Source organism: Malus sylvestris, chromosome 11 (assembly GCF_916048215.2).
Source record: "Malus sylvestris chromosome 11, drMalSylv7.2, whole genome shotgun sequence".
NCBI lineage: Eukaryota > Viridiplantae > Streptophyta > Magnoliopsida > Rosales > Rosaceae > Malus > Malus sylvestris.
Window position 1 is genome coordinate 20,027,626 of NC_062270.1, and position 70,633 is coordinate 20,098,258.

General features: G+C 40.2%; 6 protein-coding genes across 14 annotated transcripts in view; 3 read left to right on the plus strand and 3 right to left on the minus strand.

Annotated features, from left to right (window-relative positions):
• Positions 1-517: 517 nt before the first annotated feature.
• LOC126590130 (uncharacterized) lies at positions 518-10,280 on the minus strand. The gene is made up of 14 exons (XM_050255652.1): positions 9,969-10,280; positions 9,134-9,790; positions 8,788-8,994; positions 8,370-8,681; positions 7,490-7,620; positions 6,069-7,223; positions 5,682-5,823; positions 5,428-5,587; positions 5,027-5,190; positions 4,326-4,411; positions 3,230-3,329; positions 2,160-2,221; positions 1,486-1,645; positions 518-1,032 (listed from the first exon to the last, which is right to left on the minus strand). The coding sequence occupies exons 1-14, from the start codon at positions 10,212-10,214 to the stop codon at positions 859-861; spliced, it is 3,756 nt and encodes a 1,251-aa protein (XP_050111609.1). The 5' UTR covers positions 10,215-10,280; the 3' UTR covers positions 518-858.
• Positions 10,281-10,782: 502 nt separating this feature from the next.
• Positions 10,783-12,550, plus strand: LOC126588224 (inactive protein RESTRICTED TEV MOVEMENT 2-like). Its single transcript, XM_050253299.1, has 2 exons — positions 10,783-11,087; positions 11,505-12,550. The coding sequence occupies exons 1-2, from the start codon at positions 10,976-10,978 to the stop codon at positions 12,419-12,421; spliced, it is 1,029 nt and encodes a 342-aa protein (XP_050109256.1). The 5' UTR covers positions 10,783-10,975; the 3' UTR covers positions 12,422-12,550.
• A 228-nt stretch (positions 12,551-12,778) lies between these two features.
• Positions 12,779-22,120, minus strand: LOC126588223 (double-stranded RNA-binding protein 1-like). Of its 7 annotated transcripts, none has more exons than XM_050253297.1 (6): positions 21,856-22,120; positions 16,293-16,571; positions 14,406-14,500; positions 14,092-14,311; positions 13,432-13,608; positions 12,779-13,289 (listed from the first exon to the last, which is right to left on the minus strand). In XM_050253297.1, exons 2-6 carry the CDS (start codon positions 16,531-16,533, stop codon positions 12,982-12,984), a joined length of 1,041 nt encoding a protein of 346 aa, XP_050109254.1. In that variant the 5' UTR covers positions 16,534-16,571; positions 21,856-22,120; the 3' UTR covers positions 12,779-12,981. The 7 variants fall into 7 exon arrangements, with proteins under 7 accessions (XP_050109254.1, XP_050109255.1, XP_050109249.1 ...); XM_050253298.1 differs by having other exon boundaries at positions 13,432-13,563; positions 16,293-16,591; XM_050253292.1 differs by having other exon boundaries at positions 16,293-16,591.
• A 655-nt stretch (positions 22,121-22,775) lies between these two features.
• Positions 22,776-25,706, plus strand: LOC126588277 (protein AE7-like). Of its 3 annotated transcripts, XM_050253358.1 has the most exons (8): positions 22,776-23,010; positions 23,287-23,419; positions 23,629-23,734; positions 23,831-23,930; positions 24,984-25,029; positions 25,147-25,183; positions 25,214-25,268; positions 25,342-25,706. In XM_050253358.1, exons 2-7 carry the CDS (start codon positions 23,293-23,295, stop codon positions 25,230-25,232), a joined length of 435 nt encoding a protein of 144 aa, XP_050109315.1. In that variant the 5' UTR covers positions 22,776-23,010; positions 23,287-23,292; the 3' UTR covers positions 25,233-25,268; positions 25,342-25,706. The 3 variants fall into 3 exon arrangements, 2 of the variants coding, with proteins under 2 accessions (XP_050109315.1, XP_050109314.1); XR_007611391.1 differs by having other exon boundaries at positions 25,147-25,268; XM_050253357.1 differs by lacking the exons at positions 25,147-25,183; positions 25,214-25,268 and having other exon boundaries at positions 22,781-23,010.
• An 8,802-nt stretch (positions 25,707-34,508) lies between these two features.
• Positions 34,509-39,385, minus strand: LOC126591567 (5-methyltetrahydropteroyltriglutamate--homocysteine methyltransferase-like). The gene is made up of 12 exons (XM_050257300.1): positions 39,130-39,385; positions 38,436-38,789; positions 38,249-38,336; positions 38,022-38,149; positions 37,541-37,932; positions 37,296-37,459; positions 36,410-36,490; positions 36,151-36,317; positions 35,941-36,046; positions 35,583-35,833; positions 35,301-35,502; positions 34,509-35,068 (listed from the first exon to the last, which is right to left on the minus strand). Exons 1-12 carry the CDS (start codon positions 39,291-39,293, stop codon positions 34,691-34,693), a joined length of 2,475 nt encoding a protein of 824 aa, XP_050113257.1. The 5' UTR covers positions 39,294-39,385; the 3' UTR covers positions 34,509-34,690.
• A 31,052-nt stretch (positions 39,386-70,437) lies between these two features.
• LOC126590777 (uncharacterized) overlaps positions 70,438-70,633 on the plus strand; it is a 5,000-nt gene continuing 4,804 nt past the window's right edge. Inside the window, exon 1 of the mRNA XM_050256286.1 lies at positions 70,438-70,633. This exon is cut by the window's right edge and continues 11 nt beyond it. Coding sequence (XP_050112243.1) covers positions 70,546-70,633 — 88 coding nt within the window. The 5' untranslated portion in view covers positions 70,438-70,545.

Below are 70,633 nucleotides of genomic sequence, written 5' to 3' on the forward strand. Positions count from 1 at the left end.
AAAAAAAATTAAAAATTATTATTTTTGCCACGTGGCAAACATTTGGCAGCCACGTCAGCATTATTTAACAGAAGGGCATAAATCCTAACAGACTTAGACCATAGGGGTTTAAATCCGAATTTTTTTACCACAGGGGCTATCATCTGAATACCTTATGACCACGGGGACCATTTATCCGATTAGGCCTTAAAATTAACAATTGACCACTGCCTCGCTAATTGAAATTTAATGGATCGTACATCGAGTAATGATGATGTAAAGAAATATAAATGAGATTGATAAGCAACTAAATAGTTTAAAGAATTAATTAATTAATTAATTAATCATAAGAAAGGTTCGTATTTGCCTTTTAAGTTAGTTTCGGGTTTCGGGACCTAAACGAGTTCTAGTCCTCAACGCATATTTAGTGTAGTTGTATGACAACTAAATTAAAACGAGCAATTAACCAAACTAGAAAGGGGAGGCCGGCCATGCTTGGGGGAGTGACTTATTTACAAGTTTACCACTCAAATGAAGAGAAGTATAAAAGTAACTTCATAGCATTTCCTTGGGTATGTAGAATGTAATATACAACGGCTATCATCATCTCTCTATATGCAGCTCTTAACGTCCCACAAGAAGTAGTAACTATCCTTCACTCTCCAAAAACCAATAAGTAAATTTTGTCAACGTTCGCCAAATAACACTCACAAATAGGAATCTGCTACCTCAAGGCCTCAGGATTTCTGAAAAATTTGACACAAATCAGTTGGAGACATCATCTACCGTGAATCTTTGAGAAATTACACTCTTCAATCATTGTAACCAATGGGGCTGCTTCACGTATTGTCGGAATGTCCAAATTCATGTCACGGAGCTTTAGATTGCGAAAGCATAAAAGGCCATTTCATTACCAACGTCTGAGTAATACTTGTTGTAGTTGAGGTATTCCCAAAAATGAGAAAGTCCAAACTCCCCATGTTTCGGTGACTTTAGGTAACAGCGGTGCAGTTCTTTCATGTTCTTGTCAAAGGTTTGTTTTATAGCAACCACCTGCAAAACAGGTACACATGCATGTCATCAACAGGTTCGTTCGTGTTTTGAACATGATATTTCAGCTCACCGATTTTCATTTTAATATTCAACTGCACAAATCCTCTATAATGTCTCATCACAAATGTGCATGACCATCTACTTAAGCACCCGAAGCAACAGAGAGTTGTTTAGGATGCCATGACACATGAATGCATGTACGAAAACAAACCCCATTTCCTTGATGACTTGGGTGTTCCTGAAAACATAGTATGCTTTGCATTTTAAGCACCCGAAGATCGCAATACCAAGCTAGCAACATTTTTCTTGCACTTTCGCCTAATGATCATAGTTGCTGTCCCCTACTATATAAATGGCATTGCTAGTTCAACTAAAATGAAATTGTTTATAATTTTATGTCACCTTAAATTTCATGTCCACGGTTATTTTCAACTTTACAAATGTGATCATCACCTGGGATATATTCATTCCAGAAAGCCTTGCAGTTCTATTCCCTTCACCTGTTCCAACATCCCACATTCCCCCAGTCAGACAAGACCTGAAGTCAAGAGCACACTGCAGAATGCTTTCAATGATGCGAGCTATAGGTCGTGTTTCATCAGATAGGAAACATCTGCAAAGGTAAGATTCATGGTTAATTGACAATCAAAGGAAACATTATCGAGAAACATAGAAATGTCAAACCATTCCACAAGGAGGGCAGAATTCCCTTTGTTCAAAATTCAAATTGCTTATCCCTAACCACCCTTTTACTGGGGACAAGAAACAGTTTTCCACCTTATGAAATGATCTCTTAATGTGGGCCTACCTCTTTTCCACAATCAGATCCCAGTCCCACAAATTCAAACCTCGATTTCCACCAGGTGGAAGAACCCAAAATTTCATAAGCCAACTTCACAGTTGACAACCCAATTTAGCAGCTAAACCCTTCAGTTTAGTTTCTTGTGCATTGATTCAGAAATCTTTCAGCAGACACCAAGACACACTTGGTGCAATCTTTTTTTCTCACTTACTAAAAGTGAATAAAATGCTTTTATTGATACAATCACAAAGCATGGAAATTTAGAAATACAGGGCATACATGTAACAATGGTAAGAATAATTTACGCAATGACCAATGAACTTACATGTCAAGCGAATCTGTTAAATATGCCATATGTGCAGACTGAAGATCCATCATATCTTTGACCTACAGTAACCAGATGTCAATTTTTAAGATCGTCATCATAAAATATTCTAGAAGAAAAGGCATACCAGAAGCAATTGAATTATATGGCATAAAGAGACATGATATGAATCGTAGATGTCTACGTGTGGCAATTTAGTTTTCAAGAGATACTGCTCAAATTAAATAACTTTACAATTTACTCGACAATAAATAGTTCAATCTAACATAGAGCAATCTACCCAAATTTGAATTTTGATTTTTCTTTCCCTTTTTTTTTTCCTAGTAGAGTTCAATTTTTGTTTTAGGTGCTAATCATGCCATTATTAATATTCCAAAAATCTCATTCTGCACTCCTCATAAGTGTATTTTTCTTTCTAAATATAGAAAGTTTGGGGTGCACAATGAATTGTTTTTTAGTTCCAATAACACCCTTTATAAAACAAATTTCCATTACAAACAAATACCAACCTCATGTCAGAGGATCTCCAGAGTTTCACATCAACAATTGAGACGCTCAAAACAATCTATGCGTTTGAAGATTTATCGTATTTTTTTTATCTTCCCTAGCGTGGGACCTAGCAGCAAAGAAGGAACATATTCCAAAGGCATTGGAAATCATAAAATGCGCAGTTTTTAATTGCCTTCAAGGCGGGGGAAACAAAAGTAGGAAACTTTGTTATCCATCACACAGGGCAGGCTTTAGATGATTTCATCAAACCACTTCGGGAACTGGAATCAATAATTTTATTTTTATATCAAAATTAGTTTAGCAAAGATTTTTATGGTCCTTTCATGCGTCATGAATTCAAATAACATAGATATCTCTCATCACCATCAAATGTAACGTGCACTAGCCATTACATGGACATCTTATAGAACATAAACATGGAGAGAGAAAATGAAACTTCAACCGCAAAGTTGATGTACAAAGATTTATGTCCTATATATTAACCTTCCCCAAATATCAAAGTCAATTTTCAAAGGTAAATTGTATGAAAACTTTTAAGAACAAAATAGGAAGCTTCAAACCTCATGCTTAAGTGAGTATAGAAACCTGCACCATGATACATGTGATAGCTGTGACTCCACATACTGCTGTAGTGTAGATACAAAATGATTGACCTGGTGCCTAGGCATATAGATCAGAGAGACAATTAATATACTTTCAATTTGAATTCTTAAAGCTAGTTCTTGATCAAATTTAAAATTCCTCTGAGGAAGTTAGATTGTTTGAGAAAATGGTCACCCATTTCGCCCTTCTTTAGTTTTTACCCTAGGTTAAAGTTAACCCTGGTAGAAGTAAGACTACCTAACATATAGACAATAAGATTATTCTTAAAAAGTTTAGAGTCATTATTACCACTCTACCCAACATCTCACAGAAATCCTACAATCAAATTTCTTCAATCTTGCTACAGGTAAAAGAAATCGATTGAAACACATCTCCAAACATTTGAGGAATAGGGCAGTTTAAAAGGATTTCTGTCCTACACATCTCATTAAACACATCTTTCAATTAGTCAGACTTGAACCCTTCACCTGTCACACCTCTTGCCTATTCCTTTCTCTTGTTTCCTCCTGTTATTCCCCCTCTTATGGAGGCCAGTAGTCCTACGAATATAGAATGAGAGCAGCACTTTCCATCCTATAAGGCCTCCAAACTTGGTGAACTCAAGATTCAATCCCAGGACTCCCCTACGATGACAACACAGCTTATTAACTGAACCATTCCGCAGGGATGAAAATGTTGGTCGATAGCTCTGACATTTTTGGCCGAAGTATCCTTTTTTACGAGTGTCAACACCAATACTTGGGCAGGGGGTATTCTTCCTCAATGTGGCCAACAATTCATGCTTATGAAGATATTCATCCCAAATAGAAGGGAGGAACAAGATGCAAATTCAAATGAAATAAACTCTCTAAGCATGTTTAACACTATATAAGTCAATTCTAAATCAACGTAAGCCTTACTAGAGTACCCACATACTAACCCAACCAATTAATGTAAATCGATTCCTTCTCTGAGATCATTTACTCCTTTGAACAGAAAAGAAAACCCAAAAAATATCAATAAAACAAGAAATAAACTTTCTCATAATATGACAATCACAACTGCTCCATGTACCTCATCTTCACTAATGCATTAAAATGGCCCGCTCCTGTTTCGTATTGTTCAGAGTGATTATTCTGACTAATTGAATGTACCAAATCCTGCAGATACCAAGAAATAGGATCACTTGAACTACCATGCATTTCCATGACCAAATGTAAGTCCACGTAACTTATGCACCAAAAAAGATTACCATGAATTACCACGCAGTTTAAGAAGAAACAGAAAAGTTAATAAAATCAAGAACATCAAAACAAGCATTATGCAGTCAGAAACTGTGAAAAAAGGTGTAGTGAAAACAAAACTCATGTATCGATTCAAAACTTAATTATTTACAACTGTCAGAGAACACTTATGTCTCAGAAATTCATGGTTAAAAAATGAGAAGGCAAATCAGCCCCAAAAAATTCCCTATCACAAACCGATAGTAGTTAGTTCTGCTTCCAGTTTACTATGTTTTACTTTTTTAATGCTTAAGATTCAGAAGAATGATCAGCTGGTAAAGTACAACAACCAAAACTCAATAGGAGGCATCAAATCACACGGAAACGAAGGAAAAAAAATGCTATGTTACCAACATCTATAAGTATAGACAAATATTATCCATCCCCCTTCTGAAATTTAGAGCTTCATAGCTCTGGCTAAAAAAGGGAGATTTAAGAGTAGGGGAGGATGAACATCTACAATAAGCTTTTAGCCAGCCAAAGAATCCCTACCTTTAATGGGCGCCATACATCAGTCAATGAGAATATAGCAAGCTTCACTTGCATCAGAAAACTGAATATCTCAGCATATATATTCAATGCACCGGGACTCAAAACAATACTTATGGGCCAATCCACTTGATAACCCAAACCAAGAAAGTTGAAGGAATGGACTCCTGCATCATTGACGAGATACAGTATTAGAGGGTTGTGGGGGTAAAGAGAGAGAGATAACAGAAGAATTGACAAGTGAAAAGTTAGAAATATATGTTTCAAGTTCCAAGCTTAATCTAATCTGAAACGAAGGACAAGAGGGGAGGCACCATATGCCTTTTTCTGGTGGACAATAAATTAATTTGAACAATAATCAAGTAATGTTCCAATAGCTGATGAAACATGTGGGAGTAATGTACCACTAGCAGATGCAGAAAGAGTCATTGCATCATGTCCCTTCATGTACACAAATAACCTGTCCTTATGAAGGTCACGTTCACATGATGACCTCTGAACTGATGACTCAAGGAAACCTTGAATTTCTGAAAGTCTGTGATCTGCCTCTGTAACGCACCATTTCTATAATTTCCAGGAAAAAAATTTGAAAAAGAGTCAGGATGGTACCATGATAACTCAGATACTAGTATTGTGTAATGACAGTAGTGATTATTACATGATGCCAAAGGGACATAATAAACAAATCAGCCCAGTCCGCTAGTTCCATAAAGTGGTAGCGCCGCAGAGCCAGTAAATGTTCTTGCAAATCAAACCCTTCTTCAAGCAACTTAATAGTTAGCTTGCTGACATACTTATATCTAGTATGTTTAAGGATACCATCTCTCTTCCAACAGAAGTACTTTGAGTAGGACAAAAAACAAATAAGGGATATACAAGACTCGCAAACTTTGGATAGCTAGAAACAATCGAACGCACAAACTGATGGTTGTAAAACTTTCTATGCAGTCCAGAATGTGCTCAACCAAAGCATTTACAAGAAAGAAGAAAATAAGAGGTCTACTGATAAACTTTCCTTCTATGTAATGCACAGAAAAAAGGATACTGAAGCATGATTTCCTGAAGAAGGCATTTGTGAATAATAAAATCAAGTGGTATCTCAAAATTCTCTGGCTTGCATTGTCTGTGATCTTCAACTCTATTAACGACAGTGTCACTAAATCTACCAAGCAAACTCTCCCAACAACTACCACCAGAAACATTTGTTAAATTTGCGTCTGCTTGGTTGTGGTCCTTTGTGTCTGAAATTGGAAGAAAAACAGACACTTTGGCTTTATCAATCAAGACATTCTGTCCACCATAACCTTGTTTGCCAAGGTGATCCCTCCTGACACTGCTTGCTGAGGCACTGGAGTCTGAGAGCCCTGCAGGCGGCTTTTCCAGATACACCTTAAAAGGGTCCTTTATGAAAGAAAAGTCAAAGTAAGGCAAATAGTCCCCCAAGTCTGTTATGTGCCTCTGTCCTGGCTTGGTTATCAGATGAATTAAGTTAGTTTTTATCAACATTGGGTTCATGCTGAGAAAATTGTTATGGGAGTTAACCTTCCAACGTTGTAACGTCAATAAATCTGAAGAAGTATATGTAGCGTTTCGAGATTGATTCTTGCCAGAGGCTTCTTCAATTAAAGCATGAGTCTCAATTCCTTTTTTAAATGTACCTTCCTTTAAGGCCCCTATGATTCTCTCATTCACCTTTGAGGCAGAACCCATTGGATGTGTTCTTGGACCATCACTGTACTCTTTATCAATGACAGAATAACTCTCAAATGAACTACTTTCTGGCCAATCCTTAGCAGATATACAATCAACCAACTGAGCGCTAGACATACAAGACCAGTTTGACTCCTTTGGTTTGACGGGCACAGATATCTGGCTTGTAAACATTCCTTCATGATGAGAATGTACAGGGGAATCTCTTTCTTCACAAAATCTATTCGGGTCAGTTATGATATGGCATGAATCTTCACATACACGAGGATTTTGCAAATTATCGACAGGACTACTCATTGAAAAGCTTAAAGTAGATACATATTTTTGTTCCAGCTCATTGATATTATTGGGAAGCTCAATATTCTGCTCCAACACATCTTGCTCTTCAGAATAACTGGAGGTTGAACACTCAGATGACTCGTATGTATCCACCAGATCAGATAGACCATCCCTTGCACTTAATTCATCAAAATCCAAATCAAGAACTGCCCTGAGAATTAGAGAAGTCCAACCATTTATGAAGTTACAATAACATTTGGAAAGAAAGAAAGAAAGAACTAGAAACACGAAAAAGGAGCAAATGTATTCACCAGCCTCTCCCAATCCTAACATGGTAAGAAAACCACACATGCAGAAGCGCAACAGTCATCCAAAAAGCATAGACATGCATGCATTCCCATGCACAAAATAAAAATACATAGACATTCCACAAACAGAAAAGGCGATAGGGGAGTGAGAGAGAGAGAGAGAGATTACACATGTGACTCCCTTTCATCATCTGTTGGATAAGCAATAAAACTATCAACTTTGTCATCCAATGTGAACAGAACTGGGATGGTGGAACTCCTTCCATTATTATCCAAGAGAACTCTGCCTTGTGGAACTACCTGCGTAAAGAAAATGAATCAAGTTATAAGAAAACCAGATAACAACACTGCGGAGAAATTTTATGAAAGAAGGCAGACATGAAACCCATGTTTCCTCTCATACAAGACCCTTAATCCTTCAAGAGAGTAGAGAAGTAGATACGAGAGAGGCACCTATATATTATAATCCATGGCATAATTTACTTTCCAAATATGGGCTGCCTGGAGGTAATCATGGCATGTCAAAAGACCTATCAATATAAGAACAGTTTTATGGCAAAGGACCTAGTGATATCAACTTAAACTTGCACTACGTGCTAAAACCCAATGTGCTCATCATAAGCAGAGTTTCAACGTCACACCATCAGAGATTGCTTCCAACCAGCAATATATACCATTTTAGAACATACCAGAGGAACGTCTTGTAGTTACATCTGGAAAGTGTTAATTCAACCTACGACTATAAGAAAATGACATGACGTGTTTTGGAGTGAAAAATTCAAGGGTAAGAAACTATCAGAGTACTCGCAAATCATACAGACAGTTTATAATTTTTATAAGCCTAGGAATGCAAAGACATCCTACATAAACAATTAAACATTGACCGGAAACTGAGTAAAATGCTAATTGCATTGCATGCTGCAAACTAAAAAAACAAAGACAAAAATATTAAAAAAAAACTAATTAGAGTTATAATGCTATTCTATTTCTAATTTCATAGGAGAAACATGGTTTCTATCTAAAGAAACTAAATTATCACAGTCAATAACCTGTTGATATCTGAATTCAAATTTCGCTGAAAGATTCTTTAGTTTTTCTTGCATCTTTTTGTAGTAAGTGTCCCTTGAAAGTATCATGGCCTCAATATTTTCTTTGCTGAAAGTCAATGGAGATGAATAACATGGACTATTGCCCGAAAACCCACTCCAGCAGGGAAGAAACCCCTCATAAGTGTGGTCTTTGGTGGCAACAAAAGTACACAATTCAAGCAATTTCACTAGAACTTGCAGTTGCTGACCAGCTCGAACTAGTGGAATCAAGAAGTCCTTCAAAAAATAAGGAACAGCAACACCATCTCGTTCCTGAGGTGCAAACACCAACTGTGAGAACTCATGTGAAGAAGAGAATGATGAATTCATCAAAAACATAACCTAACTCCAGCTCCAATAGCAAAAGTAATAGCCTTACCCTAATAGTTGCCAATGGGAAGTCAATCGGGTTTCCGGCTTTACCGCATTGATTTGGAGACATACTGTCAACATATTCTACCACAAACTCCTTGTAAGGGTCACTGATCTCAGCTTTGAAAATCCATGATCTAATAAACCCACAATATGGTTCAAATGTACGAAGGAAAATAAATTTGAGTAGAGGACGATGAGCAGGATCAGAAACCTAATAAAATAAATATATATGTCAATGAAGTGTCCACTAGCAAAACCAGAAGTTAAAATTTTAAACTGAATAAATATGTCAATGAAGAGCATAGCATACTAAACAAGGATTCACAGTCGGGAAAGAAAAGTAAGCTAACCTGTAATTGGGTATACAGATATGTGAGCAAATGCCCTCCTCTGTAGAACTTAGAAAATTCAGATTTTGCTTTTGTAACCAATTCTTCCAAAGAAGATACTGAGAAGCAACTAGAGAACTGATACACGTTACATAAGTTTGTAAGGGATTCGATCTGAGTCCTCAATTCTTTCGTGTGCAAATACAACTCCAACATAGTTAGATCAGAATACACTACATTGTTCATACATCCCACTACAGAAGACGAACGCGAAGAGCGCCTCAAACCCACTGATGCATGCAAGGTATCCAGTGCACGCATGTACCCTTCCACAACCTTTCCCACGGCAACGGCAAAAGCATGATTAACAAGACTAAAAGGAGGGCATTGCTTCACTTGAGCCTCACCAGCAAGATGATCTTGACTTTCCACATTCAAATTCGTAAAGAAGTCCACAAATTTTCGGAGGAGAAAGACTAGCAAACCTGAGCAGCCAATGGGTTGGAGAATGCTTCCCAGAGCATGGGTGCTTGAAGACCTATTCCACAGGCTTGGAATCTGATGGAAGCTCCGATCAGCCGGGTCGGAGCGAAATGCAGCAGAAAGCTTCTGGATACTAACAAGGGCTGATTCGACTCCTCCAAGTGCATTCATCGCCAACCTCACCAAACTTGCCTCCTGTACCCAAATGGTTCAAATTCTTAATTATTTTTTTTTTCTTTTAACTTTTAAAGGACATCTACAAAATACAGAAGTTCAATTTTCCCTCAAACCAAACAAGATTCTGACTGAAAATCCAGAAACTTTGGAAAACTGAGATTGAAGAAACCCTAAGTTGAGAGAAGATGGGACTTACGGAGACGGCGGAGGCATGGTCGAGGGACTGAGAGGAAGAGGAGTTGGGGTTTAGAAGGTGGGAATTGCCGCTTTCGGAAGGGATCGATTCCCAATTAGTTGGAGGAAGCCATGGATGTTCCAGCTTTAGATTCTCAAACAACGAGGATGCGAAATTGGTGTCCACTGTCATACTATCGCTGCGGGCACAGGTCCTCGACTTGCCTTCTTCCTGAATTGAGTGTGAGTGAAGGCAGGAGAGCCGCATAAATCTCTCACAGGCTCTGTTACCCCGCCAAAGCGATTCCCAATATCACACGCTCTGTTGCTACCAAATTTTTTAAACTAAATTTGCAAAACAAATCTAGATATAAATTATTATATTATTAATTAAGCGTGAATTAACTTGTTTATTTCTTATTAATAACATATCATTTGGTTTGCAATTTTGTGCCTTTAGCATTATCCTTACTATTATTAAAGAGCATCTCTTTGAGATGTCAAAATCCTAAGTGGAATGTCATTGTGTATATTTAACATCAAAAGTCATTCCACCCAAAATGTTACTTGCTGACTAGATTTGAAGAGCTTCTGATTTTGAGTCAAATTTGAAGGAGACGAGATATTTTGTAACAAGCAGCAAGCTACAAGAAAAGCCTGGGCTGTGTCCAAGGAAGGAAGGATGCTCATCTTAAGAGACAAGGAAGGAACCTTCACTTTTGCCATGCATCAAGTCAAGTTTGTCACCAATTCTATCTTGCCCCAACCAATTAAACCAAGCATATACTTGAACTTGTTAAACAAAGAACCCCAACAACAACAACAACAAAAAAGGAATAACTTAAATCCAACCGATTAAACCATTCATACATGCCAATATCATCATCATGTGTATAACTATAAAACCCAACCAACCATTCCTCACATTTTGCACACCACTACATTCAAATACAATTCTATCTTCTATCTGCTATCTCATACAAGTTAATTAACAAGAGAGGCAGCGTCCAGTCTGATTTACATCCATCGATGGAGGGAAAGCCGCTTTCTGCAAACATTAATCGTGTTTATGAAGACATTGAACCGTCAGCTGAATGGGAAAGAGAGGAAGCTTGTGACACTCTCCTCGTTTATCTGCACGGTTTGTTGCTTGCTTGCTTGCCAATCCCCCTTCCTCATAATGCGTCTATATATGTATATATATGTTAACTTATGTGGTGACCAGGACGTTGGATAATGCTGTTGCATTTTAATCTCTAATATCTTTTATCATTTCTTAATTTGTCAATGTATCCATAAATCTCTCTACTTAATAAGTAAACTTCATTCTGTTTATTCAATTAATTGGTTTTTAGTAAAAGACTTGTGTGTTTTACCCCGTCTCGAGTACAAGTTACAACACCTTGATGGGGCGTGTTGGAGAATGTTAATTAACAATTATCGAAATTAAGCATGTGATGTGAACTTTTCTTTATTTATCTTTGTTTTTCACATGGTCTTTAAAAATGATGAATGGAGGAGTGTTGTTTGAGGAGGCTTTGATTGATTCATTGTGCAGGATTTAGAAAGGAGAATCTGAGGATTCAAGTAACGTCGTCTCGCAACATAAGGGTGTTTGGTGAACGCGCACTTGGTCATGACAACAAATGGCAGCGTTTCCGAAGGGAATTCCCCATTCCCTTCAACTGCGACACCAACGACATCACTGCTAGATTTGAGAACGGCATTCTCTACGTTAAGCTTCCAAAGACTATTGCTCCCGCAGTAGTTGAATCGAGGGACAAACCACAAAAGCCACCCACCACCACAGAAGCTCCTAGGCCACCCGCCACGGGAGCTCCAAAGCCACCCAAAGAAGCTCCCAAGCCACCAGCTGTGGAAGCTCCAAAGCCACCCAAAGAAGCTCCCAAGTCACCCACCACAGCAACACCTAAGCCTCAAAAGCCCGCACCCACCACAGAAGCGCCTAAGCCTCAAAAGCCCATAAGCACAAGTGATCTGCCACAGCCTCAACAGAGGACTGATGCTAATCAAGAACAGAACAAGAAAAGCGATGGTGGATCACATTACGTGCCTGAGGTGCCTCCGCGGGCACCGGAGAAAGAGAAGGAACCAATTCATCATCCAAGTACGGTGAAGAAGAGTACTGATAGCCATGCGTTAGCAGAGGCTAGCAATGCTGCTGCTAAAAAACTTGAAGATAATCGGGCGAAAGAGGTTGAGGAGGATTCGACAAAGGAGGAGTATAAAAGGGCAATATTCGGGCACGAGAACACCGCCGGGGGTGTTGATAGGTGTTATAGAGCACAAGGTTATAACTATAAGCAGGTGCTTCAAGGCTTGATCATGGAGCTGAAGCAGCAGCCAAGGAAATTGGTAAACTTGGGTCTGGCATTTTTATTTATTCTGGTACTTGGGTTTTATGTCAAACACGCAATCACTTTCGTTCGGGAATTCAAACGCGAAGAACTCTAATCTGTAACAGCGTCTTGTTTATAGAAGCCGTTCTAACGGTTGAATAAAATGCATATACTAAATGCATGAATTGAATAAAATGGCTTAACAATTTGGAGGGCTATATATGCCCAATTGGTTTACTTACAATCCATTGTAATTGAAATTTACAGTTTTCTATATTTCATTTCACGATTGAACAATTATGATCGATGTGTTTATGTACTCCTATCATAAAAGCATTCATTCCTTGCAGAAACGAGTACCGGAAATTGACTGGTATAAATATGAACTTCATCCGAACAAAACTCTCTCTTTTCAGGAAGAATTGATCATTTCCTTGTTACCAGATACAGTATTACCGAAGCTTCTAATCAGTGAGCAAAAGGAATGCAATTTATTATAACTCATATGGTTATCAGACTAATGCAAACGGGGATGAGCACAAGAAAAGGCTACTTGCCATCAGTTTTGAGAATTAAACATAAAATTTATTCTAGTATCCGTGTAGAATTAAACATAAAACTAAGTCTGTCGTGTAGAAGACCATTTCTGGTAAAAGTTAGAACCGTCTCCACAACTCAATTGCTTTCTTCATTTGGGAACTCCAGGATGAAGGGAACCCACTTGTCATCACTAATGGGCAGCACCGTTATGTGATTAGGGAGTGAAATATCTGGAAATTGGTTGTAAACTCTAACCCTGTGGCACAGCAAGTAACTCTTCAGTCCACCACCTTTCCATCCATTTGTATCTGAAATTGAAACATCAGCAGGAGGTTTCAGTTTTTTAAATGTTTGAGAGGGACCGCTTTCTTCAGTTGAAGGGAATATCGATTCAGAACATGAGGAAGACTGTCCGGTTTTGTTCATGTTATCCATTAGCACTTCTGCATGAGATGATGAATTTTCTGATGAGACTGACTCTTGAACCTTGATAGCAATGCGTTCATAGAAAAATGGTAAAACAATTTGAAAGCCAACTGAACAAAAACTGGTAGAAAGATGCAAGGTATTAGATGAAGATGTCACCTTTAGTTTCGTTAGCACGGTCCTCATACTTGATAGCTGGAGATAAAACCGATTGATGTTCGTGTATGAGATTCTCAAGTGACTCAACAGAAATGGTCAAGTCTGAGCTTTGAGTGGTTTTGATGGCACTTTCTAATACATGGGGGGAACTCAGCTTAGTACTCCGACTCAATCCACCTAACAGAAATTAACCTAGCTTCTCAATGTACAACATCATTGACTTTCTGTCATATGAAAATAAGCACAAGCACTGAAGCAAACACGACTCCGAAGTTGGATACAAAAATTTAAATTCTACGTAACATTGTGAAGCGAAATGTTGTAAACGTAACACATTGTTTCCCTAAATCCAGATGATTAAAATCAAACACTGGCAAGTCAACTAAGTCCAAGTAACGAGTCAAAAACCATCTGGCGTGCCAGATAGATCATTTACGCACCTGATGTCTATCACACAGTGAATAATTTGAGATCATTATACCCTGCCTTGCCAGGTAAGTATGAAAGAAAAAAAATTCATATGCAGCAGAAGAATATACACGACTTTTCTGTTTGTAGTGCATGCTCATGCTAAATGAAAACCATAAGAACCTTGCTTCTGCCACAAAAATGAAACAACCGAATGCTATCATCAGAAAAGAAAGAAGTAATTTAACTTACGCTTTTTTAACGAAATATAGGCAACCTTTGCAGCACTCAGCTCCGCCTGTTTCTTGGATTTCCCTGCTTTCCCGCAGAACTGCTCACCTTCTAACTCCACAGTGGAAGAGAATGTTGGCATATGAGATGCACCAGATTTCACAGTTTTATATGTCGGCATGCAAAAGCCTTCTTCCCGAGCTAACTCCTGCAAAAGATTCTTGTAATGTCCCATCTCATCCTGTACAAGGAAAGTAAGAAAACTTATATTATTCATGTCTGCAACCACTGGAAATTGAGAGAAGAAATGACAGCAACTAGTTTCGAGAACTTGCATTAATTCGGGAGCTGTCTTCTGACAGTGACATCAAAACAGTGTTTGCAGCTGCGCGCTCTGCCTCCTGCAAAGTGTTGTACACCTCTGGATCAGCTGTGAATTGGAAATGTATATGAAATGTTAGTTCCATTTAAGTTAGATTAAGTTTGCCAAGTTGAAATGTGCTTGATTGTCTACTGTTATGTATTCAAAGTAATAATAAAGAGATCACTTTTCATCGTTTAGTAGATGATTTACAGGTTTACAGTGCATGTATTCTGCAGAGCAGTATTGCGAAAAGGGAGTTTTAACGAAAAGCCCACGATACTGTTCACTTTAACGAAAAACTACATTTTTACACTAAAAAGTCAAACTTGGTACTATTCACTTTTACCTTTATTTTGTCCTTATCGTTAAAACTCAAAGTTTTCAAGCCCTTTTCATTAGTTTTCCTTTGCGAAAATAGTCTCTTGGTCACCCCGGCTACCAAGAAACTGGGACTCGTTATTAGTACTTGATGATTCAATTTCATATTATATATTTCACCCTATTGTTAGTATGTTTTCGGGAATTATTTTGGTAGAATTTTGATACTTTTTTTTATATTTTCAATATAGGACATTCGACTTCCTCTGGAGGAAAACATGATCAAACGGACGAATTTTGAAGTGATTCAAATTGGAGGGCGTTCATGTGTCTCTTGGTGTGTTCGTGTCAAAATTTGGAATTTTTCTATGAAGCGGTTATTTTCTGGCGATGGAATAAAAGAGCAATGTGCAGTGCTGGAAAATGACATTTTTGGGCTTAAATTGCGTTTTTGGAGCCCAAGATGACCTCTAAATCTGATGAATTCGTAGCCTTCTGGAGAAGTGTTCAAAATATTTCAAAGCTTATATCCAGCTATATTGGGCCGATTTTGGAGCAGTTTAGGGGTCCAAAACGTGGCTATGCATATTTTAGGCGAATTTTACCATTTAATTTAGGATTATATTTCCTATTTTATTTTAGTATTTAGTTTCCTAGTTGGATTGGAAGACTTTTTATTAGGAGGATTTAATTTTTACTAGGTTAAAAAGAGCTTGGCTGGCCCTAGTTAGAGAATACTTCTTCTCCGTGCATTGTTTGAGAGAGGAAATTGGCCAAGTGTAGAGATTTTCAAACTTTTTCATTCAAGGTGTTTTCGATCTTTTATTATTTCAATAAAGAACTATATGATTTTTATTATGAATATGCGTAATTAATTCTCTTTTTGCTAAGGTGAGGCCACGAGTCTTAGCAAGAATATGTAGTATCTTTTCAATTTGCTTATGATTATATGCATGTAGGTTTTCGAATTATTAATCACCGGTTTATACAATCTAATTATCTTGATGATTCGCTACCATTAGGATGTTTAGAAAAGTAATTTGATACAATTTTGGTTGAAGGTATGTCTTTGAAATTTACGAAGGCTTCTTGTGATTAATATGTGCAAGTTCACTTAGGATGAATGTCATATCTTAAGGGTGGTATGGTTTTTCAAAAGGTTTTACAAAGCTTAATGAGTCATGCATGTTTAGATTTGATCTGAATACCACAGACGGCGTATATTAGGAAAACATAACCTTCGAAATATGCATGTAGGTCATAAGTAATTGGGAGAATTTTATAGGATTGTCAAGATGACGGCGGATCCCTAGTGTTTTCTTAACTTGATTTCTACAAAATTGTTTCCTTTTTCCTCATCTTTAATATTGTAGATTGGTTTCCCTTAGGTAGGATTACATACTATGCATGCTATTCTTTACATAATTTTACTGGAAATATGTTTGTATGTGGTGGCAACGCAAAATTATACATTTTGGAGACTAATTAATTTATACATTAAATACAACGCAAGTTAAATCACGGTTTGACATGTACATACCAGTGCCATAAGAAAGGTTATAAGAAGGTGGAGAGGTGAAGTGAAAGAAAGCGAGCATGGCAGCTTGGTTTTGGGCTTGTTTGGACGATTTGCAAGCAACCGGGGAATCGAAGGAGAAGCCATTGACCGAAACAGAGGCCCTGAAGCAAGGGTTGTGATCCGGTCCGTCTTTCATGGCCGTGTATGTTGGCAACCCCCATTGCTTCCCATGGCAGACCTCCTGCAGCTTACTCTTGTACATTGTGATCTCAACTCAACTCTCAAGTCCAAGTGGAAGAGCTGAAAGTATATAAGTACCGCTGTTGAGTTGAGTTGAGTAGTTAGGAGCTAACTTATCATTATCTCTTCATGTGAAAAGCATGAGTGCATTTGTAACCAAGAAATCATGAAGAAATTGCAACTCCATATGCATTTCTTCAGAACAAGATGGAAATGTGGATTCTAATTCCGTGCCTAACCAATAAAGAGAGCATACAGTTAATATGCATTCGGATACGAACTGATGTAGCACATAATATGACAGTAATTGTTGGGTTAAACGAAAATATTACAGGCCAAGGTGAAACAAAGCCCAAGGTTGTGGTGTAAAATATTGTGGAGCCATAAAAGGCCAAGCATGAAGACAAGGCCCAAAATACCGTTTCAGTTAAGGTCGGAACTAAGTTAGGTCGACTAATATTTGAGTCGAAGCTAAGTTGCTCAATGTGTGATTTTTCGTAGTTCGAGATAGGGCTGGGTTCGGTTCTTATCGGTTCGGTTTTTTGCCAAAACCGAAACCAAACCGAAATTTCGGTTCGGTTCGGCCCAAATTTTTTTCGGTTTTTTTCGGTTCGGTTTTTTTTTCGGTTCGGTTTTTTCGGTTCGGTTTCGGTTTTTTTTCGGTTTTTTTTTTTTTTCCCCCTCCAAAGAATGCAAAACAAAAGGGGCGATGATAAATTTCTTAGCACAAACCTTGAAAATCAGGACAATGGTCACCAATACAACCCAAGAGAATCCGTAAATCTGGATCAAAACCAAAAGAGAGAACTGTCAAAATAAAACTAACAATCAAAAGAATATGTCCAATACAAAATCACAAAAAGGCGAACTAAACATCAGAAGCTAAAGCTGTATGCACACGTTCAACTATGCACTGTAGTATCAGTTGGAACTAGTAGAGTCGTAATCATCTTTCTCAAGGACAAATCAAAATGAAGCCGCAACAAAATTCTATACTAATCTCGTTATTACAAAATCACAAAAAAAATTCTATATGAAATTACAACATACTCAAATTCACATCAAGTAGCTTCTGTGCCAGATAACAACACCCATCTCCAGAGCACGCCCAACCTACCAAACAGAATTCTCCTAACTTCTCCCAACCTACCAAACAGAACCAAATGCACTGTGACAACTTTTGAGAGTGCAGAACAAGCAAGCATCACAGTGCAGAACCAAAATTTATCACAAATTAATCCAAAATTTATCACAAACTAACCTTGCAAAGGAGGGAATTTGTTGGTCGAGACTCGAAACGGCGAGAGGAAGCCGTGGGTCGTGCGCGGGTCACAAGTCACGGGTCAGAGGGGGTGAGATACCGAGAGTGAGACGGTGTCGCGTCGGCGAGAGATGTGTGAGACAGGTCGCAGGTCACTGGGAAGGAAGAAGACGAAGCGGAAGAGCGGCGGAGCTGGGAGGAGATGGTCCAGAGTGAGAGTACAGAGGAGAGGGAGGCGTCGATAAGGGAAAGGGAAGGGAATGGATATGTTTAGGGTTTCAGTCTTTCAGACTGAAGTGAAGAGAGAGTGAACTGAAGTACTCTGAACGACGTCGTTTTGCTTATTAATCGGTTCGGTCCGGTTCGGTCCGGTTTCCGAACCCCAGAAACTGAACCGAACTGAACCACATTCGGTTCGGTCCGGTTTTACACTTTCGGTTCGGTTTTTTTTTCGGTTCGGTTTTTTTCGGTCTCGGTTCGGGTTTCGGTTCGGTTTTTTTCGGTTTTCGATTTTTTGAACCCACCCCTAGTTCGAGAATGATTCTTTGCTTAAGATGGGGGCTCTTTAAAGTAAGAATCAAGAATGTTTTTCTAATAGGAACGGTTATTGAAGAACCATAACTATTGCCTAGGATATTCCTTCAGCAATATTCATTGCCAAGCTAATAAACTTTCTCACCCTTTGATTAGAGGTAGACCTAGTATTTTGGACCCGACCCGTTAGCATGACCCGACCCGACCAGTTAATATTAGTATTTGGATTGATGCTTAACGGGTCGGGTAGCTAATGGGTGAACCCATTAACAACCCGTTAAATAACGGGTCACTTTGGATCAACCCGTTAACACCCGTTAATTGAGGATGTTTTAGTAATTTCAGTAAAGTCTTAATAACAAAATATAAACTCTATGCAAAATAATAATAATAATAATAGTTGTTAATGGGTGAAACGGGTGACCCGTTATCTTAACGGGTCGGGTTCGGGTGACCCATTAGCTTAACGAGTTGAGTTCGGATGACCCGTTAACTTAACAGGTCGGGTTGAACCCGACCCAAACCCAATAAACCCAACCCGTTTACAGCTCTAATTAGAGGCTCCTTCTAATTGCTCTGAGCAGGAGAAAAGGTGGGTTGCAATAGTCACAGTCTGAATCTTGACTTGTAGTTTAACTTGCTGCTTGCCTAATTCTTTATGGCATGAGTTTCTCACTCTAGATCTAAATGCAAAGACTCATAATCCTATGTTTTTTACAAAACAAAACACAAAAGAAATCTAAGATCCGTTTGGTATTTGATTTGGATCCAATGTTTTCAACTCAAAAACAAGTTTTGAGTCACAAATTTAAGTCTTTATTTGGTATTTGATTTGAAAACAATTCTCAAAACCACAACTCAAAAATATTTGAACACAAAGCCTATTTGTTGAAAACGCAAAAAGTGTGTTTTAAACATTTTATTTTTTGGGATTCACCACTCACTTTTGTTTGTCTCTCTCTATCACTTACTCCCCCCCCCTCTCTCTTCCTCTCTCTCTCTATGCCACTCACTGCCATCTCTCTCTCTATCACTCACTCCAGTCTCTCACCTCCTCTCTCTTCTGTGTTGCCTCTTCAATCTCTTCCCACTTGCATTCACCATAGCCACCACCTCTATCCTTCTTCCTCTGACCGAGATAAATCGACGGCAACAAATAGTCATTGGTTTTGGAGGTCGTTGGAACTCAGATTTGAGATCACCAACTTGACCAACCTTGGTCTGTCAGCGTGAGTTTGGAGGAAGGAGTTGGTAAATAGTAAAATGGGTCACCAGGGAGGGGAGGGATGCGGTGGTCGAGAAATTGGTCTGGCCTAGGCATTTATTTTTTCTGTTTTGGATTAGTTTTGAGAAGTTGCATGCCAAACAAGGTTTTGAATTTAAAATTTTTAAATCAAAACATGTGTTTTTAGAAAGAAATCAAAAGTTTGAATTATGTTCTTAAGTTAGATACCAAACAGGCCCTAAAGTCTTGTTAGATGTTTTTTTTTTCCAACAATCTTGTTAGGCTTAAAAAAGGAAAATGTTAGGAATACCATTTTCTAAATCACAATTATTAACTATATGATGTGTCACTGATAGAAATATAAGCACATTAATCAAATAATTAAGTAATAGGGTGAAGTGTCGATTTAGCCCCTAAACTATCACCTCAGTGAAAATTAGGTTCCTGAATTATTTTTCAGTAAAATAAGTCCCTAAATTAGTTAAAATTGCTAATTTCATCCCTAATATTATATTCAAAGCTATTTTATCCTTTTTATTTTGTCAACTTAAGTCACTTGTGACACACCCGACCCTGATATTCTCCCAAACATCAGGGTAGGCACGTGCTGGCCGACACCCGAAGGTGACGAAGCCATATTAGGATGCATGAGAACTATGAAGAAATCAGACTTATAAATTTAAATATAATGAATATGCAACTTAGGAACTTGTTCAGAGCATACAACTAACTAGAACACTAAAAAGAAATAATATAAAATTGAATGAGCGAAGGAGTGGGTCCTCCATCGAGAGGACTCGAAGATGCCGATGCCGAAGGGAGCGCAAAACAAACATGAGTGGACCAAGTTCATATATATATATATATATATATATATATATATATATATAAAATATTGAAACAATTATCAACATACTAACCCCCAAAGTTTAATGAAAACAATAGCATAATATGTAATAGGTTTTCTGAAAACCCTAGCATGCCATAAAATCTTTCATGAAACATATCTCATATATAGTGTGCTAGTTAGTGGTATCAGTATCAATATCTCTCGGCCCGAAGCCATTAACATATACCTCCTGCCAACCATATATCTCCCTCAGCCTTATTTCTCCCTCGCCCGTAGGCAGAACAATAACCACTAGATACGCACAAAACCATTGAACATAGTCTTTCCAAACATAGGTATACATATCTCAAAAACATCTTCATAGTATAAAGTCATCCATCATCTATACTATAAAGAAGTGTGTAAAAGCATGTTCATAAGCATTATAAAATCATCCATCATCTATACCACAAAGAACATGAGTTTGATAAAATATGGTATTCCAAAATATTCTCAGTAAGCATAGTATCTTGTAAAACATTTCATAAAACGTAGTCATTAATCATGCTTTTCTTGTATGCATTTCTAATATTAAAACATGCATTTTTGAATGGGTCCACTCATTGATACTCTGCCGCAGAAGAGCCATGCAAAACTAGCGAAGACGGAATCGCCACAATATATGCACCAATGCACATAAAGGGTACAATTAATAAAACTCTATCAAAACTATTGAATTTGGGAAAACGGACGTCAAAAACGGATTCAGGACGTCGAATTACCCTAAGAAGGGTCCCGTGTAAATTTCGAAAAAGTCAACACAAAGTATATTCCAGAGAATATTCCCTAACGGAATATTCCATCTGGGTCAACTGGGTTGGGCCTAAAGGGTTTGGGTCTAATGGGTTAAAGGGTATTGGGCTTAGGGTTAAACAGGCCGAGGGCCCTGGGTTCTATATAAGGGGCTTGGCTTGAAAGCTTCGCCCAATGCCTTTGGGTTTTAGAAAATAAAATAAAAAGGTTAACGGGCATAAGGCCCGAGTCCTATAGGACCCAAAGGCCTAAACTAAAAGGGTTTTGGGTTAAAGGCTAATTGGGTTGGGTATAGAGGGTTTTAGGGTTGGGCCTTAAAAGGCCACCGGTTTGTTAGGTGGGTCGCCGGACCTCAAGAAGAAGAAGGCCAGAACACGGCCGAGAACTTCTCTAGATCTGACGGAGCTCGGAACACCACTAACATACGACAAAATATATATGGAATTGAAGCTCAAAGAGATGGGAGTAATTTTATACCGAAAAACAGGTCAAGTCGTGGTCCGATTTAGTCGGAAAAGTGCTTGCAACAGTCGGCGTCCTCACCATAAATTGGGGAGTGCTTCCCCGTCTTGTTTCTGTGTACAACAACACTCATCACACCTCATTTGATGCCATGTGACATAAAAATGGAGAGGTAGAGATTTCTCGATGCTTACCTCACGTTGGAAAGAAGGAAACTCACTGGAGAAGGAAGCTGCACAGTAAGGGTAACCATGGGGAGGTTAAGGTGATCCTCCCTCAATCTTAACTCCTTGGAATTTGCAGGGAAAGAAGGATGGTGGTGAGTGTTGCTATTATCGTCTTTGTTAAGGTAGATGGGTGTGTGGGTGTCGTCGGGAAATGGGAGGGGAGAGTCTGTGCGAGAGAGGGAGAGATAAGGGAGAGTGAGGGAGAAGAAAGAATTGTGAGAGAGAGAGCCTTGGGCCTCGGGGGACACAAACCAAAGGTTGGCCCCTCATGGGCACACCTATTAAGACCCAAAACAATGTTTTAAACCAAAGAATTCCTTAACCAACATGAAATTACAACAGTGCCCTTTTGTTCCGTAAATTTCGGGACGGGTTGTTACAACTTGACACACTTTATAGTGTATTACCGTTCTTGTCTCGCCTATAATAGCCCTTAACATTTCATATAGGTTGTGAATCTAACGTCTAATTTACATTTTAAAGTTAACTCCATACACTATTTCTTTACGTAAAATTACCAATCTACCTTCTAATATGTATCACATGCAAGTAATGTGACATAAATGGATGGAAAACTGAATATATTAGCTTCGAATATATAATTGACAGATTTTTATAATTCAATGACTAATTTTTTTGAAAAAAAATAGTTTAGAGACCTAATTTTTACTCAGATGATAATTCAGAAACTAAATTGGCAATTTATCCTAAGTAATAATTTAATCATTATCAACCAAATCATATGCTTTATAAAAGAAAAATGTTAAGGAGACTCCTCGTGAACTCTCCACCATCGCATATGTTTTGCATAATGCTTTAGAATATTTTGGTATAGAATTGTGTCATTCCACTTTTAAGAGAGTATCCAGGATTTTTCTTTATAAATTATAATTTAAATAGATGATGTTGGGAAGGGAATACGATTCACCATCCAACACCCGATCCCTCGATCAGGTTTTCTATCTCCCTCCTCGCTCCTCCCTCCTCCGACACCACCGCCAGCCCAAAATAAAGGTTCCCCCTCCCCCCTCCACCAACCTCCTCCTCTCTCAGCCCTTATCCGCCCACAGCCTCTCCCTCCGTCGCTCTTCAAGCCATCAAAATCCGCAATTTTGACAGCCTGACGAAAGCGACGTAAAGCGAAAGAGGTTGGAGTTCTCTCTCGGTCTTCCTTCTCATATTAATTTCTGGTTAAATTATCAGCAACCTTAATCTCTGCTAAACCTCGTATGGATATCTGTATCAACACACACACACAGAGACACCTATGTATATATTTAACAAACAATTTCGACTGTTTAATGTTTCAACAGTGTCTGTAACGGAAAACAAAAGTTTTAGCTGTTTCATATCCATGTCTTTTCACACGTTGACGTTGGTGTGCTTTTTGTTTCTAATTTTGTTTACTGTTGTTTTTGCTTAAGGAAAAAATGGTGTCTGAGTTAATAAATGCGAATCCGGTCATCTACGAAAAGAAAGAGCGTCGGGTTCGTAGCGTTCCAAGTGCTGCTGCCGATGAATATGCCGTTGAAGCCATTGACCAGCAAGAGATTTTTGATATCCTTTCTGTATATACTTGTATTTATGCATTTTACTGTAAGTGTATATGAAGCATCTATGTGTATGCCGAGAAGAATTTTTTGTTTCTATGAACGAATATTAATCCATTGATTAACTTAATTGCTGTACTTTAATCAGTTTCGAAAGTAGTTTTATGTTTTGTCTTGTATGCCGCGATGAATTTAGTCGTCCTTAACAATTCTTAAATCATATTAGAGATATAAAGGACCCGGAACACCCTTATTCTTTGGAGGAGCTCAAAGTAATAACCGAAGATGCAATTGAAGTCGATGATGGCTGTGGCTACGTCAGGTAGACAGACCTTTTTATGCTCATTTTAAATAGGCTTTTGCCTAATTCTGGCTATGTTTTGAACCCTGTTGGCTAAATGATGATTGTTTTCTTCAGGGTCACGTTTACTCCTACCGTGGAACATTGTAGTATGGCAACAGTTATTGGTCTTTGCTTACGTGTTAAACTCTTAAGGAGCTTGCCTTCTCGTTACAAGGTACGATCTTTATCTTCTTGTTGAATTGGATTCACATTATTCTCTATTACCATGTAATATAGGTTAAATTGGGAGTGAATACCAGGACTCCATCAAATTGAATTTCTGCCCGTATAATAGTACTGTTTTTTAAGCTGTTGAGATGAATGTAAAATGTAACTGTCTGTTTAATTTATGAGATTTGGGTAAAAAAATGGAGAGGGGTTTGTTTGGAGAGTCATATTATTGTGCATTATAATACTATAATATACATACAAAAGAGTCATTCACCATGTCTTATGTTGGGTGAATAAGAGTGGAAGCGGGGAAGACATTGCTTAAGATGTGTTTCTCTACAACAGGGTGATAATATGATGAACCTTTCCTATGTTGTTATTTGGTTGATTTAATATCTTGATGTTTAGCTTACCTCATAGGTCGCAACACGTAGTGGAGATAGACTCTGTATTTGGTCACGATAGTATGCTTTTGATTGATGCCTGGAAGTTGGAATAACTATATAGGTAGGCTCTCAAATTTGGTTGAAAATCAGTAACAATTAGAGTCTGCCTTTTGCGGGTCTTTTTGTGTCCACTTATCTATTTACTTTTTCTGATAAAATGCTAAAAGGCATTCTGAAGTTTCAATTTTGTGAAAGCATCATTTTGTGCTGTTTGTTAAAGAGAATGAGTGTTTAAGGGCATCTTCTGATATGTCCACGCTCGATGTACAATCCAAGAATAAATGCATAAACATGTAGGCACACAAACACATACTCAAGAAATATTTTACGGCAACCACCTGACATAAGTGTAGAAAATAAATTTTGATCGGCAACAAGTAGTTAACTATGCCTCCAAATTTCATGTATTGTTGTGAACTATTTGACCATTTGAACACTCTTGTGACGCTGTTTAGAAAAAATTATTGGACGCCCCATATTACTCCAAATTGGAATAGCTCAGTATTGTCAGCCTATGATTCATGATGGTCCTTTTGTTTCTTCTCTATTGTACTGATTAAGTCTCAGCCTTTGTAAGCCTGCTAATTTTTTAATCTTTTCATTGTGGTTAGGTGGATATTAGGGTGGCACCGGGATCTCATGCAACCGAAGCTGCCGGTACTCTCTCTCGCTCTCTCTTTCTCTCTCTGGGTTTTTGTGACACATGGTTGGGCTGTGGAATTTCTCATGATACGTTGATATGATTCTCAAACCAATTCACAATTTAGCTTATAGCAACACATTCCATCTACACCAAGCTTACATTGCAAAGGTTACTGACATCTCGTTACTAAAACAAAAGGTTACTGACATCCGTTTAAAAGAAACCTAGATGAAGTAGTCTTCCGAATAACATGGTAAAGGCATCTTAATAAATTTTTTGATAATTCTTGTCTAGCATTCGTGATTTTACTTTTCTTACGTGTGCAGTTAATAAGCAACTGAATGATAAGGAACGGGTGGCTGCAGCTTTGGAGAACCCGGGCCTCGTTGATATGGTTGATGAATGCCTTTCTCCTTCATACGAGTGAATGAATCGCTTATCTTGACTGATCGACTGGTCCAGTCATCAGTATACTACTTTTCTACCAGATTCATACATCTTGTAGCCACTTATGTTGGTATAATTTGAATGGCCAGTTAAGATGGGGAATATATGGATTAAAAGAAATAGTCCCTTGTTTAAAATTAGTTTCATTGTTTTTCCTCTCGACTGATTTGTATTGTAATAATGTACCACAGAATAGCATTAGTTTATGTTATGTGATTTAGTTTAAGATCAGATTGTTGAATAATTGGGGTTGCTTTGCTTTGATAACTTTATTGTTTGTTTTAAAGATAAATTAAACAGAGAGCGAGGAGATGGAGAAATGCATAGTTCTGATTTACCCTTACACTGTTTAGATGACGAAATTTAAGGGCCTGTTTGGTATCCTATTTGAAATTTTTTATCATTTCTCAAAACATTTTTTAAGAACATTTCTTGAAAACAGTTTTTTTGAAGACTCAAAAACTTGATTGGTTTTAATTTAAATTTTTTAAATCTTATGACTTAAACTATAACAAAGAGATATAAAAAGAGGAGGTCGCAAGAGAAGTAGAAAGAGGAGAGAGAGGAAAGAAAGTAAGATATGATTTAAGGAAAAAGAAAAAAGAGATAGAATCAGACGAGATAAAGAAGAAGATGAGTGAGAAAAAGAACCTAAAGAATAAAAAGAGCGAATTGGAGGAGAGATGTCACATCCCGGCCCGGGGCGGATCACTTCCCGGGCCCGCTCCACCATCGTAGCACGATATTGTCCGCTTTGGGCCCCGACCACGCCCTCACGGTTTTGTTTCTGGGAACTCACGAGCAACTTCCCAGTGGGTCACCCATCATGGGAGTGCTCTAGCCCCCTTCTCACTTAACTTCGGAGTTCCGATGGAACCCGAAGCCAGTGGGCTCCCAAAAGGCCTCGTGCTAGGTAGGGATGAGAATATACATTTAAGGATTGCTCCCCTGGGCGATGTGGGATGTTACAAGAGACGAAAAAAATAAAAAAAAAATAAAAAAAATAGGATAGAGAAAGAAGAAAAGAGAGAGATTTGGAGTGGGAGTGGAGGAGGAAGAGAAAAGAAAGAAATGAGTTTAAGTTTAAAAACTCTAAAAACTCACTTTTTATATTTTTAAATAATAGACTATATTTTTTAGTTAGTCTTGAGTTCAGTTTTTGAAAATAGTCATACCAAACAAGTTTTTAAGGCCTAAATCTTGAAAATTGTTTTTGAGTTTAAAAAGTTGGATTCAAGTACACTACCAAACAGGCCCTAAGATTACAAAGAAATTTTAAAAGGGTTTACATCACAAAGGGTTCTTGAAATTGACCCATACCATCAAGATGGTCATTGAAATTGAAAATTGATTAATGTAGTTTCTGAAAGTAGGTGTCGCAAATTAATGTGCTCTTTCCGTCTCAATTTTGTCAAAATTTTTGTTATGGTGTAAATAAATATGCTCAAGTGCTATGGTCACGTGAAGGCTGTGCGAAGTATCACAAGTCACATACGAGTCAGAACCACCTAAAGTGGTACAGGCTGGCACCTGCCTTGGATCCAAGGTGAGTGTGTAGTGCGAGAGTTGAACGATGACGTGAAGGCTAGGCCTTGTCCTCGGGCAGAGCACTAACACCGGGGTGCAGAATAATAAGCTTGAAATATATCTCAGCACTATTATACTCACTACCATCACTACCATCAATATACTCACTTGAAGCTTACCTGAGCGTCCGCAATATCGAGCAACGATATATATAACCATACTAATACACAATTAAACGTAGAGAGCATTTGACATGGCATTTCAAAATATCAAACCATTTAATTAAGTTTTCTGGGAAAAATACCAAGTGTGTGTATATATATATATATATATATATATATATATATATATATTGAAAACCAAAAGCCCACTCATTGATATATGGAAAGGTCGTAGCCCCAGAGTCTCGCTTGACTGCGCTCTTCCTCAAGATAGGTCTCACCTATAAGCGAAACAACTATTTAAACGTTATTTTTTAAGCACATAACCAAAATTAGGTAATAACTTCTCATATATTGCTCGATTGGGGTGCTTGAATATACCAACATGACCTACTCAACCTCAGAAACATCCCCATATTTTTAGAAAAAATTTCCGATCACCCACACGCCCTCACACGCTGGTCAAGGCACGGCCACGCTCAGGCATGTGCCTGGCACACCATACGGAACAGTTAACGCCGTTAGGGAATATTCCGTAAAAAAATCAGCATATACCGATATATTTACCTGACGACATTAAGAATATTCCGTCAAAATTGACGGAATATACTCCTTCTCCTTCCTTGGTTCGCCAGAGTCTGGCGCCTGCGCCGCTGCGATCGAAGAATGTTATTCATAATACTCGAAGAATGTTAAATTTTATCTGGAGGCATCTTCGTTTAATATTGTGTCTCCCTTAAAATCTCTTCCAGACGAGTTGCACTAACAGGCTTACGGAAATTAAATCCTATTTTACTTAGCCGAAAGCTTTTGCTTCTTCCTTTACTTCTTTCATATAGAAAAGGTAGGGTGTTTGGAGAAAATATGAGGTGTATGTTGAGAATGTAGGGTATGAGGGTATTATGGGGAAATATGTGGGGTGTATTAAGATAATTTTTAATTAAAAAACCAAATGTATGGTGTATTAAGTATATGAGGTTTATTCAACAATATGTGAAGTGTTAATATAATAAGCATTTTTTAATCAATTTGGGGATTTATGCCAACCAAATGGGGCTCGGTTGAAAGGGTAATTATTAAACTTTAGGAGGGTAATTATTCAACGGACATGATTAGGGGTCGTTTTGGTCATTTTGTACCTTGGGTTGGGGTAGGTTGATTCGATGGCTCAGAGTGTTTTCTTCTTGCAATTTTGTCAGTTGTAGAGAGAGAGAGAGAGAGAGAGAGAGAGAGAGAAAGAGAGAGAGAGATGGGGGAGTATGGGGTAGGGGAGAGGATTCTCGAGAAGGAGGTATGGGTTTAGGGAGAAAAAGTAGGATAAGGATTGTCTGCACTCTTTGTTCCCGTGCCCTTTCATGTCCTCCTGTTTATGTGGTCACGGTTAAGTCACGTCAACATTTTATATTACTATTCATTTTTGTCTTATTATCTCTATAAAAAAAACAATATAAAATGTTAACGTGACTTAACCGTGACCACACAAAACAGAAGGGCACAGGAACAAGGAGGGCAGACAATCCTTGTCCGAAAAAGTAAGGGAGAAGTATGGGGTTAGGCTGTGCCATTGGGACAAGGATTGTCTGCCCTCCACTTCCGGTGCCCTCACCGTGCCCTCCTGTTTTTTGTGGTCACGGTTAAGCCACGTTAACATTTTATATTATTTTTTATAGATATAATAAGACAAAAAATGAATAGTAATATAAAATGTTGACGTGACTTAATCGTGACCACACAAACAGGAGGGCAGGGGAGGGCACCGGAACTGGAGGGTAGACAATCCGTGTCCTGCCATTGAGGGTAGAGGAACAGAGAGCTACTATGAGAGAGAAGGATGGCTTCGGCTTAGGGAGAAAAAATAAGGGAAGAGTATGGCTTCAGCTTTGATCTGATCAAACCCACCTCCAAAACCCTTCCTGATCACCATCTTCAGCAACCCAATTCGGAGCCTGCTCGAATTGGGAACTCGTGGAGATTCGAAGCTCCGGGTGAGATAATTTTCCCCAAATTTCCCCCAAATTGTATTCAATTTATGTCGCTTCGTTCCATTTTCCATTTTAATTTGGAATTGGTTGATTTTTTAGGCGGGTAGCGATTCGAAATCCAGTTTGTTTTTGAATCCTTGCGCCTTCAAATGAACTGACAGTGATTTTGTTTTGTATTTATTTATTTTTCCAGGTGAAGTAGTCACTAGAGTGTGACAATATCACCAAGTATATGTGTTCTTATCAATGTACAGATCTAATGGGTTTTGTATACCAATCTTGGGTTTTGTTTTTTCTGGAAAATTGTTTTGATCTGATTGTGGGTTCGTAGGTTTTGATTTCTTTCGTTTGTTTCAGCTTGCAAAGCAAGGGGTTCTGACTTGAGGGTTCGTTTCAAGGTACTATTATTATTCTTTTTTGTTCTTAGAGTTTAATGTTTCGAAGTTACATGTTTTTGGATTTTTGTGTGTATTTTCTCTAGGGAAAAAAGTTGAATACTGTTTTTGGTTTCTTAGCTACCAAATGGGAAATATTTCATTTATTAGTAATGCTTTGAAAAACGCGTGACTCATTAAGTGAAAGACGCTAACCGAATAGTTAGAGATGCCGCAAGCAAAGATCATATACCCTAATTGACTGCAAGTTACTTTTATTTGTGTTTGTAGTGATGTAATGCTGGTTCTGTTTATTGTGATTTTAAATCAAATGCCTTACTTCGTCTAAATTTACTACAAGATTTGATATGTATCTTGCGGGAAATGGTAAATAGGCCAGTTTCGGAATAACATGAAATTAGTTGGATATGGCATAAAAAGAGGGGATACTTAGAGTCTCATAAAACTATCTCAGTCGAAGAATGTATTTTGGCAAGGGAACTTTGAACTTATTAGGTGAAGAACCAAATTGTCTTATAGCATGCTTCTCATTTATTTTAAAAATGGATTGGATTCCTATAAATATTTTAGCGATTGACTATAGATAAGGCAGTTGCATTTTTCAAAGTGAATTATCTCATACATATACAAAACTATGTGAAATGGACTAAACTGTAATCTGGGACTTTTACCTTAGTATAGAACTTGGCTATATGCCAGAATGGTTTGTTCAAGCACCTTTTAAGTTATATTATGTTTTCTATTTTTTTTAAAAAAGAAGAAGTTATCTCCTGTCTTTTGGTATCAGAACCGTCTATCTGTACATGATCGTTTCTTTATTGCTTCATTGTAGGTGAGAATGTTATGCGAGAAAGCGTAAATTTTGGTTTCTTTAGGCTCTTATTATATTTGTATTACATTACATATTTCACTGTTATTACATTTTGTATGGGGAAAAAGCGTTATTATTGTCCTTCATTTTGAACTGGTAACGCTGGTGTGGATCTTTCAAATTATATGGGTAGACACTTATTATTATTTATTTGCATGCCTGTGAAAAGGCCAGTGACAATTTGTGGCGATATTCATGGAAATTTCATGACCTTGCAGAGCTTTTTCGAATTAGAGCTTTTCTTGCTTGCGATTTTGAATTATTTCAAATTATGAATGAAAAAGCTTTTTTTTTTTTTTTTTTACAACATTGTTGAGAGCTTAAGCTTTCGAGTTCTTAGTTTATATCAATGTTTTAAAAGGCTCGCCTCAGGACGTGCCTAGGTGTCATCTGAGGTTGGGCGTGAGGGTTGCCGCCTCTGTTTTGAGGGAGTGGGTAGAAGGCTTCGCCGGAGCCGCCTAGGCGCACCTGAGGCGAGCCTTTTAAAACATAACGCTGGTGTGGATCTTTCAAATTATATGGGTAGACACTTATTATTATTTATTTGCATGCCTGTGAAAAGGCTAGTGACAATTTGTGGCGATATTCATGGAAATTTCATGACCTTGCAGAGCTTTTTCAAATTAGAGCTTTTCTTGCTTGCAATTTTGAATTATTTCAAATTATGAATGAAAAAGCTTCTTTTTTTTTTTTTTTTACAACATTGTTGAGAGCTTAAGCTTTCGAGTTCTTAGTTTATATCAATGTTTTAAAAGGCTCACCTCAGGGCGTGCCTAGGCATCCTCTGAGGCTGGGCGTAAGGGTTGCCGCATTTGTTTTGAGGGAGTGGGCAGAAGGCTTCGCCGGAGCCGCCTAAGCGCACCTCATGGGGGTTTTTTTTTTTTTTCAAACTCCCAAACCCAAATTTTGGGTAGGGTTTTACCTGACTCATACCTCTTCCTTGCACTATTGTCTCTCTGCTTTATTTTCTTCTGATTTTTGTTTTTTTCTATAATGGATGTGTGCTGTCAGCGTGCATTGTTATATGTGCTCATTGTGCTTTTCATCATCTATTATATATATAATATGAATATATGTGTATATATATTTATAATATATGTGTGTGCTCAGGATGGTTATTCATTAATAATCTTTTTTTTAAGGGTAAATTACATAATAACCCCTCATGTTTGAGGTCTATTACAACTCCATACAACATCTTTAAAACATTTCACTTTCATACCTCACGTACTGTTTTATTTCAAAATAATCATCCGTTACATTTTCCATCCATTGATTCGTTAAGCGCTGATGTGGCTGCCACGTTTGTGTCACATAGTTGCCAAATGTGTGCCACGTGGCAATTTTTTTTTTTTTAAAGCTGAATTTTCTTAAAAAAAAAAGAAAGAACAAAAGCTGAAACAAATGCCCCCCAAACCCAGGAAGAAAAAAACCACCCCACCTCTCTGTCGATTATTCCCCTCACCGCCCCTCCCCCTTTCTTGCTGCAGCGACTAACCCCCACCCTCCCCCCTCATTCTGTGACTGATCTCGCCAATTATTCCCCCCCCCCACCCCACCTCCATTCCCGATTACCCCCCCCCCCCACACTCAGAAACCCACATCTCTCCCTCCGCACTCACCCTCTTCCCTCCTCTACAAACCTCACTTCTTAAATCCAACACCCATTCCTTCCATCTTCACCTCACGAACTTGGCGTAAACTGGATCTGAGTTTTTTTTGTTTTTGTTTTTTTTTTTTGGGTTGCAGGTGGGGGGTCAGGGGAAGAAGATGAAGATGGGGGAGAAGAGAAGGGAGGAGGAGGGGGGGAAAGACGAACTGAAGGGGTTTTTTTGTTTTTTTTTAATTTATTTTTTCTGGGTTGTAGAGGGAAGAAGATGAAGATGGGGGAGAAGACAGGAGGAGGAAGAGGGGTGGGGAAGACGAACTGAAGGACTTTTTTTTTTTTCTTTTTTTTCTGGGTTGCAGGGGGAAGAAGATGAAGATGGGGGAGAAGAGATGGGAGGAGTAGGGGGGATAAGGTTTCAGCTTTTGTATTTGGTTTTTTTTTTTAGAAGATTCAGGTTTTAAAAAAAAACTAAATTTTTTTTTGCCACGTGGCACAAACGTGGCAGCCAAGTCAGCGCTTAACGGATCAATAGATGGAAAATGTAATGGAGATATTATTTTGAAATAAAATAGTACGTGAGGTATGAAAGTGAAATGTTTTAAAGATGTTGTATGGAGTTGTAATAGATCTCAAACCTGAGGGGTTACTATGTAATTTACCCTTTTTTTAATATAATATATATGTACGCTCAATGTATATATTAAAAAATTTAGGTCATGTGAGGCTTCGCCTCACGCTTAGGCCGGGCTATCCCTCGGACGCCTCGTCCACGCCTCACGCTTTTAATAAATTGGTTTATATCAAGACATTTGATATGGTTTCATTTATTTTGTGAAATTAGATACTTTCTATGAAGATTTTTCTTTGGAGTTCGGTAAATTGATTGCTCCTTTGGCAGTAAGTTTGACATTAGTAAATTTTGGACTTTAATTTCAATGATTACCCAACATTAATTGTTATTGATTAGCATTTTGTTTTCTGGAATTTGGACTATGAACAGTTCAAAGGTTTTGGGAAAGGAATGTTTTTTAATTAGGCCAATTGGGTTCTCCTGGCAATACAATGTCGAAATTTTTTAAATCCGAGTCCGACAATTTTGGCAAGGTGAAAATGAGCTGTGATTGGGAAGGTAATATCATCCTAATATATTTTTCGTAGCAATTTACTTATTTGCATTTTTCAACTTTATGTGTCCAAGAGGTTTCAAGTGTTAGAGAGTGTATGTATTAAGGTTAATCAGTAGTGGTACAAAATGTAAACATCACTTTGAGTGATTAATATAAACTCTCTACGTTTTCATTTTGAATGTTGAAGTTGGAAATTGCATTGGTTAGGATACTAATGATCAGAAAATAACTTTGTTTAAGGAATGCCCGTCTATGGGTGGATTCTCATTTTATGGAAAAGTTGACTAAATTTCTTCTTTGTTGTTTTCATATGGTGCTTCTGTGGTGGGTTTTGAAATTTCAGTTGTGGATGTGAAATTCATTTCTCAAGATAGTTGCGATAATGCCTATTTTTCTCTCAAAGCTCTTTCAGTCGAGTTGCCAGAATCAGTGATTGAAGCTCTCCATGACAAGTCGGACATCGGCCTGATACACTACTCTCACCCTTTCCTGCTTTTAATTTTGATTGTTTATGTAATGTGTGCTTTTCATTGGCAATTTGTTTTGCTGAATTTTATTTTGATAATTTGTGAAATTTTTGTTTTATTTTTTGTCGACAGCTTTTAGGGTTATTGCCTACAAATTCCAAACAGAAAAGTTAGAAGAGCTACGGATTTGCTTTCGACTGGTTCCCCTCTATTGAGTGCAAACGTGCTCCTAATATACTTGAATTGATTCTAAAGTTGGTGTCTTTTTCTGGGATTGTTTGTGGTTTTGTGAGTGTTGCTTAGGTAAAACGTGGGTTGTCTAAATTGCTACATTTAAGAATGCGATTGTATTGCTGCAGGATTTTCATTTAATTTTTCTATGGATATTATTCATGTCTGTTGTCGGTTATAGTTTGAAAACCCGTAGCAAAGCATGGGCATTCCTGCTAGTTAGTACTCCTAAAACTAAGGAGTCATTGCATCACACATTGTTGTAAACAAGTATGAATGCTGAGATTGTGGCTTGGAATTGATATCAATTTCCTGAATTTACTGAAACTTTTAGACCAAACCAGTTGCTGTTTCAGAACACCAGTAGCGAACACTCCGCGAAAATAATCGTACCCGACCCTAGTATCAACAGAGCACGGATACGTTACATATATGTACCAACCAAAATGCCTAAAACTGAAAGAATTTAGGTTGTAATGCACTGAAGCGAGAGGGCCGCCCCACGTCCCATGCTATGATGGAACTCTTCACTTTCTCAACGTGAGATTACGTTCCACATTCACTATGTATAAGCATCTTATGTCATCATCACATAATCGCAGCGTTACAAGCAAACGATTCACTGCATATCTACCAATATGACAGGTACAAACAATTGAACAAAGAGAAAATCTGCTGGCATCAAAACGTAACGATTTTTATTTGCAAAAATGTAAATATAAAGGAGAAAAGAAAATACAGAGAGCATATGGAGATTTAAAGATGATAAACGGCAACAGAGCAGACATCAACGGAAAAACTCAACAAAAAAGAGACAAAATTTCCCGTCTCAAAGCTGAAACCCAATGGGCCCTCAGCTCACCGGTTACTTGCCTGAGTGCCCAACATCTTCCGATTGTACTTGGCAGCAGTAACCATGTTGTTGAGGGCAGGCTGGACTTCAGAGTATTTGCGTGTCTTGAGACCACAGTCGGGGTTAACCCAGATGATGTTCTTCTCAAGGACCTTAACAATATTCTCAATTTTGACACTGAGTTCCGTGTCTGACGGGATCCTTGGTGAGTGGACATCATAGACACCAGGACCAATGCCAGAACCAAACTTCAGTCCCTCAGGGAGGACCGAGAGCAGTCTCTCATCCGATTTGGAGTTCTCGATTGTGATCACATCCGCATCCATGTCAATGATCGAGTGAATTATGTCATTGAACTTTGAGTAGCACATGTGGGTGTGGATCTGTCCAATACAATAAGTCCAAGCATTACACTCCGACATAGTAGGCCCATTCATGCTATGTTAATATGCATTCAGTCTTTCATTTCTGGAAGTCATCTCTTTGTATTCGTTTCTTTGATACATAATGTCTTTTGTCAAAGCACTTATAAGATCTAGTATTGAAGTCTAAGAAAATATGATAGGAACTATCGATTTACAGACAGGAATAAATGGTAGAGAAGTGAAAAGGAACCTGAGTAGTATCCTGAACACTACAGTTAGTTATCCTGAAGGAGTGAACAGCCCAATCAAGATAGAGAGACTGCTCAGCCTTCCTCAAAGGCAAACCTTCTCTTAGAGCAGGCTCATCAATCTGGATCACAGTAATTCCCGCTTTCTCAAGATCCTCAACCTCATCCTTCATGGCCAAAGCAATCTGATAGCAGGTCTCAAATCTGAAAGCATACATCGTGTTAAACACTAGAAAGAATAAAAAACAAAAAATTACATGAAATCAATGTGCTCGTATTCTTACCTGGGCTGGTCATTTCTCACAAACGACCAGTTCATAATGGTGACAGGTCCAGTGAGCATTCCCTTCATAGGTCTCTTTGTCATTCCCTGGGCTAGTGATGACCAGAAAACTGTCATGGGATCTGGGCGACTCACATCACCATAGATAATAGGTGGCTTTACACAGCGAGAACCGTAAGATTGGACCCACCCATTGGAAGTAAACGCAAAACCAGATAATTGCTCTCCAAAGTACTCAACCATGTCATTCCTCTGGGTTGGCAAGTCATTGGCAAATATAATCAAGAATCAAAAACCCTCCTTTTACAACAAAAACATGGCCTATATGAGAGAATAAGCATTCGATCTAGGGAACTCACCTCGGGCTCTCCGTGCACCAATACATCAATGTCCAGCTCTTCCTGAAGCTTGACAACTTTGTTAATTTCTTCCTTCATTGCATTGACATAATCTTCCTCAGAGATTCTAGGAAGATACAGTGACTGGTTTAGTATCTACTGTCAGATTAAAAATTAATAAGAAAATAACAGAGTATGCGGCAACACAAACTTCCAGACAAGTATGCTAACTTTTTATCCTTGTATTCCCGGCGCACTCTTCTAAGATCCATTGTTTGAGGGAAAGATCCAATGGTTGTTGTTGGAAGAATTGGAAGGTTCAGCTTCTTTTGCTGAGCATCCAGCCTTGTACTCACATTTGTGGGTCGGCGGTGGTCAGAGCCCTTCAGAGCAGCAACCTGTGCAAGAAAGAATGATACTCCAATAAGTGAAAGATAATCACTGCATGTCAATTTAAGATATTTAAGCATAAAAAAACTCAAAAACTTACAGCCTTTTGCACAGCCTCATTCGTCACCCTGGGGGAGGATTTTCTTGAAGCTTGAGCTGCAGCATTGGCAGTGAAAAATGCCTGGAAATGAATTGGTAGTGACAAGATAAAAAATACTAACCAAAATATCCTCAAGAAAGCTTTGAAGAATTACAAAAACGTTTCTCTAACACAGAATCATACATATTTTCTCCCTCTGATTATACAGATTTTACATATAATACGAATTCAAGTGCAATGATCAGGGTCAATTTTAATGTCCATTAAGTTACCTGCTTCTAGATGGAACAATGGCAACAACATTGTAGATAAACAAACATTAAATATTGCACATAAAAGTTATCGGTCAAACACTTCAACTTCAAAACGCTACTGGATCAAAAGTAAAGCAAGAACAGATGACATTTACTGGTTGAATTCTGTACTTCATGCACAGAGGCATGAGGGTATACAAATAATCTATCAACAACTAAAGATGGAGAATGTCCTATGTGATCTTCTAGGATATGACCAACAGAAATCTTTGACCAAAGGAGACAATTATAATAATTTGGAAAGAGTTTTTTAAATTTATGTATAGGAGTCATATGAATTAGATCATACATATATACTTAAATTAGGCTTCCAACAATAATCATCTTATTAATTTAGTTGGGGAAATTTGCGACAGAAGGATTCAATGAGACTAAAGGTTCACAAACATTAATACTGAATTGGGGTAGTAATGATAGTTGCTAGGTGTCATTCGGGATTTATGAAAGTTCTAAGAATAAATTAAGACACATAATTAGTAATTATTAGATGGATGTATAAGAAATGGTTCTCATCCAAATTAAAGTTCTAATTTGTGGATGCCTCAGATAAAAAATAGGTAATATATAACTACCTCATCCTTCTGTCCGGACAATGCTTTAGCCAAGGCATTTACTTCAATAACTTTTTGGGCTGCAAACGCAAGCCATGGTTTAATATCTTTATCCAACTTAGTCTCGTTCTCTAAATCAACTGCAGTGTGGAGGAGGGAGCAGGATGTTGAAACCACAATCTTGTCTGCCAAAAAATCATATGGATCAGATTATGCAGCCAACTGAAAATCCTTCTCTTATAAAAGAATGCCCTTATGAATAAGACCTTTTCCAACAATGCTTTCAAGAGCCTGCAGGATATTGACGGAGGATGCAAGATCGTTGGCCCATATATTCCTTCCATCAACCACTCCAGCAAAAAGGTGTTTTCCAGTAGGAAATCCACCCTTAATCAGATCAAGGGTCTTTGCTCCACGAACCAGGTCAAACCCATAACCAGTAACACCCTTCAAAGAGGTAATTGTTTTGTACGCTTCGGCAGTAACATCAGAAAAGTATGTCTCAATCAGAACATTTAAACCAGAGAAAGATGACTCTAGTTCCGAGTACGTATGAGTAAATGCTTCCAATTGATTAGCATCGAGATCCAATACAAGGGTGGGCTCATCAAACTGGACCCAGGTAGCACCGGCTGCCCTTAGTTCAGCCATAACCTCCCTGCATGGTTTTAATCATTAGTAGAGATAATTTCAATCACGGCCAACATACCAACAAATAAATAGTTTAGAAAAGGTAAAGTCAGTTACTTGTAAACTGGAAGAATATAGCGAAGTAGGGAGAGGGGGGAAAAAGATTGTTCAATACCCCTTGCTGGTTTTGATAGCAACAAGTAGGATACAGGTCCTATAAGGACGGGAATTGTATCCACTCCAAGCTGCATTGGAAGTTGTAACCAATTATCAATGAGTCAACAATTCAAACAAAAGAACTTGGAACAAAAGGCAAGACGATATTGCAATTGAGGAATACTTACAGCTTTGGCCTCCTTGAATTCATCCACTGCCTTGTGCGATGCATAAGAGAACCTAATATGTGGGCCCAATTCAGGGACAATGTAATGGCTGCACAAAAGGACACGCGGTACATGTTCCATGAAGAAAATTTATAAACACAAACCAAAACTTATTGAAATACTATGAGATGCATAACTATTCACTTACTAGTTGGTGTCAAACCACTTGGTCATTTCCATAGCAGGAACATTTGCATTTCCCCTAGCCATGGAAAAGTAGGTCTCGAAACCAATCTCGCTGTGTTTCCAACCATACCTAGGGGGTACAGCCCCAAGCATGGCTGTGGTATCTAACATCTGATCATAGTACGAGAAGGTGTTGCTTGGAATATACTGAATACCAGCATCAGCCAGCTGCTTCCAAATGCTGGACCTAAGACCTGCAGCCGCCTTTTGCAATTCTTCGGCACTGCTCTTCCCATCCCAGAAAGATTCCAAGGAAAACTTGAGCTCTCTTTTCGGTCCTATGCGGGGAAGACCAACAATGTGGGAGGCCACTGCTCTGTTCCGCCGTATCCATATGTCATCAAACAAAGTAAAGTTCACCTATTTGGGTTGCTAACAAAAACCAAAAGAGCAACAGAAAAGACCCATTTGCATGTGGTCCTTCCTATCAAAGTCTATTCAAACAATCAAAATGGAAAGAAAAACACTGACAGATATCACAGTTACAAGCCATAAATTAAAACAAAAATTCCAGCGCTTTCTTGATTAATTTGCAAACAAACCCATCATTCCTTGGCAAAATAAGAAGAAAAAGACTCCAAAAACAAACAAAAAAAATACAGAAAAAGCTATGAAATGAGAGAAATGGAAAACCCAGAAAAGGAGAGTACAAATACCTGGTAGAGGTTGTGTGGAAATGGAGGTGGTGGGTACAGCGAAGAAAAGTGGGACGCTTAACTGAGAGATAGAGAGAGCCATAAGGCCCAAAACTAATTGACGACACTTGGTTCATTTTCGTAAGCTCAAAATTGTCTCTGGATGCTGGAAGGATGGGTTCCATATGGGTTTTTTTTTATTGTGGGAGTTGGAGGGATTCAAGGTGGGAACGCCGAGCACAGTGGTGCTTTTAGGGTGGCGAAGGTTTAAATTTAAGAAACTAACTAAAAGGCTTGAAAGCTTTGAGTTTTAACGATAAGGACAAAATAAAGGGTAAAGTGAATAGTACCAGGATTGACTTTTTAGTGTAAAAATGTGGTTTTTCGTTAAAGTGAACAGTACCGGGTGCTTTTCGTTAAAATTCCCATATGAATTTTTTATTTTTTATTTTGTTTAGTACATCCATCTTTTTACATTGAAGAGAAGAAGATTTCTGCTAAACCACATAATAAACATCCTAATTTGCTATCGAATTTGTTATCCATAAAATTCGAACTTAAGATCTTTTACTTCTAAATGAAGAAAAATACAACCAAATCATAATTATGAGTGGCTAAATTTATGAATTTAGCTATAATATTTGAACCGTTTCAAATTGTTTTATAACAAATTGTCATATTAATTTTTTGAAATCCTATTTGTCATTTCACTTTAATTACAATAAGTTTTTCATTAAAAATAAGTTATCTGTTTCGAACATAATTTGTCCATAGTGTTATTTTGGACATGTGCTGGCCAATCAGTTGAAAATTTAGATCGTCCTTTAATGTCTATTACTTTTTCGGAAAACAAAATATTGTGAACTATAAACAATCTTTTCAAATTACTAGTGTCTTTGAAGTTGAACATGGTGAGACAATGAAATAATATTTTTGATATGTTACAAAAAAATGTGAAACTTAAGTTTATTATTATTAAAGAACTTTAAAATAACGAAATTTATGAATTTGAAAAATTGATTATTTCAGAATTTTTTAATACCTCTGTTATCATCTTGGTTGACAAGATTCATATGGGCTACTGAGGAGTAAGCAATGATCTTAAGATCGATCTGTCTTGAAGTGGTCAAGGAAGTATATATTATAGCAATCGCGCTTGAAGTATAAATGAAAGGAGTTAAATTATTATTATTAGGGAAGCGTTTTAAATTATTACAATAATTCATGCAAAGGGAGAGTTTCAAACTCGAGACGCAAGAGTAAACACCCAAAACTCTGTCCACTATTAGACCATATGAATAGTAATTAATTCTCCTGAATTTGCTTAAAAATTGAGTTCATATGACAAATAGAAATAAGTGTATAAGTTCATATAATATTTCAAAAATTTTCCTTTTTGTTTAATTTAAACACCACCATCTATCTAAGCTCACACCAATTTTAATCTATGCCCACTAAAAAAATGAATTTTAACTGTTTCTAAGAACAACACGTTTATTACCAATTTGCCCTTAAGCACCAACAAAACACACGCACAATTCCTAATCTTTAACTTGAAAGTCTAATTCTCTTAAAAATAAACTTAAAGTCTATATGCTTATTTTAATTTGATTAAACACTAGAAGCAAGGGTTTTCATATGTATGTTTTTCCAAAAAAGTAATAGCTCCCAACAAAGCACCCATGCTGAATGCAGTTCTAAAAAACATAGGAGCTATAAATATTCTAGAGCTTAAAATAATTCCAAAAATCATAGAGGCGACATGTGGACTTATGTTCAAGAAAGACAAGATTGCCCTCATTAAATGGGCATGCTTATCAAATACTCCCACGCACAGCTCATCACCCCTGAAAGTCTAAGCAGCTGAATACGACTGCTCAGCGGAATGGGCTTGCATAATAGTTGGGTGAGGTGGCCTGTGTAATTGGAATTTGTATTCTCCGAAGAGAGTGAGACCTGCAAAACACTATAAGGAAAAGGAAACTTGTTGAAAGTAACAAGACGTGACACATAGATATGACCAGTGGAGGGATCAAGACAACGGTAACCTTTATGATGAGAAGTATAACCTAGAAAGACACATGGTTTATAACGACTCTCTAACTTGTGAGCAACATACAGTTGAAGATGAGGAAAACAAAGATAACCAAAAACGTGAAGATGGGAACAAGTGGGAAGATGACCAAAAAGAACTTGATAAGGAGTGTTCCAATCTAAAACGAGTGTGGGAAGAAGATTAATAAGGTGAGCTGCAGTAAGAGCCACTTCAACCCACAAGGTGTGATGTAAGTCGGCTGTGTGGAGAAGAGAGTGAATAAGGGTGGCAATGTTGTGATATTTTTTGTTCGGAAAACCCATTTTGTTGTGGAGTGTGGGGGCAAGAATACCGTTATTAGATGCTTTGCTCATGACAAAAGGTAGAAAAGGATGGATTGACATATTCGGTACCACTGTCACTTTGGAGAACTATAAGGGCTCGTTTGTTTAGCCTCATTAAATGGGACTGGACTGGACTGGATTACAGTCCCATGTTTGATAGGTGCTAAGACTAAGTTAAGTGGGACTAAAGGGGACTCGCACGGACTATCTCCGTCACTATGAGCTCTTAGCCAATCCCCCAAAAAACCATGAGATTGCTAAGACCATGTTGTGTCCCGTTCTCTCTCTGCGTCGCGTCCTCTCTCCTCTCATCTGCTCGCTTCGCTGTTGCCTACACTCGCGAACTCTCATCTCCCTGCTTGCTTCGTCTGCTCGCTTCGCCGTTGCCTGCCTACACTCTCGAACTCTCCTCTCCTCGCTTGCTTCGTTTGCTCACTTCACCGTTGCCTACATCGCGAACCCAGGATCTCTTCGTCTGGGTTTCGTGATTCAAATATGGGATTTGCACTTCCAACGAAGTTGGGTTTTGTGATTTAAGCGAATTTGGGATTGAATTTGGGTTTTGTGATTTGAATATGGGTTTTTGCAATTCCAGCGAATATGGGTTTTTTTATTTGAGCAAATTTGTGAAGATGTGCAAAATATTGAGATGAAGCTGTGGTTGCAGAGGCTCCACATGGGGATTATCAGAAGAACCCAATCAAGCAGACGATGATTCTGGGTTGTGAGGATAACATTTCAAGAAAAAATGGAGAAAAGGGAGAACTTTGTCAGACAGAGAAAGTGTTCTGGAAAATGGTAAAGGAAAAAGAAAAAAAAATTATTTTACTTGTTAGTCCGACACTGGAACAAACGCTTCACTAAATTAATCCAGCTTAGTCTAGTCTAAGCCAGTCTAACTTAGTCCCTGAGCTTAGTCCAGTCTGAGATAGTCCAGTGCAACAAACGCCCCCTAATAGTGACATGAAACAGGTTATGAATCATGGAAACAAAGGTTTTAAAGTGATCAAAGACCTCATATTTTCGTTTCATAGGATAAATCCAGGAATAACGGGAAAAGTTGTCATTATAGAGTACATAATAATGAAAACCATGATAGAGGGAACTAAAGACATCCACACATCAGAATGAATTATATATATAAAAAAGGAAGAGCCACGAATATTATTATTACTATTACTATTATAAAAGGGAATTGTTATTAGCATTCCAAAAATCTCATTCTACACTCCTCACAAGTGTACTTTTCTTCCTAATTATGGAAAGTTTGGAGTGCCAAATGAGATTTTTGGAGTGCTAATAACAATTCTCTTATAAAATGGATAATTGGGTAGACTTTCTAAGGGCACTATCGGTACAAAAAGATTTATCAACTTTGATAGTAGGACCTAAACTAGAACAAAGATGCGACATAACTGATGATGATGGAAGACCAAGACGTTGGTGCCAAGTGGTGGAAGAGACGGCGGTATAGGCTTGAGGGACAACAAAGATGGTGGAAGAGAGAGACAATGGATAAAACTTATCTTTGCCGCCTTGAAACAACAACACACAGGTAAGTAAGTTATAGATTTGATAAAAATTGGGAGCAAAGACCAAGAATATTGAATTGTCTTGGGTGAAACGAGCAACAGAGAAAAGATTTTTAGGAAGGCCAGAAAGAAAAAAGGTATTTTGAAGAGTAAAATTAGAACCAAAAGAAAGAGGAATGGTACCGGTATTGTAACGCCCCGACCCAACAATTTTATTTCGGAAACAAATTTCGGTGATAGGCCAAAATTAAACTCTTGTTTAACTAACTACTATTGATCAAAATTCTTTATTTAAGTTTCTTAAACACTCACAAAATCTATAAATAGAATTTACTTCCCAAAAACATAAGATTAAATTTTCAAATAATTCACCAAAATTTCACTTCTTCAATCAAATTCCCAACAAAAGATTAATCTCAATTATTTAAGGTTGCAGCTAACCCCTGTTAAACTGCCTATGTACCCTTGATGCGGGATCAAGCCTTTCATAGTTTACCATTCATTCTTTTATCCATTTCTGAAAATATTCTAGGAATGGAAATATTCAACATTAACTTTCATAATCGAATCACCTCAAATGGGTACCAATTACGAATTTAAAATATCAAAATTTGCATGAAAAGGCAGTGTCGGCCCATTGGCCACGTGCCACTGCAGGTGGCGGTTTTCGACGAACGGAAACCCAATTTTCAGACTAACTTTAAAATTTACCAAATTTTACAAGCAAGTAGAGTTCAATGAAAGGAACAACTTTCATACCAATGCTAAAGTCCAATTCAGTCAGGAAACACCTGAAATTAGCATTGGACCGCTGGAAACCCTAGAAATAAGTGTTCTCAATTCAACCTCAAAACAAACTCTGACGCTCCAACCATTGCTTGGCCTTTGTTCCTAACATTGAGGGAAGACTATGGGAGGTGGTGACTGACAGAGTTAGCTTCAGATTTTGGTGAATTGAAGCCAAACCAGTTTCTCTTGAAATCCACCAAATTTCATCAAATTTTTCAGATGAAAATGGGAAGGAGAATGATTGGGTTCAAAGTAAGGATCATTTTGGCAACGGTCACATCGTCGATGGTGGCTGGAATCGGAAAATAGGGCATAGGGCATCCAGTTATCTCTTCCATTTCTCCCTTATTTCCCCTCTTTTTCTCCTTACCCGATTAGTCCCCCCCTTCCCCTTCTTCTCTCTCGCATCTCTCCTTTTCTTCTTCTCTCACACTGCCATCTGGCAGCTTCCAGACTTCTCTTTATTTATTTATTTTAAAGCCTCTAATTTCTTCGTTTCAACTCCGATTCACAAACAGTTTTTACCCACGCTTTAGTAGGGTTGAGCTCTATCCAATTATATCAATAAATACGATAAAATATATGAGGATAAAATACGTCATCGTAAAATTACATTTAGTCAACTAGTGCATTTTTGTCTTTTCCACTTATCGATAAATTTTTCGACGTAAATTATAATAAATACCGGAAACAAAATTCTAAAATTTCTCTAATCAAATTTTCATAACCATAAATCTATTTATTCTTGATTTACTCCACATATTCATATATTTAAAATTTTTAGGGTATTACAAGTATGGGTAATGTTCCTATCATCACCATTGCCCATGTAGACATTAGAATGACCGGCATATGGCTGCATATGAAGAACAAGATGATTGACCCATCATGTGGTGGGTAGCATCGGTGTCAAGATACCAAACAATTTTCGGTTGCTAGGTAAATTGGGCTCCAACGAAAAGGGTATGGCCTGGTCAATCCCATTGTAGCGATGTGGACATGTTTGTTGGGTATCTTGAGAGGTGTTATAGTTGTAGCACCAAGTTGGGCTAAAGATGAAGGCTGTTATAGTGGGCCAAGAAGTGCGTTGGGCTTGGGAGTTGGCTGGACTACAGGGCTGCTGAGGCAGGAAAGTGGGCCAGGCATTTTAGGGATAATTGTTAGCTATGCCCACGTTGAAGTAATGTGGCAGTTGTGCATGCAATAACTATTGATACAGGTTTTTGAGCTAGGCCACATAGGTTTGTTGCTGCTGATTGAAGTTAGTTTAAGACCTACAATCTTCCTCTCGGCAAGAGGGACGGGAGAAGCAAAATGTCAGCTTATTATAAAGAGTCTTTCATTGTTGTCGAAAATCGCGAAAAGTGGATTACTATTGGCGAAGCGCCATGGGGTATCCAGGCGAAGCTTATTTTTTATTGAATAAGAAATGAGCTCACCTAGATCCAAGTCTCCACAATCCTAGTGCGCCGAGTTGGGCCAATCAAATTCCAGATTGAAGTCCGATCGGTGACATTCGTTGCCCGACCTTTGCCAATCCCATGAACCACACCAGCCTTTATGGCTGCCTCCACCACCACAGCCATAGTTGCCATGACCACCATCAGGCTGACAATTTGTATACTATAAGGGATTCACCATGAGAAGGGCTTGTCCTTTATGAACGCCATAATTATTTTTGGGATTTTGTTGGTCAAAGGTTTGGAACGTAACTCGATGAAGGAAGAAAAATGACCATTGATCAAGGTGGTGATAAGTATATGGTAGTCGGGGCCAAGTCCACAAATAGTACACATAACGAGATCTTTATTAGAAATAGGTTCACTAATTTCAGCAAGTTGATCAACAATAAATTTGGCTTCTTGGATGTAGATATCCGTAGTCTTGGAGCCTTTAGACAAATCCAAACGCAGAGTGGCTACAATTGTAATAGATGTTTGAGAAAAGTACGTATGAAGACAATCCCATAAAGTATGGGATGTAGCACAACCAACAATGCGATAATGTAAAGATTCAAAGGTCGTACTTGTGGAGCAAAAAATAATCAAGAAAATATGGAGGTGACACGTGAATTTTTGGGTAAAAAGGACAAAATTACCCTGGAGGCACATCGGAATTCCCACGTGCATGCAACAGACAATAACGACTCAATCAAGGAAGAGTCAAAAGTGATCAAAATTATTCAAATCCTTCTCATCACCCCTCATCAAATCCTTATTCAAAAGGTAACTCCCAATTTTCTTATTTAATTTAGGATTAATTGCCATGTTAATTGCAAGATATTATCTCACATAATATTTTGTAATTATTCTCCAATTACACCATATATGGCCGGCCACTATTCTCCAAATAGGGTCGGCCACTCCTGTCACTAGGGGTGGGCAAACGGGTACAGGAACAGCGGGTAGGGGCAGGTAATTCAGGTTCGAGGCGGGTCCAAAATTTCTAAACACAAAACGGGGCGGGGCGGTTCGGTTATATGAAATTAATGGGGCGGGTCGGATCTTAAAATAAAAGGGAACGGGCCCCTGGCTCGGCCTGTTTCTAGCATGGAATAGAATCTGAGGCCTGTCTTCGCATCTCTCATCCCAACTTATTTCATTTCACTCAGATTCTCAAACTTCGATCTTTCCTCCGAGCTCCACCCGTTCTCGAATCGTTCTTCAATCCCTGCGCATTTCCATTGATCCAAACACCCTCCACCGCTCCAGATACCCACACAGAACCATATCATTGTTCTCGTACACCTCGAATTCAACCCCACCGGCGACCCTCACATTATCAATGTTGACGTACATCACCTCTGACGACCCCTTATCGACTCGAGCAATGCCAAGTCTGACGCCAGAACCCAGGTCCTGTTGATTTCAAGCTATACCCCAATCTCGCGTCAGAGGTGGCGGAGCTTGAGGTGGTTGGGAACGCTCCCAGTCACGCAGGGGGTAACCTGGACGTAAAACAACCGGATTTCAAACCAGTCATCTCCTCTGTCTGACTCAGACCCATATTTGCAGCGCACGACTCTACTCCTCTTCAGTTTTAAGGTATTACGTTTTAGGGATTTAAGATTGAAAATTAAATTAGGGTTTTCTAGATTTAGGGATTTTGTTGGGTTCTTGAACCTTGGCCTCTGTTATGCTCCAATTTCAAATCTTTTATTGAATTGAATTTGAATCGACTGAGTTGAAACTTTGTTGAATTAAATTGAATTTGAATCGATTATGTGTGTGAGTATGTGTGTGTGTGTGTGTGTGTGTGTATTCAAGAATTGATGTACTGAATATATATATATCTATATATATATATATATATATATATATATATATATATATATATATATATATATGGTGTGTATATTCAAGAATTGATGTACTGAATATATATATATATGTAAGAATTGATGTGCAGTGCAACCTTAGTTTTAAAGAATAGCTCCTGTAATTTTCAAATCTGTTTATCTTGGATTGCTTGTGTTATGCTTGGATTGTTTCAATTCGATTGTTAAAATTTGTATTTGTTTATCTGTTTTAGACTGCCCATGCCATTAGGAAGATGCATTTGGCAAAGGCTAAAAGGTACTTGGAAGATGTTTTAGGCCACAAGCAAGCATTCCCTTCCGCCGCTTTTGTCGCGGTGTTGGTCAAACTGCTCAGGCGAAGAACCGCCAGTCCAATGGCTAGGGACGTTGGCCGGTTTAGTCTGCTAATTTCATTCCAGTGTTGTTGCATTGCAGAGCAGCACTGCAATATAAATTAAAAAAAAAAAAGAGTTGGACCCATGGACCCGCCCCGAATTGGCCCGTTTGAAACGGGCCGGGTTAGGTTCGGTTCCAAAACTCAAAATCTCTCTACCCGATCCGGCCCGCCCCGTTACTATTTAAAACAGGTAAGGTCAGATTCCTTCAAAATTGGGCCCCGCCCGGCCTGTGCCCAGCCCTACCTATCACATCCCGGCCCGGGCCCCCACCACATCCCGGACTCGACTCCACCGTAGCACGATATTGTCCGTTTTGGGCCCCAACTACGCCCTCACAGTTTTGTTTCTGTGAACTCACATGAGAACTTCCCAGTGGGTCACCCATCCTGAGATTGCTCTCGTGCGAACTCGCTTAACTTCGGAGTTCCGATGGAACCCGAAGCCAGTGAGCTCCCAAAAAGCCTTGTGCTAGGTAGAGATAAGAATATACATATAAGGCTTACAAGATCCACTCATTTGGGCGATGTAGGATGTTACAATCCACCCCCCTTAGGGGCCCGACGTCCTCGTTGACACACCTTCGGCTAGGGATTGGCTCTAATACCAAATTGTCACATCCCCTCGCTTAACTTCGGAGTTCCGATGGAACCCGAAGCCAGTGAGCTCCCAAAAAGCCTTGTGCTAGGTAGAGATAAAAATATACATATAAGGTTTACAAGATCCACTCCTTTGGGCGATGTAGGATGTTACAATCCACCCTCCTTAGGGGCCCGACGTCCTCGTTGACACACCTTCGGCTAGGGATTGGCTCTAATACCAAATTGTCACATCCCAGCCCGGGCCCCCATCACATTCCGGGCTCGACTCCATCATAGCACGTTATTGTCTGCTTTGGGCCCCGACCACGCCTTCACGATTTTGTTTTTGAGAATTCACATGAGAACTTCCTAGTGGGTCACCCATCCTGGGATTGCTCTCGCGTGAACTCGCTTAACTTTGGAGTTATGATGGAACCCAAAGCCAGTGAGCTCCCAAAAGGCCTTGTGCTAGGTAGAGATGAGAATATAGATATAAGACTTACATGATCCACTCCCCTGGGCGATGTGAGATGTTACAACTCCCCTATAAATAGCCATATTCTCCCGCTAAAAAGCTAAGCCATATGCTACCTACAAACTCCTAAACACATTCTTTTCAGAATTCTAACTTTGACATTAGAGATTCTTTGGCCAAACACCCCTCTGTTCATCGTGAACGTGTGAGGTTTTTGGGCTTAATTTTAGGTGTTATTGTTGGAATTTATTAGGTTTATTTAGGAAATTAATTAGAGATTTGATTTGATTTTGTAGTAGGGTATTTTTGGCATATACGCATTAGGGTTTCTTTGGTTTATTGCTCTATAAATAGAGCTTGTAATTTAGTTAGAGAATAAGTTATCACAATGTAGTCTCTTAGGTTTTTTGTAGCCGTCTTGGCATTCTCAATTTGTTCAATAAAATTCCTATTATTTTGTAGTCTTGTTTGTTCCGCACTCTGATATTCAACTTGGTATCAGAGCGGGTTCGATCCTTATGGTTCAATCCGTTCTTGTTGGTATCAATTTGTTTTGTCGCTTTTTGTTTTTTGGTTTAGTTTGGGTCTCGTTTAGGCTTTCGCTTCCGCTTTGGTCCGTGTCCTTTGTTCTTGGTCACTCTGTTTTTGTTCGTTTTGTCTTTGGATTTCTGTTTATGTTCTTTGTCTTTGGATTTCGGTATTGATCGTCAAATTGTGTTAGTCTTGTCCGTAGATTTTTTACGTTTTTTGGTTTGGTTTTCAGTTTGTCCTTGGTAGTCTTCAAGAAAGGGAAAAAAATTCTGTTTTTTGAAAAAAGGAATTTGGTGAATCCATCGCACTAGGATTTCTGCATTCCCTAGCCCCACCCTGCATCTGGATCCGTCCACAACCGTACCCTCGCGGAAAAAAAAAAAAAAAAAGGAGGCTGGTGATGTTGGTTCGCACACAAGAAAAAAAGGAAGGAGGTTGGTGATGTTGGGTCGCACGTTGGTTCGCACAGAAGGTAAAAAAAAAAAAGGAAGGAATCGCACAGAAGGAAAAAAAGGAAGAAAGAAGGAAGAAAAAAAATATTTGGTTGGATTTTTTGTTTGTTTGTTAGGCATTGGCATCGACATTTGCACTGGTACTGGTATTGGAATCTTGCACTGGCATGGAAATCTTGCACTGGCATTGGAATCTTGCACTTGCACCGATGGAATTTCGTATTGAAATTGGCATCGGAAATCGGCATCGGCATCGGAATTTGGAGGCTTGCATCCACATCTGCTTGTTGGCAAACTCATGTCGTGTACCACCATGAGTTTGATGGGGGGTGTTGGAATTTATTAGGTTTATTTAGGAAATTAATTAGAGATTTGATTTGATTTTGTAGTAGGGTATTTTTGGCATATACGCATTAGGGTTTCTTTGGTTTATTGCTCTATAAATAGAGCTTGTAATTTAGTTAGAGAATAAGTTATTCACAATGTAGTCTCTTAGGTTTTTTGTAGCCGTCTTGGCATTCTCAATTTGTTCAATAAAATTCCTATTATTTTGTAGTCTTGTTTGTTCCGCACTCTGATATTCAACTGTTATTATTTTGCAGGTACATTTTCGTCAAAGGAGAAGATGACGGGAATTTACATCCACAATGAAATAGCTAAGTACCAGTTTGTCCGTAAAAAATAGCTTGTTTTTCTCTATGAGGGATTAGGGTTTACCAAAACTTCAAAATCATCCTCTATCCGTAAAATATAGCTTGTTTTTCTCTATATGAGACAATCTTAAGGTTTTTGCTAGAACAGAACATTGAAGAAAAATTACGTGATGGTTAGTTTGATTATTGGGTGTGAATTTATTGATAAATTACTTTTCTTGTTAATTTTATCTTGTACTTAATAGTAACTAGTATATGGACACACACGAAGTGTATTGAACATTTTTTTCATTTTTGTTTTTAAAATGGAAGGAGAGAGAGAGAACATGGAGTGGAGACAGAGGCGAGAGAGGTTATTCATTTTATAATATTAGAGATATATTAGAATATAATGCGGGTGAGGTTTTACAAAAAACAGTAAAACGTGGTGTTTGTACCATACTTGACCAATCCCGAAACTACCGAGCACCGGCCAACGCTATACTGTCAAGGACCCAGAAGAGTTCCCCTCCGACCAGGAGGCCAATCACTACTCGACACGTGTCAAGATTAGAAGCCAATCAGAGCGCAGCACGTGTCAACATCAAGAACCAATCATAACATGACACATGTCAATGTGACAAAGCTACAAGTTTTTCTATAAATAGGGGTCATCCCCCCACAATATTGGCTAATGCCATTTGTGTTAAATCATTCACAAGAACTCACTAAATTGAGAGCTTGATCCTTTGTACTTGTGTAAGCCCTTCACTACTAATAAGAACTCCTCTACTCCGTGGACGTAGCCAATCTGGGTGAACCACGTACATCCTGTGTTTGCTTCTCTGTCTCTATTCATTTACGTACTTATCCTCACTAGTGACCGAAGCAACCAAGCGAAGGTCACAAAACCTGACACTTTCTGTTGTACCAAAGTCTTCGCTGATTTTGTGCATCAACATTTGGCGCCGTCTGTGGGAAACGACACTTATTCCTACTCTCTTCAGCTGTGTCAAGCTGGTTTCTATCATTCGTACACTTTCTTTTGAGCAGGCATCCCTCTCCAGCATGGGAAGCGAAGGAAGCCACAGCACACAGAATGACACCCCCCTTGCACATAGTGCGAAACAACGAAAGAAGGAAGGAAAACGAGTTCTTCTTCAAGCTAAAGTCGATGAGTTGGAAGCTCAGAACAACAAGATAGCAATGAGGAATGAGGTCCTCCAGGAGCAATATGAGAAGCTCTTTGAGACACTCCACGAAGCTAGGCAAGCTCAGACACGCGAGCTTGTTGCCCCCGTGGAAGTCAACCATCAACTGGGTGCCCTCCAACATGGAGGGTCACATGCATTCGACATAGATATCCCTGATAGGGAACAGATTACCCCTCGACTTGATAATCAACATGAGGCTTCTCTTAACCCAGTTGCTTCGACCCGAACCATGAGAAGTGGAGGGAGACACCTCTTTGCTGAAGGGGCAGAAGGATCGAAAGCCGTCTTTCGCGATTGTCGGGATTTCCTGAAGCAACGTCGAGAGAATTCCATCCATATAAGCTCAAAGATCAATGACCCAAGGATTTCTGAGAGACTCGATCCCCTGCCACGGCCTGAGCCGGCCACCAATTTGGGGAAGGGGCAACAAGTCCTAGAGAGACATGAGGGTACAGGGGACTCAGAGGTGTTCCGACAGACATACCCTGGAAGCCAGTACAACGAGTCCAGGGAAAAATCACATGCCCTTGATCAAACCTTCCTAATTCCAAGAGGAGATGGAGATTTACGAAAGAAAGCTCCAGTGGCACATAACTCCGCTCAGGACCCCCTTGTCCTACAACTTCTTGAGGAAGTAAACAAGTTGAAGGTTGAACGTCAGGCTGAAATACCTGACTGGAACCAACCCAGGCCTGGCCCTCTTACAAAGAGGATCCTCAACACCCCCCTTCAAGCAAAGACAAAGCAAAAGCTTGGCTTGCAACTTTATACTGGAAAAGAGGACCCGATTGAGCACCTTAACCTCTTTGAGTCCACCATGGCATACCGGATGCACACCGACGAAGAGCGATGTCTTCTCTTCCCCTCCACCCTCTCTGGCGGAGCTTTAAATTGGTATTGTCGTCTTACACCTGAGACGGTAGACTCATTTGAGGAATTGAGGAAACTATTTGTTTCCCAACACATTTTCCAAACCGATCGCTTGCACTCTGCAGATGACCTGTACACTATCCGCCAGAAGCCAGACGAGTCATTACGTATGTATGCTGGCCGCTTCAGCCATGAATACTCCCGGTGTGCCGAGGCAGACGACAAGACTGCCCTCAAAGCCTTCACGGCAGGCCTACGTGATTGTTTCTTTAAATACATGATCAATGCCAATACTTGGAAGACTTACTCTGAGGTGATGGCGCAGGCTTATAACCATGCCTCCGCCGAGGCAAAGACATATCAGGAGAAACCCCCTACAACCATCCTTTATCAACAAGTGGGAGGTGGAAGCCAGACTCACCTAAATGAGAAGACCTCGACTTTCCAAACAGCAGTGGCACCTCCCCATGCCTTGCATAATGCTTCGCCGAATCAACAGACATATCAATTTCAAGGCAAGAGGAAGGATTTCCATCCTCACCACTCTCATTTCAGTAAAAAGAGTAAGGGACACTATTCCGATAACCAAGGGTATCGCCACAATAACGCTCGCCCCCAGGCAGTCAATGCAGTGGGTCAAACCCGCGTCAAGATACCCCCTACCCCAAGGTATGAGACATACACGCCCTTGAATGCCACATGCGCGGCCATTTACCCCAGCATAGCTCACCTGATACCAAAGCCAAAGCCGAGGCACCCAGATTACACGCCCCCGAATAACGCGGGCATGTTTTGTTGCTACCATGAGCATAACGGCCATGATAGCGAGAAATGTATCATCCTCCGTGATCGTATTGAAGCTTTGGCACGAGAAGGAAAAATTGATCAATTCCTCCTTCACCCTCAAAGGGATAACCGTAACCAACGCCAGGTGAATGTCATATATTCCATAAGCGGCGGCACACCCATATCTGAATCTTCCAATAGGGCCATGAAAAACAGTGAACGAATTCTAAGGCCTGGTCACCAAGTGTTTCACGTGGAAGACATCAGGGGAGGGAAGTATCAAAAGCCTAACTGGGATCCGATATGTTTCTACCCTGAGGAAGAAAGAGGAATCATCTACCCTCATAACGACCCATTGATCGTGGAGGCTCACATAGCCAACTTTGATGTTCGACGAATCCTCGTAGACACAGGGGCTTCGGTCAATATCATGTTTGCCGAAGCTTTCAGGGCACTCAGTGTAGCTGAACACTTGCTCGATCGCTCGATTTCTCCTCTGATAAGCTTCTCCGGTGATATCGTGCAACCTTTAGGGAGCATACATTTACCCTTTACTATTGGTACAGGCCCTTACACGGCTACCATTACCACTAACTTCCTAGTGGTTGACTGCCCAACGGCATACAATGTCATCTTTGGGCGCACAGGCATCAATGATCTCAAGGCTATGGTATCCACGCATATGCTGTTGATGAAATTTCCAACCCCCCATGGCAACGGCTACATCAGAGGAGATCAGCTTAGTGCACGATCATGTTACAACACTTCAGTTAAGCAACAACACTTGCCCGGACCCAAGGAAACCCTGTCTGTACATGACCAAGTCACAAAGACCAGCCTAGATGAAGCGAACTTGGATCTTCCTGATAGCAACAATCAACCCGATGATCCTCGAGATGACTCTTTCACCCAGCAAGCCCAACCTGCTGAAGAGTTGGAGAAGGTACCTATCTCAAGAGATTATCCAGATCGCATGGTGAAGATTGGCACCACATTGTCACCACCCTTTCGGTTAGCATTGATATCTTTTTTGAAAGAGAACACTGAAGTCTTCGCCTGGTCATACGAGGACATGCCAGGCATCTCTCCCGATGTCATCTGTCATCGTTTGAGTATTGACCCCAAGATCAAGCCGGTGAGACAGAAGCGAAGATCTTATGACGCTGAACGATACGAGGCAATGAAAGCAGAAGTTGAAAAACTCAAAGGCATAGGCTTTGTCCGCGAAGTCAATTACCCGACATGGGTAGCAAATGTGGTCCTTGTTAAGAAAAATCCGACCAAAGAAAGTCTTTTGCTTCAAAAGGTCTTGTGGAGAATGTGTGTTGACTACACCGACCTAAACAAAGGGTGTCCGAAAGATAGCTTCCCTCTTCCTCTTATTGACAGACTTATAGACTCTACGGCCGGGTGTGAACTCCTGAGCTTCATGGATGCTTACTCAGGATACAACCAAATCCTCATGAACCCTTCGGATCAAGAACACACAGCCTTCACTACCGACAGAGGACTATACTGCTATAAAGTCATGCCTTTCGGCCTAAAGAATGCAGGAGCGACTTATCAGAGACTAGTCAACTCAATGTTCGCCGAGCAGATTGGGAAGAGCATGGAAGTTTACGTTGATGATATGTTAGTCAAGAGCAAACATGCTGACCAACACATCACCAACCTATCTGAAACTTTCACTATTTTGAAGAGGTATCGAATGAGGTTAAACCCCAACAAATGTGCCTTCGGCGTAGGCTCTGGCAAATTCTTAGGTTTCATGATTAGCCAACAAGGCATTGAAGCTAATCCCGAGAAAATCAAAGCAATCCTCGACATGAAGGAACCGGTAACTTCAAAGGACATCCAGAGCCTTACTGGCAAGGTGGCAGCCTTAACCAGGTTCATTTCTAAGGCCACAGACAAATGTGCTCCCTTTTTTAAAGCACTTAAGGGAAGTAGGAAGTACATTACATGGACTGATGAATGTGCCGAGGCATTCAAAAACCTCAAGGAGTACATGAGTAAAGCCCCTCTACTCTCCAAGCCCGAGGTAGGAGACATTCTCATTATCTACCTATCGGTATCAGCTTCAGCCGTAAGTTCCGTTCTCATTCGAAAGGATAGGAATATTGAGCGACCTGTCTACTACGCTAGCAAAGCCTTACAAGATGCGGAGACACGGTACTCTAACATTGAGAAATTGGCTTTGGCATTGGTCATGTCTGCTCGAAAACTCCGCCCTTACTTCCAAGCGCACTCCATCATCGTGCTTACCAATTATCCTCTTCGACAGATACTCCAAAGTCCTGACACTTCAGGGCGAATGATCAAATGGGCAATAGCGTTGGGTGAGTTTGACATCTCCTACCAACCAAAGCCAGCTGAGAAGGGCCAAGCAGTGGCAGACTTCATTGCCGACTTCACATATCCGGTTGACATTGCTTCTACACCTGAAGCAGTGGCTTCATTACCCTCGGAAGCTCAGAAAGTAGAATCAACGACCTCAGCATGGAGTCTGTATGTTGATGGCTCATCCAACCAACAGGGCTGTGGAGCGGGACTAGTCTTGACTACGCCCGACAAAGTAGCAATGGAGTATGCTCTTCGTTTCAAATTCAAGGCATCAAACAATGAAGCCGAGTATGAAGCCCTTCTAGCAGGATTACGTTTGGCCAAACATCTCGGGGTTAAACAAATTGATATTTTCAGTGACTCCCAATTAGTGGTCAACCAGGTTACCAACAACTTTGATGCTAAGGACAGCTCCATGGCAGCATATCTTGCGCAAACACAACTTTTGCTCAAGCACTTCCACTACCAGATCACCCAAGTTCCTCGAGCGGCAAACAGTCATGCAGACGCCCTGGCTCGCCTCGCCTCAGCTGTGGAAGACAAGATTGGAAGAAAAATTCATGTCGAACTGTTGGCAACACCAAGCACCATGGCCGCAGAAGTATGCAACTTACAACAAGGGGATAGTTGGATCACCCCGATCTATAATTTCCTTGCTCATGGCACCCTCCCAAATGATAAAGTCCAGGCTAAGCAAATTCGATACAAGTCTACCCGCTACCTGATCATCAATGATCAACTCTATAAGCGAGGTTTTAGCTTGCCATACTTAAGGTGTCTTACGCCTGCCGAGGCGGAAATCGTCCTTCGGGAAATACATGAGGGAGTCTGTGGAGATCATGCTGGATCTCGATCCCTAGCACACAAGACTTTTCGCCAAGGATATTACTGGCCAACACTCCACCAGGATGCCATCAAAGTATCCCGCTCATGTGACAAATGTCAACGATATGCGACTATTCCTCATTCCCCTCCAGAGCCTCTTACTCCTATGATCAGCCCTTGGCCCTTCGCCCAGTGGGGACTTGATTTGATCGGCCCAATGCCGGCAGGGAAGGGCAAAGTCTGTTACGCAGTCGTTGCAGTGGACTACTTCACAAAGTGGGCCGAGGTAGAACCCTTGGCAACCATTACTGAGGCAAAGATAGAAGACTTCGTGTGGAAGAACATCCTTTGTAGATTCGGCATTCCCAATGCGATAGTCACTGACAATTGGCGACAGTTTGACAACAAGAGGTTCAGGTTGTTCTGCTCTAAGTTCAACATCAACTTATGCTTTGCCTCTCCAGCTCATCCCCAGTCTAATGGACAAGTTGAGGCCATCAACAAAATAATCAAGCGCACTTTGAAAACCAGCTTGGACAAAGCTAAAGGCTGTTGGCCAGAATTTGTACCCCAAGTTCTTTGGTCATATCGCACTTCATATCGGACTTCAACAGGAGAAACTCCATTCTCACTTGCCTTTGGCACAGAGGCGGTTGTCCCTGTTGAGCTCGAGCAAGCAACATTCCGAGTCCAGAACTACATTCAAAGTGAAAATGACAAACAACTCACCCTCAACTTGGATTTAGTCGAGGAACACAGAAACCAAGCTCACTTGAGGAATGTCGCCTACAAGCAGCGCATCTCCAACTATTATGACTCTAGGGTCAAGCCTCGTTCTTTCAAAATAGGAGACTGGGTCTTAAAGAAAAGATTACTCTGCGACAGAGTCCCGAGTGAAGGCACACTTAGTCCAAACTGGGATGGACCGTATGAAGTCATTGGCATCAGTCGCCCTGGCTCTTACACACTTAGAAGCTCCGATGGCAAGACCCTTGGCCATCCATGGAACGCTGATCACTTGAAGTACTACTACAAATAGACTCACGATGTACAAGTGTTGAGCTATAGCCGTTCGGCATCCTATGTAATGAAGGCCATTTGGCAATGAATTCAATAAAGAGGTAATTTAGCCAACTCAGCCCTCACTCTTTTACATTCATAGCAAGCGATGCCGGAACCCTTCTCAATCAGAAAGCAATCCGTCTTCCACAGTCGCTACAAAACAAGCAAATGAAGACCGTGTCAAGCGCCAAAAAAAAAAAAAAAAAAAAAAAAAAAAAACAGCTTCATCCGAAAAGCTTCACCTCCAAAGCTTCACCCACAAAGCTTCACCCAAAAAAAAACTTCACCCGAAAAGCTTCACTTAAAAAAGCTTCACCTACAAAGCTTCACCTAAAAAATCTTCACCTAGAAAGCTCCCTCTACATACTTTCATCTACAAAGCTTCACCATCAAAGCTTCACCTCGAAAGCTTCATCTACAAAGCTTCATCTACAAAGCTTCACCATCAAAGCTTCACCTAGAAAGCTTCATCTACAAAGCTTCATCTACAAAGCTTCACCATCAAAGCTTCACCCAGAAAGCTTCATCTACAAAGCTTCACCATCAAAGCTTCACCTCGAAAGCTTCATCTACAAAGCTTCATCTACAAAGCTTCACCATCAAAGCTTCACCCAGAAAGCTTCATCTACAAAGCTTCACCATCAAAGCTTCACCTCGAAAGCTTCATCTACAAAGCTTCAACACCAAAGCTTCACCTACAAAGCTTCAACACAAAACCTTGCTCCAAATAAACAAATTTTGTTCACAAAACCCAAGATGCCCTTGAACTTGTACAAAAACACTTGGGTAAACATAAACATTTTTTGTTTTACACCCACAAGGGCCCAAAATTTTCCTTCTTATTTATTCACTTATATATGTTCCCAAACATATTATAATAGATCCAACAACAAGCCAAAGTCCCAAGTTTCATAATGGACAAAAGTACAAGCAATTCATCAATAATGAAGGTGCTACAAAAATTGGAATCTGCCCCAAAATAGAAATCCAACCCAAGAGACTTTTTCTCTCTCTCCCTCTTCCGCCTCCTTTCATCTATCAAATTTCTGCAACCTCTGCTCTTCTCCAATGGAGCTGAATTTTGGACACCCTATAGTTCTTGAGCATATGAACAACTTTCAAGAAGGAACCATTTCTGTTTGAGCGACGGAAATTAAAGTGTTGAAGCTCCAAACATGACAGTCGGATTCTTGCAGATTTCGAAGCTGCTGTGATGTTTCGAAGATCTGGAAATATTTAACCATTAGTTCATTCTGAATTTTTGATATGTTATGAAAGAGACGATGAGGAACAACTTCAATGAAGAAAGCATGCCGATCTGAACAAGAGAAAATGGAGTTTCGAAGCTCACAACAAATCTGACGGGTTGACAGAAAAATAATAACCAGTCATTCATCATACCTGGATTTCTGGAGTTATACTGCTCCGAGGGATCTCAAACTTGGATATGTTGTAGTTCACAAGCTGAGGAACAACTTCGATGAAGAAAGTATGTTGATCTGAACAAGAGAAAATGGAGTTTCGAAGCTCACAACAAGTCTGACGGATTAACAGAACATGGATGAACAGTTACTCATCATACTTGAATTTCTGAAGTTGTACTACTCCGATGGATCTCAAATTTGGATATGTTGTAGTTCACAAGATAAGGAAAAACTTTCATGAAGACGACTTTGCAATCTGAGCTATAGAGAAAGGTGTTATCTTGCATCCACTCAGGCTGATTAGTGGAAACGAAAAGCAATTCCACCAAAGAAAAGATGAAAAAGAGAGAAAAGCTACTAATTGCACTTGATCTTGTCTAGTCAATAGCATGCAGCATCAAACACACAAAAGTTGGAAATATTTTTAGATAAAGCATATACGAATGTGTGACATCGAAACAAGGATTCGTTACTTTGACAAATTAGCAACACGCGAGACACCTCATTCGGCAACTCTCTTCGCCTGAAGACTTGGGGGACTCCCACCATATGCTACTGCACCTTGATACTCGGCAGTCTCACAACCACTCAGTGACTTGGATTTTTCAAGTCTCCAACCGAGAAGTTTTCCTCACTCGGGAAATTAAGGGAACACTACCTCAAACTACATGCTTCACTCACAAAGCTTCAACAATACAGGTTTCAACAAAAGCAAAAATTCAAAGAACTTTATGAAGAAGGCTTTGGTGTATTTAACACAATATGTTGAAATGAAGCAAAGCTTATTTATTAATATTTTCGATAAGCCACAAATATGTACATATACATGAGTCAAAATAAACAAACAAAAGGGAGCCTTCACAAAGGTTGCTTAGGGGAAGTCTCAGCAGTCGGTAGAGCCCCAGAAAGAGAAAGCACCGGAGGGTGGTTATCCGGAGCCTCAGTACTTGACAAAACCCCAGAAGGAGGAGGCATTGGAGGTTCATCATTTGAAGCTTCATTACCAGGTACAGCCCCAGAGGACGAAGGCAATAAATGCCTTTGGAACAAACCCACAAACCGCTGATGATCAAGTAAAACCTTACCATCAGATTCCTTCATCTGGTCAAGCTTCCTCTTCATGTTTGTAGCATAGTCATGGGCGAGCCGGTGCAACTGCTTATTCTCATGCTTGAGCCCTCTAATCTCCTGTTTGAGACTAATCACTTCAGCAACCAATGATTCAACTTGGCGGGATCTAGCAAATAGGCGTTGGGCCATATTAGACACAGAACCTGCACACTGAACACTAAGAGCCAGCGAGTCCTTAACAGCCAACTCATCAGACCGTTTGGAAAGTAGTCTGTTATCTTTGGGAGTGAGAAGGTTCCTGGCCACCACTGCAGCGGTCATATCATTCTTCATCACAGAATCCCCAACGGTAAGGGGACCAGTAGGGGATATGAAGGATGGGCGCCATATGTTGTCTGGAGAAGGCGTGGCTGTCTCTTCTCCAAGGTTTAAGTCAAAACGACGGTCGGAGGGTCCAGACATTTTCAAATGTGTTGAAGAAGGAAGAGGTCAGACAAATCAAGATCTTAGAAGTGCAAGAAATGAGCTTCTACTGGTAGAGATTCAAGTGTGCTGTGGAACTTAATGTCAGCCTCTATAAAAATCTGCACTCGACGGAGCTTCAGAAATCGAAGAGGCGTTTGCTTTCTCAAAAGCTGGGCTGCTCAGAGACCACGAGGGCCGATCTCAGAAATCGAAGAGGCGTTTGCTTTCTCAAAAGCTGGGCTGCTCAGAGACCACGAGGGCCAATCTCAGAAATCGAAGAGGCGTTTGCTTTCTCAAAAGCTGGGCTGCTCAGAGACCACGAGGGCCGATCTCAGAAATCGAAGAAGCACCTGCTTTTTCAGCCTCGTCAGCACCTGTCACATGCACAATCAGCTTTGCGGAAATTACGGGCACTCTGTCGAAGATTTCTGGTGAAGTAGAAAGCACGTGAATCTTACTGTTCAATCACCGCTCTCCATATGCACCATCAACTCCTCGGGTACCACATATAACTTTGTCAAAGATTTCTGACAAAGTTTAGGCACGAGAATTTCGAAGTTCCAGCTACCCTACTATTACCCATAAGGGTAAAGGAACAGCACCACTGCTTGACAACTGGAAAGTCCCTATGTGTGTCGACCTCCGTGTTTTGCGGCAAGACAGGTTGGCAAGAACGTCCAACCTTTACTCACATTCAAGAAAAGACTCCCAACATAATTACTTTCTAAAAAACCGGAGTAGCACCGCTTTCCGAATCTCGAGAGTCAGATCCTCGACGGGATTGCTTGTTCGAAAACCGAAGAGGCACAACTCTCAGAACTTCGAGAGCCAGATTTCCTTAGATAAAGCTTGTCTGTAATCTTCACACGTAACATCAGCTTTCCAGATACCACATACCACTTTTTCAAAGTGCTCTGACAAAATTAAAACACATGAAGCTGGCAGCTCCCACTACATTGTTGTGACCAAGAAGGGTAAAGGAATAGCATTACTACTTGTTATTGGGAAATCCCTATATACATTGACCTCCCTCCTCAACGGACAGAAAAACCTGCAAAAATGCTCAACCCTTTCTCGCATTCGAAAAGGCACCCTCAACATAACCTCTCGAAATACTCAGCTTTATTTCCCCCCGATAATGCCTCAGCAAATAAGCCACACCAAGAACAAGAGTATCTCATATCATCAGGGTCGAAAGCAAGAGTATCCCATATCATGCTTTCTCCCTGTCTTTGTCTTTGTCCTTGTCCACACCTGCAGGACAAGGAGAAAGAGAGCAGTCAGTCGGAACCTGAAATCAAACCTCCAATTTGGAACTGACTGCCTGGAGCCTTTGCCTGGTTGCTTACTTAGCATTGCTCTCGAGTACTCATCCTCAACTGCTGTCAAGGTCACGAATTCCACCGGCAAATACCTCATGACAGTTGATCAGATATTGGCTCTTTACACTGAAGCTGCCAAGCGTGGATGAGTCACTATGAAGGAATGTTCTGAAGGACCATTTAAATGCAAAGGTTGCACACCACTTCTGCCATGCAAAAGATTGAAGCAGAAGGTTCAACGGTGAGCTGAAACAGATCACTACAGCACGACACCTTTCCATACCACATTCATTATTCCGTCAACAGCAAAAGTATCCCATATCATCAAGGTCGAACATACTCTAGATTTGATGGACTTGTTTTGACCCTCAAATTTTTGAGTCGGCCTTATACTCTGAAGGGCACCAGAAAACCCTCCAGCACAGTTCAAGAATAAGCCTGTGGAAAGTTACTTCTTCAAAAGCAAAAGTATCTCATATCATCTCTTATCCATTTGCTTCTCCTTATCCTGGCAGTTGAATGAGAGACAAGGAGAAGGAGAACAATCAACCGGAAGCCGAAGTCAAACCTCTGATCCTGGGTTGCTTACTTGGAAGTTTGACTGCTTACCTTGTCTGTCACCTCTTTCGGCAGATCTCCTAGCTCGGCGACTTGGGGGACTCCTACTATAGGGTTTGTATCACACTTGACTAAGCCCGAAACTACAACTAAGCTTCAAGTGAAATTGATACATTACCTTGTGCGTCAACATCAGCTAAATACACCATTCCCGGATGGAGGAAAGGTACTTCCAGAGAAGGGCAGATGAAGATCAGACCACACTTCGGTACTTAGAACTTTCGTGATTACTCAAGGGATTGGATCTTGCAAGTCCCCAACCGAGGAGTTTCCCTCACTCGGGAACTTAGGGGAGCACTGTTTGTACCATACTTGACCAATCCTGAAACTACCGAGCACCGGCCAACGCTATACTGTCAAGGACCCAGAAGAGTTCCCCTCCGACCAGGAGGCCAATCACTACTCGACACGTGTCAAGATTAGAAGCCAATCAGAGCGCAGCACGTGTCAACATCAAGAACCAATCATAACATGACACATGTCAATGTGACAAAGCTACAAGTTTTTCTATAAATAGGGGTCATCCCCCCACAATATTGGCTAATGCCATTTGTGTTAAATCATTCACAAGAACTCACTAAATTGAGAGCTTGATCCTTTGTACTTGTGTAAGCCCTTCACTACTAATAAGAACTCCTCTACTCCGTGGACGTAGCCAATCTGGGTGAACCACGTACATCCTGTGTTTGCTTCTCTGTCTCTATTCATTTACGTACTTATCCTCACTAGTGACCGAAGCAACCAAGCGAAGGTCACAAAACCTGACACTTTCTGTTGTACCAAAGTCTTCGCTGATTTTGTGCATCAACATTTGGCGCCGTCTGTGGGAACGACACTTATTCCTACTCTCTTCAGCTGTGTCAAGCTGGTTTCTATCATTCGTACACTTTCTTTTGACCAGGCATCCCTCTCCAACATGGGAAGCGAAGGAAGCCACAGCACACAGAATGACACCCCCCTTGCACATAGTGCGAAGCAACGAAAGAAGGAAGGAAAACGAGTTCTTCTTCAAGCTAAAGTCGATGAGTTAGAAGCTCAGAACAACAAGATAGCAATGAGGAATGAGGTCCTCCAGGAGCAATATGAGAAGCTCTTCGAGACACTCCACGAAGCTAGGCAAGCTCAGACACGCGAGCTTGTTGCCCCCGTGGAAGTCAACCATCAACTGGGTGCCCTCCAACATGGAGGGTCACATGCATTCGACATAGATATCCCTGATAGGGAACAGATTACCCCTCGACTTGATAATCAACATGAGGCTTCTCTTAACCCAGTTGCTTCGACCCGAACCATGAGAAGTGGAGGGAGACACCTCTTTGCTGAAGGGGCAGAAGGATCGAAAGCCGTCTTTCGCGATTGTCGGGATTTCCTGAAGCAACGTCGAGAGAATTCCATCCATATAAGCTCAAAGATCAATGACCCAAGGATTTCTGAGAGACTCGGTCCCCTGCCACGGCCCGAGCCGGCCACCAATTTGGGGAAGGGGCAACAAGTCCTAGAGAGACATGAGGGTACAGGGGACTCAGAGGTGTTCCGACAGACATACCCTGGAAGCCAGTACAATGAGTCCAGGGAAAAATCACATGCCCTTGATCAAACCTTCCTAATTCCAAGAGGAGATGGAGATTTACGAAAGAAAGCTCCAGTGGCACATAACTCCGCTCAGGACCCCCTTGTCCTACAACTTATTGAGGAAGTAAACAAGTTGAAGGCTGAACGTCAGGCTGAAATACCTGACTGGAACCAACCCAGGCCTGGCCCTCTTACAAGGAGGATCCTCAACACCCCCCTTCAAGCAAAGACAAAGCAAAAGCTTGGCTTGCAACTTTATACTGGAAAAGAGGACCCGATTGAGCACCTTAACCTCTTTGAGTCCACCATGGCATACCGGATGCACACCGACGAAGAGCGATGTCTTCTCTTCCCCTCCACCCTCTCTGGCGGAGCTCTAAATTGGTATTGTCGTCTTACACCTGAGACGGTAGACTCATTTGAGGAATTGAGGAAACTATTTGTTTCCCAACACATTTTCCAAACCGATCGCTTGCACTCTGCAGATGACCTGTACACTATCCGCCAGAAGCCAGACGAGTCATTACGTATGTATGCTGGCCGCTTCAGCCATGAATACTCCCGGTGTGCCGAGGCAGACGACAAGACTGCCCTCAAAGCCTTCACGGCAGGCCTACGTGATTGTTTCTTTAAATACATGATCAATGCCAATACTTGGAAGACTTACTCTGAGGTGATGGCGCAGGCTTATAACCATGCCTCCGCCGAGGCAAAGACATATCAGGAGAAACCCCCTACAACCATCCTTTATCAACAAGTGGGAGGTGGAAGCCAGACTCACCTAAATGAGAAGACCTCGACTTTCCAAACAGCAGTGGCACCTCCCCATGCCTTGCATAATGCTTCGCCGAATCAACAGACATATCAATTTCAAGGCAAGAGGAAGGATTTCCATCCTCACCACTCTCATTTCAGTAAAAAGAGTAAGGGACACTATCCCGATAACCAAGGGTATCGCCACAATAACGCTCGCCCCCAGGCAGTCAATGCAGCGGGTCAAACCCGCGTCAAGATACCCCCTACCCCAAGGTATGAGACATACACGCCCTTGAATGCCACATGCGCGGCCATTTACCCCAGCATAGCTCACCTGATACCAAAGCCAAAGCCGAGGCACCCAGATTACACGCCCCCGAATAACGCGGGCATGTTTTGTTGCTACCATGAGCATAACGGCCATGATAGCGAGAAATGTATCATCCTCCGTGATCGTATTGAAGCTTTGGCACGAGAAGGAAAAATTGATCAATTCCTCCTTCACCCTGAAAGGGATAACCGTAACCAACGCCAGGTGAATGTCATATATTCCATAAGCGGCGGCACACCCATATCTGAATCTTCCAATAGGGCCATGAAAAACAGTGAACGAATTCTAAGGCCTGGTCACCAAGTGTTTCACGTGGAAGACATCACGTGGAAGACTTCAGTTAAGCAACAACACTTGCCCGGACCCAAGGAAACCCTGTCTGTACATGACCAAGTCACAAAGACCAGCCTAGATGAAGCGAACTTGGATCTTCCTGATAGCAACAATCAACCCGATGATCCTCGAGATGACTCTTTCACCCAGCAAGCCCAACCTGCTGAAGAGTTGGAGAAGGTACCTATCTCAAGAGATTATCCAGATCGCATGGTGAAGATTGGCACCACATTGTCACCACCCCTTCGGTTAGCATTGATATCTTTTTTGAAAGAGAACACTGAAGTCTTCGCCTGGTCATACGAGGACATGCCAGGCATCTCTCCCGATGTCATCTGTCATCGTTTGAGTATTGACCCCAAGATCAAGCCGGTGAGACAGAAGCGAAGATCTTATGACGCTGAACGATACGAGGCAATGAAAGCAGAAGTTGAAAAACTCAAAGGCATAGGCTTTGTCCGCGAAGTCAATTACCCGACATGGGTAGCAAATGTGGTCCTTGTTAAGAAAAATCCGACCAAAGAAAGTCTTTTGCTTCAAAAGGTCTTGTGGAGAATGTGTGTTGACTACACCGACCTAAACAAAGGGTGTTCCAAAGATAGCTTCCCTCTTCCTTTTATTGACAGACTTATAGACTCTACGGCCGGGTGTGAACTCCTGAGCTTCATGGATGCTTACTCAGGATACAACCAAATCCTCATGAACCCTTCGGATCAAGAACACACAGCCTTCACTACCGACAGAGGACTATACTGCTATAAAGTCATGCCTTTCGGCCTAAAGAATGCAGGAGCGACTTATCAGAGACTAGTCAACTCAATGTTCGCCGAGCAGATTGGGAAGAGCATGGAAGTTTACGTTGATGATATGTTAGTCAAGAGCAAACATGCTGACCAACACATCACCAACCTATCTGAAACTTTCACTATTTTGAAGAGGTATCGAATGAGGTTAAACCCCAACAAATGTGCCTTCGGCGTAGGCTCTGGCAAATTCTTAGGTTTCATGATTAGCCAACGAGGCATTGAAGCTAATCCCGAGAAAATCAAAGCAATCCTCGACATGAAGGAACCGGTAACTTCAAAGGACATCCAGAGCCTTACTGGCAAGGTGGCAGCCTTAACCAGGTTCATTTCTAAGGCCACAGACAAATGTGCTCCATTTTTTAAAGCACTTAAGGGAAGTAGGAAGTACATTACATGGACTGATGAATGTGCCGAGGCATTCAAAAACCTCAAGGAGTACATGAGTAAAGCCCCTCTACTCTCTAAGCCCGAGGTAGGAGACATTCTCATTATCTACCTATCGGTATCAGCTTCAGCCGTAAGTTCCGTTCTCATTCGAAAGGATGGGAATATTGAGCGACCTGTCTACTACGCTAGCAAAGCCTTACAAGATGCGGAGACACGATACTCTAACATTGAGAAATTGGCTCTGGCATTGGTCATGTCTGCTCGAAAACTCCGCCCTTACTTCCAAGCGCACTCCATCATCGTGCTTACCAATTATCCTCTTCGACAGATACTCCAAAGTCTTGACACTTCAGGGCGAATGATCAAATGGGCAATAGCGTTGGGTGAGTTTGACATCTCCTACCAACCAAAGCCAGCTGAGAAGGGCCAAGCAGTGGCAGACTTCATTGCCGACTTCACATATCCGGTTGACATTGCTTCTACACCTGAAGCAGTGGCTTCATTACCCCCGGAAGCTCAGAAGATAGAACCAACAACCCCAGCATGGAGTCTGTATGTTGATGGCTCATCCAACCAACAGGGCTGTGGAGCGGGACTAGTCTTGACTACACCCGACAAAGTAGCAATGGAGTATGCTCTTCGTTTCAAATTCAAGGCATCAAATAATGAGGCCGAGTATGAAGCCCTTCTAGCAGGATTACGTTTGGCCAAACACCTCGAGGTTAAACAAATTGATATTTTCAGTGACTCCCAATTGGTGGTCAACCAGGTTACCAACAACTTTGATGCTAAGGACAGCTCCATGGCAGCATATCTTGCGCAAACACAACTTTTGCTCAAGCACTTCCACTACCAGATCACCCAAGTTCCTCGAGCGGCAAACAGTCATGCAGACGCCCTGGCTCGCCTCGCCTCGGCTGTGGAAGACAAGATTGGAAGAAAAATTCATGTCGAACTGTTGGCAACACCAAGCACCATGGCCGCAGAGGTATGCAACTTACAACAGGGGGATAGTTGGATCACCCCGATCTATAATTTCCTTGCTCATGGCATCCTCCCAAATGATAAAGTCCAGGCTAAACAAATTCGATACAAGTCTACCCGCTACCTGATCATCAATGATCAACTCTATAAGCGAGGTTTTAGCCTGCCATACTTAAGGTGTCTTACGCCTACCGAGGCGGAAATCGTCCTTGGGGAAATACATGAGGGAGTCTGTGGAGATCATGCTGGATCTCGGTCCCTAGCACACAAGACTTTTCGCCAAGGATATTACTGGCCAACACTCCACCAGGATGCCATCAAAGTATCCCGCTCATGTGACAAATGTCAACGATATGCGGCCATTCCTCATTCCCCTCCAGAGCCTCTTACTCCTATGATCAGCCCTTGGCCCTTCGCCCAGTGGGAACTTGATTTGATCGGCCCAATGCCGGCAGGGAAGGGCAAAGTCTGTTACGCAGTCGTTGCAGTGGACTACTTCACAAAGTGGGCCGAAGTAGAACCCTTGGCAACCATTACTGAGGCAAAGATAGAAGACTTCGTGTGGAAGAACATCCTTTGTAGAATCGGCATTCCCAATGCGATAGTCACTGACAATGGGCGACAGTTTGACAACAAGAGGTTCAGGTTGTTCTGCTCTAAGTTCAACATCAACTTATGCTTTGCCTCTCCAGCTCATCCCCTGTCTAATGGACAAGTTGAGGCCATCAACAAAATAATCAAGCGCACTTTGAAAACCAGCTTGGACAAAGCTAAAGGCTGTTGGCCAGAATTTGTACCCCAAGTTCTTTGGTCATATCGCACTTCATATCGGACTTCAACAGGAGAAACTCCATTCTCACTTGCCTTTGGCACAGAGGCGGTTGTCCCTGTTGAGCTCGAGCAAGCAACATTCCGAGTCCAGAACTACATTCAAAGTGAAAATGACAAACAACTCACCCTCAACTTGGATTTAGTCGAGGAACACAGAAACCAAGCTCACTTAAGGAATGTCGCCTACAAGCAGCGCATCTCCAACTATTATGACTCTAGGGTCAAGCCTCGTTCTTTCAAAATAGGAGACTGGGTCTTAAAGAAAAGATTACTCTGCGACAGAGTCCCGAGTGAAGGCACACTTAGTCCAAACTGGGATGGACCGTATGAAGTCATTGGCATCAGTCGCCCTGGCTCTTACACACTTAGAAGCTCCGATGGCAAGACCCTTGGCCATCCATGGAACGCTGATCACTTGAAGTACTACTACAAATAGACTCACGATGTACAAGTGTTGAGCTATAGCCGTTCGGCATCCTATGTAATGAAGGCCATTTGGCAATGAATTCAATAAAGAGGTAATTTAGCCAACTCAGCCCTCACTCTTTTACATTCATAGCAAGCGATGCCGGAACCCTTCTTAATCAGAAAGCAATCCGTCTTCCACAGTCACTACAAAACAAGCAAATGAAGACCGTGTCAAGCGGCAAAAAAAAAAAAAAAAAAAAAAACAGCTTCATCCAAAAAGCTTCACCCGAAAAGCTTCACCTCCAAAGCTTCACCCACAAAGCTTCACCTAAAAAGCTTCACCCAAAAAGCTTCACCCGAAAAGCTTCACCTCCAAAGCTTCACCCACAAAGCTTCACCTAAAAAGCTTCACCCACAAAGCTTCACCCAAAAAAAAAACTTCACCCGAAAAGCTTCACTTAAAAAAGCTTCACCTACAAAGCTTCACCTAAAAAAGCTTCACCTAGAAAGCTCCCTCTACATACTTTCACCATCAAAGCTTCACCATCAAAGCTTCACCTAGAAAGCTTCATCTACAAAGCTTCATCTACAAAGCTTCACCATCAAAGCTTCACCTAGAAAGCTTCAACACCAAAGCTTCACCTACAAAGCTTCAACACAAAACCTTGCTCCAAATAAACAAATTTTGTTCACAAAACCCAAGATGCCCTTGAACTTGTACAAAAACACTTGGGTAAACATAAACATTTTTTGTTTTACACCCACAAGGGCCCAAAATTTTCCTTCTTATTTATTCACTTATATATGTTCCCAAACATATTATAATAGATCCAACAACAAGCCAAAGTCCCAAGTTTCATAATGGACAAAAGTACAAGCAATTCATCAATAATGAAGGTGCTACAAAAATTGGAATCTGCCCCAAAATAGAAATCCAACCCAAGAGACTTTTTCTCTCTCTCCCTCTTCCGCATTAGGGTTTCTTTGGTTTATTGCTCTATAAATAGAGCTTGTAATTTAGTTAGAGAATAAGTTATTCACAATGTAGTCTCTTAGGTTTTTTGTAGCCGTCTTGGCATTCTCAATTTGTTCAATAAAATTCCTATTATTTTGTAGTCTTGTTTGTTCCGCACTCTGATATTCAACTGTTATTATTTTGCAGGTACATTTTCGTCAAAGGAGAAGATGACGGGAATTTACATCCACAATGAAATAGCTAAGTACCAGTTTGTCCGTAAAAAATAGCTTGTTTTTCTCTATGAGGGATTAGGGTTTACCAAAACTTCAAAATCATCCTCTATCCGTAAAATATAGCTTGTTTTTCTCTATATGAGACAATCTTAAGGTTTTTGCTAGAACAGAACATTGAAGAAAAATTACGTGATGGTTAGTTTGATTATTGGGTGTGAATTTATTGATAAATTACTTTTCTTGTTAATTTTATCTTGTACTTAATAGTAACTAGTATATGGACACACACGAAGTGTGTTGAACATTTTTTTCATTTTTGTTTTTAAAATGGAAGGAGAGAGAGAGAACATGGAGTGGAGACAGAGGCGAGAGAGGTTATTCATTTTATAATATTAGAGATATATTAGAATATAATGCGGGTGAGGTTTTACAAAAAACAGTAAAACGTGGTTTGTATGAAATTACAACATTGTTCATATTTTTTTTTATTTTTGTTTAGTTTTGATTAGAGGCTTAAAAAGATAATTTTATAGGATTTTTGGTTGAGAATTACAGTTCTATTAATATGTAGTTTATATTATACAATAAGATAATAAAAACGTTTCACATTTAAAGTTTAAATTAGGTTAAATGGTGGAAATAAAATTTCCCAAACAGTAAACAGATAAACTAGAAACAACTCCGAAACCCAGGAGCCGCAATCAAACCAAAACCCGGAAGGGCAGAAGGAGAATTGGAGCACAACAGCAAACATTGGGAGAAAGAAACAAAACAATGAGCAAGAACATCTCTCTGATTCTGATGGGTTGCGGCGGCGTTGGGCGTCAGCTCCTCCAGCACATTGTCTCCTGCCGATCACTTC

Bases quoted from the DNA above. Each gene is read 5' to 3' on its own strand.
- LOC126588223 (XM_050253297.1), bottom strand. From the start codon at position 16,533: ATGTACAAGAGTAAGCTGCAGGAGGTCTGCCATGGGAAGCAATGGGGG. The intron at 14,501-16,292 runs GTATGTACATGT...TCCAATTCACAG, and splicing joins TAACCTTTCTTATGGCACTG to CTGATCCAGAGGTGTACAAC. The intron at 13,609-14,091 runs GTAAGTTAAATT...AATTTCTGTTAG, and splicing joins CTATATTTCGTTAAAAAAGC to GTGGATTGAGTCGGAGTACT.
- LOC126588224 (XM_050253299.1), top strand. From the start codon at position 10,976: ATGGAGGGAAAGCCGCTTTCTGCAAACATTAATCGTGTTTATGAAGAC. The intron at 11,088-11,504 runs GTTTGTTGCTTG...TTCATTGTGCAG, and splicing joins TCTCCTCGTTTATCTGCACG to GATTTAGAAAGGAGAATCTG.
- LOC126588277 (XM_050253357.1), top strand. From the start codon at position 23,293: ATGGTGTCTGAGTTAATAAATGCGAATCCGGTCATCTACGAAAAGAAA. The intron at 23,420-23,628 runs ATATCCTTTCTG...AACAATTCTTAA, and splicing joins TGACCAGCAAGAGATTTTTG to ATCATATTAGAGATATAAAG. The intron at 25,030-25,341 runs GTACTCTCTCTC...TTACGTGTGCAG, and splicing joins TCATGCAACCGAAGCTGCCG to TTAATAAGCAACTGAATGAT.
- LOC126591567 (XM_050257300.1), bottom strand. From the start codon at position 39,293: ATGGAACCCATCCTTCCAGCATCCAGAGACAATTTTGAGCTTACGAAA. The intron at 38,150-38,248 runs GTAAGTATTCCT...CTTCCAATGCAG, and splicing joins AATTCAAGGAGGCCAAAGCT to CTTGGAGTGGATACAATTCC. The intron at 35,834-35,940 runs GTGAGTTCCCTA...TTGCCAACCCAG, and splicing joins TGGTGCACGGAGAGCCCGAG to AGGAATGACATGGTTGAGTA.
- LOC126590130 (XM_050255652.1), bottom strand. From the start codon at position 10,214: ATGCGGCTCTCCTGCCTTCACTCACACTCAATTCAGGAAGAAGGCAAG. The intron at 9,791-9,968 runs GTAAGTCCCATC...ATTTGGGTACAG, and splicing joins ACCATGCCTCCGCCGTCTCC to GAGGCAAGTTTGGTGAGGTT. The intron at 8,995-9,133 runs GTTAGCTTACTT...TTATTTTATTAG, and splicing joins ATCTGTATACCCAATTACAG to GTTTCTGATCCTGCTCATCG.